The following is a 69,243-nucleotide window of genomic DNA, read 5'->3' on the forward strand; positions in this document are numbered from 1 at the left end:
TGGTGAGATGTTCCAAGTTCCAGTGAGTTCATGAGGTGTGTGTGTGGGGTAGGCGGTAGTGGTGTGGGCAGCCAGTGGACAGGGCAGGTGCCGTTTCAGAGCCAGGGTTCAGAAGGCCTAGGCAGGGAGCGTGCCCACCAAGGCACCTGCTACCGAGACTGGAGATGGAGGCTCAGGGAGGCAAGCAGCCGCCAGGGGCAGCTCAGGCCCCGCCCACCTGTGGTCACGGGGATGTGGCCAGTATCCCTCTCAGAGCAGGTTGCCATGGCCATGGACTGAGCTGCACAGGAAGGAGAAGCGTGAGATGTAGGAGTCTAGAGGCCTATCTTCCCCTACCTGCTGTGCCATTGAGGTGCTCTGAGACGTTTGTGGTCCTTCCCCCTCTGGACTTCAGTGTCCCCACCTCGGTAATGTTAGCTGACCCAGTATTAAAAAGCAGAGACATCACTTTGCTGACAAAGGTCCATCTAGTTAAAGCTATGATTTTTCAGTCATGGTTGGATGTAAAAGTTGGACTATAAAGAAGTCTGAGTGCCGAAGAATTGATGCTGTTGAACTGTGGTGCTGGAGAAGACGCTTGAGAGTTCCCTGGATAGCAAGGAGATCAAACCAGTCAATCCTAAAGGAAATCAACCCTGAATATTCATTGGAAGGACTGATGCTGAAGCTGAAAGTTCAATACTTTGTCCACCTGATGCGTAGAGCTGACTCATTGGAAAAGATCCTGATGCTGGGAAAGACTGAAGGCAGGAGGAGAAGGGGAGGACAGAGGATGAGATGGTTAGATAGCATCACCAACTCAACATGAGTTTGCGCAACCTCTGGGAGATAGAAAAGAACAGGGGAGCCTGGTGTGCTGCAGGCCATGGGGTCACAAAGAGTTGGACATGACTTAGCAGCTGAACAACAACAAGTGGCCCAGCTCAGACCGTCTTTGAGTTTGTGAGGTGAAGCCTCTGAGGAGGGACCACTCAGAGTCTGTAAGAATAAACCTCTCCCCCTCCCAAAGGAGGAGGCAGGCTGACAGGACCTAACTGTGTTTGTCCTAAACCTCAATAATTTCCAGCAAATGCATTTCTCTGGGCAAGGTCTAGTGGGTTTGGTTCGTTTGTTTGTTTTGATGGTGAGTGTCAGAGGCAGCAGAAGGTCTCACAGCCACAAAACCAGAGTTTTCACTGGTGATGAAGAAAAATAGACTGAGAGCCATACATGGAGCTGACAATTATTCAAGAATCAAAATAGTCCAGGGACTGTGTGACCTGGTCCTGGTCCTTGGCCCAAATAATGCCACAATGGCAGGAATAGGATTGTGGCAGGAAGCTAGGAAGCCAATATCTGGAGCAGGAGACAGACTTTTGATGGAAAAAGCCATGGGGAACAGAGTGAGGAGCGGAAGTTTCTGGGGGGTCTCCCCTCATTTCCTCTGAAACACAGCTGATGGCCTCGGGCGTCACCAACAGAGAGAAGATCCTATAGGAGGAAATATCTCAGCAACACCAGCCCAGCGCTAACCACACCAGCTCTGGGCTACAAGGTCAAGGGCCTGCCAGTGCTCAGCACCAAGTCCTCCAAGGCCCTGAGGACCTCGCTCTGCTCTTGCCAACCCCGGTTTGATTGGCCCATTTCCACCTGTACCTGCTGGGATGTTGGATTCTATTTTTCAACAGCCAGGCAAGAGATAGTCAAGCCCAGGCTGACTCACTCCCCTGTCTGCCCCTACAGCAGCAGGGGGTGGATGTCTTCTTCCCAGACAAGCCTGGAAGAAGATGCAGGCCTGGGGTTACCATGGCAATGAAGCTGCTGGGGTGATGTAAGGAAGTGAAGCTCTGGTAGGAGGAAGGGGAGGAGAGGGGTGCAGTCCCCTTGAGAGTGATGCCTTCTTCTTCTGATTAAGCTCATCTCATTCCCTCCTCTGCTCAAAAGCACTCAATGGCTCCCTATTGTCTCCAGGATAAAGTTCAAATTCCTCCAACTGTAGTCAAGCCCCGCCCCCCCACCAATCTGGCCCCTGCCTGCCTCTCCTGCCCCCCACCCCTCTCTTGCCCTCACTCGCCCAGTGACTGCACTCATGGAAAGTCTGAGTGTCTTCCCAGCCTGCCCATAGCTTCCCACCTTTGGGCTTCTGTCCCTTCAGATCCCTATCACCCAGAACGCTCCCTTCCCCATCTCTGAGAATCTACTAGGATTTCCAACAAGTACCTCCTGCTGTCCCTAAAGCAGACGGTCTTGCTACCATCAAACATGGCTGCCTGACATTAATCTCTGTCTCCCACTGGGTCAACCCTGGCCCCTCTTAGATGGAATGTCTCAGAGGGAGGACCCTGTTCACATTGCATTCTCTTCACTCACCTCAGTACCTGACCCCAGTGTTGATCGTCTGGCCTGGCACGTGACTCAGGCCCAACCAATAGCTGGTGACTGAATGAATGAATGGAAAAGGCTGTACCCTGAGCAAGGTCCCATGTTATTTGTTCTGTATCACCACCCCCCGACACACCCCAGGGATTGATTGGGTAAATATTTAGTCCAGCTTCTCAGATTTCAAAATGTCCTTTTGGAGCATTAAAAAAAGAAAAAAAAAGATCCACAGGGCTGTGTGTGACCCTTGTTTTGCTACTTGCGAGGCACACTGTGGGCATGGAGTTCAGTGTTGGGAGGGGGCGGGTATGCTGGTGATTTCTGTCATTCTCCTCTGGCAAGAAAGGCACAGTCTTTCTGCACTTGGCAATTGGAGAGTGGAGGGAGGCAAGGGAGTCACGAGTGTCGTAGTGGAGCCTGGGGGACCTGGATGCCAGTGGATGGATGAATTGCCCTGCCCTCATAAGCAGGTGTGGAGAGAAGCATCGTGGGTTCCTTTGGTTATTCATTCTCTCATTCAACAAAGAGTGGACTGGCCACTAGCCAGGAAGCCAGGGGGATTTCCTCAATTCGAGAAGAGGCATTTGAAACTTGGGCTGAGACAGAAAGTCTGCATTCCCAGCATCTCTGTCGCCTGCACTGAGGGCAAGCTCTTACCTCTCTGGATTTCAGTTTCTGCACCTGTAAGTGGGTACATAATCCTATAGCACCTATAGAGGTAGGGAGCAGAGGACATGGGATCCTCAGAAGATCCAGGCCGGGGAACCCCCAGCTCTGACGGAGCCTGTGAATGTGTGGACATGTGAAGGGCAGGAGGGTGTCTGTTCCATCCCTGGCTGCCTGGGAAGGCGAAGTGTCCTTCTCTGAGCCAGAGCAGAGCTAAGCCTAATGGTTTCCAAGCTCTGAACATCTGCAGCAAGCAAGGCACAGTGACAAGTGCTTTCAGGGAGTTACCAAGAGGCCATGAGCATCTGAGCGCAGAAACTGGACTTGGAGCCAGAATGCTTGTGCTCAAACCTGGACTCAACCCATGACTGAGTACATGAGTTGGTTAGTATACTAATTTTGCTCTAACAAAGGACCACAGCTGAGTGGTTTAACAACAGAAGTATATTATTTCACCCTTCTGGAGGCCAGCAGGCCGTGATCAAGGTGATGGCAGAATGGTGGAGTTGATTCCTTCTGAGGCTATGAGGGGGCATCTGTCCCGGCCTCTCCCCAGCTCCTGGGGGTTCCCTGTCATCTTTCCTTGGCTTGTAGATCTCTGCTTCCTCTTCACATGGTGTTCCCCCTGTGTGGGGATATCTTTCCAGATCTCCCCCTTTTACAAGGATGTCAGCCATATTGGATTAAAGGCCCACCCTAGTTCCAAATGACTTCACCCGAACTAATTACATCAGCAATGACCCTATTTCCAAATCAGGTCACCTTCTGAAATGCTGGTGGTTAAGTCTTCAATTTTAAGGAAATGCAGTTGAACCTACGACCTAATGTGGGACTTGGGCCCTCCCTCTGTGCCTCAGTTCCCTTGCCTGTGAAATGGCGATGAGGCACCTAACCCATAAGTAGACTCTGGATGAGTTGCTGTGTCTAAAGCACCTACCTTTGCTGTTCTACAAATACTCACTACTGTTATTTCATCTTATCTCTTATCACAACTCTCCCCTAGAGCAGGGTCACAACTCCACCTGCCTGCCAGAGTTGGCAGGTGGCCCGAGCAGGTAAAGCGGGCTGACAGTGATGGGGACCGAGAAGGTGGAATAGTAAGAGCCCCCACTGAAAGACATTTCTGTTCCACACTGTCACACTCACTAGGGGGTGACAGAACTCGGTTCTGCCCAGGGTGAAACTCACCTATTGGGAATAGTGTTCTTCGTTGCTCTTGATGTCAATGGAAAAATTAATCTAGCATGACTTACTCGGTCCTTAAAATCCCCATATCCCGGCCACTGGCTCATCCTACTGTCTCACCCCAGCTGTTGTGGACTGAATTGTGTCCTCCAGACGTTTGCATATTGAAGCCTGAGCCCCCGGTGAATGGGCCTTCAGGGAAGTAATCAAAGTTTGCTGAGGTCATAAAGATGGGATCCTGATCTCATAGCACTTAGTGTGCTTATTAGAGGAAGAAACACCAGAGCTTGCTTCTTCTCTCTCTCCCTCTTTCTCTGCTCCCACACAGGCACAGAGGGGCTGTGTTAGGACTCAGCAAGAAGGCGCCATCCACAAGCCAGGAAGGCAGATCTCACTAGAAAAGAACCCAGACATCACCTTGGTCTCGGACTTCCAGCCGCCAGAACTGAGAAACATGTTTCTTTTGTGTGAGCCCCTCCGTCTGTAGTCTTTTGTTCTGGTAGCCAGAGCAGACTAATCTGTGCCCTAAGACACCCTCAGAACTTCCTCTTCCAAGTGTCCCTGCCCCCAGCCCCCCTTCCTTCAGAACCCTTCTGAGTGGCAATGGGGAGTCAGGGCTTGCCCCGTTCCCCAAATTCTCAAGCTAGTCCCTAGAATGTAAGCCTGGGACATGGTACCTGGGGTGCCTCCACGGACATACACACAGGCTGGAGAAGTCTTTCCAGCATCTTGTTTAGTCCCATCTTTCATGGGAAACCCATTTTAAGGTGTTACACTAGCCTCCCATTGCTGCCGTAACCAATTAGGACCAACTGAGTGGGGTAAAGCAACACAGTTTTATTCTCTTATGGTTCTGGAGGTCAGAAGTTCGAAATGGGGCTTCCTGGGCCAACATCAAGGTGTCGTGTCAGCAGAGTTTGCTTCTGGAGTTCCTGGGCCCAAGGCCCCGCATCCCCTTGTTTATTTCCTCCTGCTTCCCTTTGGACTGCAGTCTGGCAGTCTTCTCTGTCCTCCACTATCTCCCAGAATTTGCTCAAATACACGTCCATTGAGTCTGTGATGCCATCCAACCGTCTCATCCTCTGTTGTCCCCTCTCCTCTTGCCTTCACTCTTTCCCAGCATCAGGGTCTTTTCCAATGAGTCAGCTCTTTGCATCAGGTGGCCAAAGTATTGCAGCTTCAGCAGCAGTATCAGTCCTTCCAGTGAATATTAAGAACCGATTTCCTTTAGGATTGACTGGTTTGATATCCTTGTGTGGGACTTTATTCTTGCAAGAGACTCTCAAAAGGTAACAAACACTAATTTCCTTCCTATAAAGCATAGTTTGGGAATCTCTTGGTTATGAGATGAAGGACTCTTGCTTACATCACATGGCACAATGGATGGAAAACAAAGCCTGAACAAATGAGACCTAGTTTCCCCTTGTTAAGGCCTCTCCCTAGCAGCCGTGTGCCGTTGGGCTGATAACCTATCCTCTCTCGACTTCCATCTTCTCACTGATTCCTTAGGGATTCCAGCACCCATCCTCCAGTGCACGGCAAAGTCAGTGAGCACACAGCAAGCACCCGATGCCCAGTAGTGACTGTGCTTGTCTCTAGATCGAGGCAAAGCTCAGTATTATCCCCTCTGTAGGGCAGCTGGAAGTACTAAACTAGATAAAGGGCCAAAACTGGGTCCAAAATTATGGAGCGAGAAAGCGGATGTCTCGGAGGTTCTAGAGGGACCCTGTCTGCTGAGCAGCAAGGTCATGTTCTCTGGGTAATACCCGACCCTCTGTTTCCTCTATCAACTGCATACCCCACATTTACTCACACAGCCTTCTGGGTCATGGCCACACACTGTACACCCCAGTATTTGGAAGCCCCAAGCATGAGGACATTGGCAATGAAACAAGGGTTGAGCCAACACCCCACCACTTGGAAACAGTCTTGAAAGAGTGGGGCTGAGTTTTGAAGCCCCAATGTCAAGGTAGAAAAGGACAGTTTAACTGAGCCCACAGAAATTCTGGAGACAGACTTTTGCTTTGCAAAGAACACTGGCCTTGAAGCTGGCAGCCTGAACACTCAGCCCCACTCTGTCCCTAACTAATGCATGTCTCGGAAAGGTCCCTTTATCTCTCTGAGCCTCAGTGCAGTTATTGATGCAATATGAGGGGTGGAGACAGTGATCCCTCATCTCAGCCATTGTGGTGGTGGTGGTTTAGTCGCTAAGTCATGTCTGACTCTTGTGATCCCGTGGAGGCTTCTCTGTCCATGGGATTCTCCAGGCAAAGATCCTCTTGATACATCTAATTTCCACCAGGAGCTGGCTGTAGGAGTCCATGAACCTCATCAGTGTGCAGCTTGCATAGAGCGTGGGCTCTCATTTCCCCAGATCTGCAGCAAATTGGCTGCAGGAAACAAAGCTAAAGTGGGTTTGGGAGAGTGTCTCTCTCTTTGTGTCTGGACAGCTGCTCACCTGTCCAGCCTGGTCCGCCTGGGGTGTTTGTACCATAGCAATTGGTGGCTAATGTAGGGTTTTCAGGGTAGTGAGGGGCTGGTCTTGGTCAGAGCTCAACCCTGCCAACGACTGGACAGGGAGGATCCAGGGAAGGGGAGGATCCAGGGAAGGGGAGGAGCCAGGGAAGGGGCGGAACCAGGGAAGGGGAGGAGCCAGGGAAGGGGCGGGGCTGGAGGAGAGGCAGAGTCGGGGAGGGTTGGGGAGGCGGAGTCAGGGCTCTGCTTGGTCGGTGACAGAAGCTGGCTCCAGTCCAGCCAGTTCTCTACCAAGCCCTACGGACAGTCGCCTCTGCTGTGTGCACGCTCATCATCGGACAGAGTAAGTACAGGCAATGTGGACCGAGGACCTGTGGGGCTTGGGGTGGTGGTGGGGGAGTGGGGAATGGCCTCTGGAGTTATGGCATTTGGAGGGCTTAAAAACTCTGGAGGTGTCCCAGGGTGAGCAGGACAGTGGTGGGGAAGGAGGAAGCCAGGGCCTGTGAGACAGCAGATATATGTGTGTGTGCCTTCCCCCCCGGCCCTGCTGTGTAGTCCTGGGGACAATACTATATCTGGCTGAGTCTAAGCTTTCCCATGGATAAGATATAAATTACTGTACCCCTTACGGGGTGTGATTGTGAAGATTAATAAAGTGGTGATTCTCACCCAAGTGTGATTTGCCTCTTGGGCACAGCTTCATCTGGAGGCACTTTTAGTTGTCATAACTAGAGTGCTGCTGTTGGCTTCCAGGAGGAGAGGACAGGCCAGGGATACTGTGAACACCCTGCGCTACACAGGACAGCCCCCACTGCAAAGAACGACCTGGCTTCAAGTGCCAACAGTGCTGAGAACCCCTGAACTAAGTGGTGGGGGCACAATGTCTGGTCCCCGGAACGTGCTGGACCAACCATAACTTCTATTGTTTTCTGTGCCTGGACCTTTCACCTTCAGGAAAAATGATTGAATACAATCTGTTTCCCTAAGATAAGGCTGACCTGCCAGGAGGCTGCCACCGAGAGTGGTCATTTGGCCATTTGCTAAGTAAATAAAATGTAGACATACAGTGAGTGGAATTTTCAGCTTTTCTAAAGATGAGGCTTTGGGCATGAAACACAACAGCAAAAGGGAAAGTGCTCCTCTGGGCCAACATCCTACTGACAGATCAAGAAACCACAGCTTGAAGAATAAAGGGGGTGGGAGGGAACTTTGGGAAGTGGTGGATGGCAGTGATGATTTCACAGGTGTGTACTTTCTGGGTCTACAAACTCATCAAATTGTGTACAGTAAATATGTACAGCCTTTGGCAGGTCAGTCCGACCTCAATAAAGTAGTTTTAGAAAAGAAAGAGAAAGGAAACTGAAGCTGAGCTTCAGTGCAGAAATTATTCAAGGTCAGCTGGCAAGTTAGCCCCAGGAATGCCAGGGCTCAGCCCTGGATGCCCAGCCTGGCTCATTTCCATGACTCGGTGGCCAGCACGTGTTCTAACACCTCTGAATTACAGAGAAGGAGCCCAGGTCCAGTCATCCATCCACTCATCCATTCATGCCACAGGGGTGCTGGAGCACCACCTCTTGACTGAACGTGTCATGGCGGGACCAATAGAGATGAAGGTCCTTTCTTACAAGCACAGTTTCTAGTGGGAGAGAGGCTTGGACAAAAGAAGCCCGCAGCACACCCATATGTAATTTCACTTCTGTAATTGATGGAGCCTTGAGAGAAACAATCGAAGGAGCCCTTACAGAGAATAGCAGTGGTGAAGGTATGGCCAGGTGTGGACAGGGTACCAGCAGGATGAGTGGAAACCTGGACCCAGAGACCAGGTGGCGTTAGTGAAAGAGGCAGGGAAAGGTTTCCAGGAGGAAGCGTGGAGTGTGCAAGGGCCCGACTGGGACAGGGCTTCTGTGTTAGGAACTGAAAAACAAGACGTGTGTCCTAGGGGGCAGAGCTCATCAGGTGCAGCTGGTGAGAGCCAGACAGAGCTGGCAGCCTTATGGGTTATCGTGTAATCACAGGTTTTACCGAGCCAGTGGGCAGCAATGGTGTCCTTAGGCAAGGGAGCGCCCTGCCCGTGTTTGTGATCGAAGGGGATTATTTCAGAATATGCTTATGTATGTAGAATGGCTCTCAGGGGCAGGAGAAGCAGAGTCCAGGAAAAAGAGGCTTCCGCTGGGATGATAACAAGGAAAATAGGACGAGGCAGGCAGATTTCAGAGCTAGAAACCGACAAGCCCTGCTGATGGTCTGGAGAGAGGGAAGTTAAGAAAGTTCCCCAGGCCCCTGATTCCAGAAAGCTCTTCCCCCTGGTCTGGAGGATCTAGGGGAAGTTGTGTTTTATCTCTCCCTCTCTGCCTCGGCTCCAAGTCCTGTCTCTCTTTGTGTAATTAGCAGATAGTAGACAGACCCTCCTGAGCCACACGGCCGCCTCCCACAGCTGAGTCCAAAGTCGACCTTGGTGGGACTTTGTTGCCTAACATTTGGAATAAACACCAGCAGATTTCCAGGCTGGATGGTGGGGCACCGGTGGGAGGACCGCCCAGGACCTGCCTATCCGATGCCCAACTTCTGTCATCGCAAATCCCTTTGGCCTGGGGTGCCAGATCAGCCCAATCGATCCACTTTCTTCCCTCTGACATGTGGGAGCATCTCTGCAGACACACTGGCGTCAGGGACCCAGGAGAGGGTCAGCCGGGCCAGGTTCTGCTGGCACGCAGTGGGAGCTGGTCTCCTGAGAGCCAGGTTCACAGAGCCTGAAGACTTTCCACTGGCTCAAGGTTGGCATGAAACTCTGTAAGCTGTATATTTGCCCCCAGAGGCCCATGAGTGCAATTGCAAAGCCTGGACTTAGAAACTCAGAAACCTGAAATGAGCACCCCCAGGCCTCTACTATCTCAAAAGTAACCTCTCTGACCCTCTGTTCCCTCTCCTGGACAATTGTGACAATGATATCAACTCCATGTTGCCGTGAAGTGAAGTGTTAGTTGCTCAGTTGTGTCCAACTCTTTGTGACCCCATGGACTGTAGCCCACCAGGTTCCTCTGTCCATGGGATTCTCCAGGCAAGAATACTGGAGTGGGTTGCCATTTCCTTCTCCAGGGGATCTCCCCAATCCAGGGATCCAACCTGGGTCTCCTGCATTGCAGGCAGACAAGGAACATAAATGAGCTATTGCAGGTGAACAGGTTAGGAGACACCTGGGAATCAGAAGAGGGGGAACAGCATGTCATCCTCATAAATCGGAGCCAAGAGGCAGCGTGTACACCAGTCGGAGTCTGGATTTTAACCCAGATCCATTACTCACTGGCTGGAACGAACTATTCCATTTTGCTAAGCCTCAGTTTCTTGCTGTTGTTTAGTTGTTAAGTCGGGTCCAACTCTTTTGTGACCCCATGGACTATTGCCCGCCAGGCTCCTCTGTCCATGGGATTTCCCAGACAAGAATACTGGAGTGGATTGCCACTTCCTTCTTCAGGAGATCTATCCAACCCTGGGATTAAACCCACATCTCCTGCATTGGTAGGCAGATTCTTTACCACTGATCCATCAGAGAAGACTCAGTTTATTTTGGCTGTAAAATGGGACTAATGGTACTTTTGGTAAAGATGAAATGCAGTTATATTTAGAGAGCATTTAATCAGCCCTTAATAAATAGTGGCATCTATAAGAGGGAGAGAGCTAAATGGAACAAGGTTTTCTGGGCCCCAAACCTGAAGCCCAGTGGAGCCTGAGAGAAACAGCTTTCATCCATCAGATTGCTGGTGTTTCAGAGGGGCGGCCAGTGGTGGGGTCCCAGCACCAGACCTCCAGGCCTGGGAGGGGAAGGGCCTGGCCCAAGGTTACCAGGCTGTTGTCAGGGACAGGAGAATGGGAGGTTGGAACTCTCACTCCTGCTCCCTGACCAGCTGCCCCTGGGCTCCACTGTCCAAGCAGGAAACTCCTCTGTGGTCTGTAACTATTCTTTGAAAGCATTTCTTTTATGGTAATTATCAGCTCAGTGTTATCTGTGTGTGGGTGTAGGGGGAGGGTTGAACTGAATTGTTTCTTAAGCAGCATCTGCTACATTGATGATTCTAACACTCTGCGGACTAAAGGACACAGTGATCACGCCACCTACCCACGCTCTTTAAAGACCTTCTTGAAGGTCACTCTCAAAGTGGGAACAAAAAGGGAGTGTCAGCATGGGAAGCCTGACTGCTTCTTATTTATTTTTTTATTTGGCGGCCTTGGAGAATGCAGGATCTTTGTTACATCCTATAGGTCCTTCGATGTGGCTCACAGACCCTCTGGTATGACACCCGGGCCATAGTTGTGGTGCATAGGCTTGCTTTTTCTGTAGCATGTGGGGTCTTAGTTCCCTGACCATAGATTGAACCCATGTTCCCTGTACTGCAAGGCAAATTTGTGACCACTGGGCCACCAGTGGAGTCCCCAGTTCAGTTCAGTTCGGTCGCTCAGTCGTGTCCGACTCTTTGTGACCCCATGAATCGCAGCACACCAGGCCTCCCTGTCCATCACCAACTCCCGGGGTTCACCCAAACTCTTGTTCATCGAGTCGGTGATGCCATCCAGCCATCTCATCCTCTGTCGTCCCCTTCTCCTCCTGCCCGCAATCCCTCCCAGCATCAGAGTCTTTTCCAATGAGTCAACTCTTCTCATGAGGTGGCCAAAGTATTTCAGCTTCAACATCAGTCCTGCCAATGAACATCCAGGGCTGATCTTTAGGATGGACTGGTTGGATCTCCTTGCAGTCCAAGGGACTCTCAAGAGTCTTCTCCAACATCACAATTCAAAAGCATCAATTCTTTGGCCCTCAGCTTTCTTCACAGTCCAACTTTCACATCCATACATGACCACTGGAAAAAACATAGCCTTGACCATTTCTCAATTCTCTGCAGAGGCAGAAAATACAAAGTTGGAAGGCTGTGACACAGACAGGGAGGGCCAGGGATCTGGGGAACTGAATGGTGTGGTGGTTCAGAGCATGAGCTTTCAGGGTCCGAACTGGGTCTGAGCCCAAGCTTTGCCACTAGTAGCAAGTGACTCAAGCTCTCTGAGCCTCAGATGACCCGTCTGTAAAATGGAGCTGATCTTGTGGCCTCGGCCTGCACCGTCTTGGAACAGGGCCTGGGTTCCCAGCCAGAGACTGAGGCCAGATCATGGAGGTGAGAACACCAGATCCTAACCGCTAGACCAGTGACAAGGCCCTGCCCTTCTGCTTTGCAAAAAAGAATTCTCACAAAATGAAAAGTAGTGAAACAAGTGAAGTATTTATTAGGAGGAAAAGGAGTACTGTAAGTGGGGATAGACACACAGGCACACTCAGACAGTCACCGAGTTCACATCCCCATGGCAGTTTGAATTTTATGGGGCATTTCTTCCAGGTTTCCTTTGGCCAACCATTTTGATTTCCTGATTCACAGTCCATGTTTGCCATAGCTCAGGATCTTCCCATGTGTGCACATGCATCTCTTAGCTAAGATGGATCCCACCGAGGAGGCTCATGGGTAGACCATTTCTTGACATCACTCCTTGGCCCTCCAAGGAGTCTGTCTGGGCATGTGTGGTCAAGGAGGTCTCCTGACTTCAAGAAAAGAGAAACATGTGTTTTCTGGGTAGGGTCCATCCCACTCCCTTAATTGTCCTGCTATTCTCGTCTTGGAGTTTCAGTTCACAGAAAATGAATCTCCAATCACTCTTCCCCTGGGGGGTCCATCTACCTCCTGCCTCATAGCCGGTAATCGAACCTGCCTCCGTGGGTGTGTAAGGCCAAAGGAACTGATGTTTGTTGAGACATCACAGCACCCAGCAGTGGAGGTGCTGGCAGTGGACCTGGGCCTCCCACGGGCACAAGGACCCCTGAAGCCACTGTGTTTGGCTCAGGGTCCCTGGAGGTTCAGCAGACAGAACATCCTAAATGAACTTCCTTTGTGGGCTCAGGTGTAATTTATTTTTTTGTTTGTTTTTGATAATGTGAGAAGTAGATTTATTTATTTAAACTGACACACATTCCATAGACAGAATGTGGTTTGTCTCAGAAGATGAGAATAGTGCTGGTAGAAACATAACCCACAGAGTGTGGGCCATCTCCGAAGGCGAGAGGCCCTTGGGTGCGATTTGGAGGCCAGGAGTGCCAAGTGTGACTTGCTTGAGTCCGTCGGTTTCATTCAGACAAAGACAGGAAGGTCCGCGGACCCCCAGGCTCACTGGTGTCCTCCCACCAGCCATGTCTAATACAGCAATGGGGGGCCCTTTGCAGTTTGGTTTTGCGTGGGTCTGTGATTCCATGGCCGTGCTCACTCTGAGCCTGGGGGGCCTGATGACATGGTGTCCACGGCGGGGAGCACACCCAGCTGAAGGGGATGCACACCGGGCCATCGTGGGAATTATTTGTCTCGCTGCCACTGGGCTCTCGTGAGAGCGTGTGTGTGAAAGCTTGAGCCCCATGGTACATCCGGGGAAGCAGAGGTCTCGAGTGGGGCCTTGGTCCATCACGGCAACCCCACCAGCTCACACTCGGACAGCATGTCTGCATCGGGCCCGGTTCCAAGCCATTGCTTATGAGGACTCCTTAAAGCCACTCCTGGTGTGGGTTCTGTCCTGACCTCCATCTACAGGTGGGGCAGCGACACTTGCTCCAAATCACACTTGGAGGGAGCAGTGAGGCTGGGATTTGAACCCAGTCTGCTGCCTTTAGAGTCTGTGCTGTTCACGGTCGGTGGAAGGAGGGCTTTAGGAGGCCCAGGCACAGGAACAGTTCCTGGGTGGACAGGGGGAGTCTAGGTGGGTGGCAGGGAGAGACTGAGGGTGGAGGACAAGGCCAGGATGATAGCAGAGCCCCAGGGCCCACCTGAGAGTCGCAGAGAGACAGAGGTGAGGGCCTCCTCTCTGGGGGAGGCAAAGAAGAGCGCCGGGGGGTCAAACAACACATGTTCATGGTCTCACAGCCCTGGAGGCTGGAAGGCCAAGGTCAAGGTGTCGGCAGGGCTGCTTGCCCTTGGCTTGTCTGTGATTGTCTCCTCCTCCTTCCTGTGTCCCCACATTTCTCGTGTGGTCATCCCTCATCTGCGTGTGTCTGTGTCCTAATCTTTTCTTTTTCTTTTTTAAAATCCTTGATTATATTTATTTTCAATTGAGTGATGATTGCTTTACAGTATTGGTTTGATTTCAGTCAATACATCAACGTGAATCAGCCATAGGTATACATATGTGCCCTCCTTCTTGGGCCTCGGTCCTGCGTCCCACCTTTTCCCAGCCCTCCGGGTTGTTATAGAGCCCCAGTTTGAGTGCCGTGAGTCACACAGCAAATTTCCATTGGCTGTTTTCCGCATGTTAGTGTATCTGCTTCCATGCTGTTCTCTCCATTCATTTCACCCTCTCCTTCCTCTCCCACGCCCTTGTCCATAAATCTGTTCTCTAATCTTTTCTTTCAAGGACACCAGTCACATCTGATCAGGGCTCTGCTCCAAAGACCTCATTTTAACTTGACTGCCTCTTAAAGGCTCTGTCTCCAAACGCAGTCACATTTGGGGGGTCTTGGGGTTCTGGACATCAGTGTATGGATTTGGGGGGCACAATTCAGCCCATCACCGAAGAAGAGGGAAGTCTGGGAGCTCACACTGTGTGTGTTAGTCGCTCAGTCGTGCCCGACTCTGCGATTCCGTGGACTGCAGCCCACCAGGCTCCTGTCCCATGGGATTTTCCAGGCAAGGATACTGGAGTGGGCTGCCATTTCCTGCTCCAGGGGATTTTCCCGACCCAGGGATTGAACCTGGGTCTCCTGCACTGCAGGCAGATTCTTTACTGACTGACCCACCAGGGGAGGTCTGGGAGCTCACAGTAAGAGGACAGAACTTCCTCAAGGGAGGAAGGTGCCTCTGATGAGGGACCGGGTGGCTTTGTGGGGTCCTAGAGCAGCTCCTGGGGAAGGAGAGGGAGACTGATGGTATCCTGTGTTCACGCGTGAAGCACAGGAGCCTGGCACTCTGCCCACCACCTGGGTGCTCTGAATGAGCAGGGACAAATCCAGGAGTATGGCTGAGACCACCGGGAGCAGTTACCCTGAGCTCATAGCAGGAAATGAGGTCTTGCAAATGCTACGCCCCAGCAAGAAAATGGGGGGATAGGGGTCATTCAGGGATACAGGCTGCTCGGCTCCCAGTAACCTCAGAGCTGCTGAGCAGGCAGAATCCTCAGTCCCCTGTGACGGGTACTTCCCTATGGATGAGAAGCATCTTCTTGCCGGTACCCACATGGGTCTCACTCCTCTGCCTTGTCCTTCTCCCTGCCATAGATACCCACGTCCCCGAGCCTCTGTCCTTCCGCCCCTCTGGTGCTCTCTAAAACCTCACTCCCTCCCAGCCGCTGGGGTTCATCACTGCCCTCTGAGGCTGCTGGTGGGCGGGCACTGCCACCGCCTTCGAAGGTCAGCCCTGCCCCTCATCTTGCGATCTTCTCGCCGAGAGGATGCGCTAGCCGCTGCCCTCTCTGAGGTCATCTTCCCACTCTCCCTTTCAGAACGGGGGTTAGCCACGATGCGCCTCTGTCTCTTCCTGTGCCTGGTGCTCCTCGGGCCGCGGATGGCCACCCTCCGGCGCCCCCAAAAGAAGAAAATCCAGGAGGTGCCGCCGGCGGCTACCACGGCGTCCCCGGGCAGCAGGGACTTTGTATTCGACCTCTACAGGACCTTGGCTGCAGCCGCCCCCGATCAGAACATCTTCTTCTCCCCTCTGAGCATCTCCCTGAGCCTGGCCATGCTCTCCCTGGGAGCTCGATCCAACACGAAAGTGCAGATCCTGGAAGGCCTGGGCATCGGCCCGGGGGAAGGCTCGGAGGAGGAGCTCCACGGCGCCTCTCAGAGGCTGCTGCGCGAGCTCCAGCAGCCCAGAGACAGCCTCCAGCTGAGCCTGGGCAACGCCCTGTTCACCAAGCCCACGTTGCCCATCCAGGAGGCCTTCCTGGGTGCCATGAGGACTCTGTACCTGGCAGACACTTTCCCCACGGACTTTGAGAACCCCGAAGGGGCCAAGAAGAATATCAACGATTACGTGGAAAAGCAAACGAAAGGCAAGATTGTGGACTTGATTAAGAGCCTGGATGGCACCCAGGTCATGGTCATGGTGAATTACATTTTCTTTAAAGGTAAGACCCTTGGGCTTGAATCTGAACTTCCTCTTTGCAGATGCTTTTTGTCAAAAACAAACAAACAAAACAAAAGAACCCCAGTCCCTCTAAAACAAAACAAAAGACGGAACAGAACCAGTTCCCACACACATAAAAGAGTGGGAGTGGGTTTAGTACTCTCTGGGCCCTGGTGATAGAATGAAGTCAGTAGTCAGCCGGGTGAGACGATGCCTTCTTAGCCTTCTTGGTGCGTATGTGTGTGTTTAGCTGCTTCAGTTGGGTTGGACTCTGCGTAGGCTGCCTGGCTCCTCTGTTCATGGGATTCTACGGACGAGAATACCAGAGTGGGTTGCCATGCCCCCCTCCAGGGGATCTTCCTGACCCGGGAATTAAATCTGCATCTCCTGCATTGCAGGCAGATTCTTTACTGCTGAGCCACCAGGGAAGCCCCTCTTAGTGCCTAAGGTGATATGAAGAACCTGATGCTGTTTCCTCCACTGGGGAAAAGCTGGTTCCTTTTTGGGCCCCCAGGAATACTTAAAGCCACAGCATCCACATAAACTCTGAAGCATGAGTTTGTCAAGGCCACAATGCCAAAGAAACGGACACCATGGCTACTCAGGGAAGGACTGTGGGTCTTAGATGTGCCTTAGAGGGCTTTTGCCAGCTCCTCCGAGGTACCCACATCCTCACCTCTGTGCCCTCCTAGGAGCTGGTTCCTTAGCCCAGAAGTTCTGGGACAAGAACCTATTCCTCCGAATTGTCTTCTCTGCCCCCCCCCTTGAGAGTCAGACTCCCCATCTGTCTCCCTGGCATTTCTTGTCAATATCCCTACTCATCTCAGCTTGTATGCCTGCTTCTCCTTCTAGATGCTGAGTCCTGAGCACCCTAGATGGGGCCTGACTGAGGATAGAGAGGGGAGTGAGAAGAAAAGGAGAGAGGAAACTAGTTAAATTGGTACCCAACCCCCCTACCTGTGGTCACAGAGAGTGAGGATCAAGCTTGCCTTCTAAGAGTTCTTGTCCTCATGTCCAGGTCTAGGCTTCAGAGGACAGCTGTGGAGTAAGCTAACTGGTCCATGGGCGTCGGATCTATATTTGATAACTGCTAAGAAGATGAAAGCAATTACTTGTATCACTTTGAACAAAATACCCATATGAAACAGACAGAGCAAGAAGCACAACCAAAGACTTCCCAGCAGGAAAAATCATGGTGTTTTGAGGACCCTTACGAACTTTTCTTCCAAACCTAGATTGAAATTCAATATTGGGAAAAGAGTGGAAAAGAGAAGAACTCACCCTCTTCACTGGGATATGTGAGCTTGAGTACCAACATCAGAGAATCAGACGAACAGCATTTAGGGTCAAGGGTGTCTGAAAACATGAAAACCAACCTCCTTGTTTTGCAAAGGTGGGAGGATAGCCCCACAAAGTTCTAGTCTGTCCCCTGAATTAAGAAGGGGCTTGTCTTTATATTGAAGAGGATTTGCTGTCACTTCTCCCAATGATACTGCTCTAAAGAGGATGCTCTCTGGTAGGTTTACTGTGAATACACTTTTCATTGGTGGCTGACAATTTCTTCCTTTTCCATTTTAATATGTAGCTAAGTGGGAGACAAGCTTCAACCTCAAAAGCACCCATGAGCAGGACTTCTACGTGACCCCGGAGACGGTGGTGCGGGTCCCCATGATGAAACAACAGGACCAGTTTTACTACCTCCTGGACCGAAACCTCTCCTGCAAGGTGGTGGGGGTCCCCTACCAAGGGAACGCCACTGCCTTCTTCATCCTCCCCCGCGAGGGGGACATGGAGCAGGTGGAAAATGGCCTGAAGGAAAAAACACTGAAGAAGTGGCTCAGGATGCCCATGAAGAGGTATTCTTCACATTACGCTGGGCCAGCCTGCTGCGGCACACCCACAGGGCCACACGGCAGTGGTGGGAGGACTCACCTGGCCCAGGACCTGCCTCCAAGCCCAGAAGCATCATGTGATATCCCGGCTCTGGGGCCTGAGTCAGCTAGCTGGAGGGCGCAGGGCTGGAAGCTGGGTTATCTGGTGGGACATCTGAGTGGGCAGTGACCGCTGGGGACAGCTCAGGTCCAAGTCCAGAGTGGGATGGGTTCCATCCTAGGCAACAGGTTGGAGGAGCATTAGGAAACCTAGAGATAGCAGGAATATGAGCCAGTGCTCTAGGAAAGTCTAAGAAAAGGTCCTCTTCTCTTTCCAGGCGGCTTGAGCTTTATCTTCCGAAGTTCTCTATCGAGGGCTCCTATCAGCTGGAGGAAGTCCTCCCCAAGCTGGGGATCAGAGACGTCTTCACCTCCAATGCTGACCTGACCGGCATCTCCAACCACTCCAGCATCTGGCTGTCTGAGGTGAGCCTAGAAGCTCCTGAGCACCTGCTTCCAGAAACTTCTATCCTTTTCTGTTATATTCTACTCCATTCTATTCACCCCATCCCTCATTCCAAATTCTCTCTCTCTCCCTCTCCTCTTTTCCCTCAAGAAGCAAAGATTTCACTTTGCCTCTTGTCCTCTGAGCAGTGGGAAGCTATCCAGCGCCGTGTTTTGCAGAAGGTGGATTGTCTTAAGCAATCAAACTTAAGAATCAGATGCTGACTCCTTCATTGACTGCGTGACCTCCAGCAATTACTAGACCTCTCTGAGCCTCCCTTCTGTCTATAAACTCGGAGAGTCACACCCTTGCTGTGAGAGGCAGTGAGAATTCAATGAAAGACACGCGAGCACTCACCCCTAAGCCCTCGGGGCCCAGTAGTTGCTCCGTTACCTCATCTCCTATCTGCTTCATGGCTCAGGAGCACAGAGATTCAGACGGTGGTGCCATTGGCAGAAGCTTCGCTGTTTCCCCCGATGGCATCTCCCTGCCCCTGGTGGCTCCGTGACGCCTGATGTCTCCCCCATAGATGGTGCATAAAGCCGTAGTGGAGGTGGATGAGTCTGGAACCCAAGCGGCTGCAGCCACAGGGACAGTCATCACGTTCAAATCTGCCCGACTGGGCTCTCAAAGAATAGTCTTCAACAGGCCCTTTCTGATGCTCATTGTGGAGAACAGCAAACACATCCTTTTCTTCGGCAAAGTGACTCGCCCTTGAAATGAGGATTTCTCAAGGAGCCTCCATAGCAGAAGATGAGTGTGCATGATGGCTGTCTGTCTGCTGGGAGCTGCTGATTTACACAGGTTTGGTTGACTAACGAGGCTCCCACAAATCATAATATTAAGAATATCATCAAAACAGTGATGATTGCTTCTTTTCACATGATTGCAAGACATGAGTGCCTTGGAGAACATTTGGTTTTGCCCTTGCCTTTCATCAGTGGAGATTAGCGCTGAGGCCCAGAGAGGTTGGTGACTTGCCCAAGGTCACACAGCATGTTAGTGGCAGACAGAAGCCCAGAATCCAAGCACCTGTTACCCAGCCCAACACCACCAATTTCTGCAGGAGCATTGTTCCAGTAGATATTTCCAACAGGAAGTGTATCCGTAAGCCTAGCTTCCCACCTGTTGGCAGTGCCAGCTATCCGTTCATCGTGGCTTGGAAAAAAATGCTGGGATGGGAGTATGAAATCGGGCTTCTGTCCCAGCTATGTGACTTTGGGTAATACTATCCCTCTCTGGACATCAGTTTCCCCATGTCAAGTCAGGGACTGAAGAATCCTTGAAATCATATAAAAAGGCTAGAATGTTCCCCACCAATCACTGTTGATTTCAATGCATTTGAGTGCCACTCATCTTTTAAGAAAAGCAGGCGGACAGCAGGGTAGACATGGCCAACCCAGGACTGTACTGTCCTGTGGGTTAAGTTACAACCTCGTGGGCTTGGCTGGGTGTGGAAGAATGGAGGCCTGACGCGAATACTAGAGTGTCATTTGAAGACCCTAATGACTAACCGTGGATTTTAGTGTCAGCAATAACAATAAAGCATTTTGCAAACACTGAGTGTCATTGTTCTTCTGGAGGCAGCGCTGGGAATGGCGACATTCCTAGCTTACCATGTTCTAGGACCAATGCTAGCTGCTTCACCTGGATCATTAGACTTACCCTTCACAATATGCAGTACCAGTCAGGTACTCCTCTTATTCCCATTTTACAGATAGGGAAGGTGAGCCTTGTTGGCAACAGGTAATTTCTCCAGTCACGCAGCTCCTTGGTGGTGGAGGCAGGATTGGACACTGGGAGTGTGGCCTCAGGACCTCCCTCTCAGCCCTGGGCTCTGCTGCAGAGCAGACATGACCCTGAAACAGAAGCCCAGGTCAAGTGCATCAGGGCGCCAGCTCCGCTGTCATCCAGGGAGGCTCAGTCTCCTCCTTCACGAGTCCCATCACGCTCCCCTGTCTGTCAGATGAAGGGGATCAGGCACATTCCAGCATCAAGGAGTGAATGAGTGAAGGAGTCCTTCACTTATTCTCAGACGGTCCCCTAATTCACTGCCCCCAGGTCTGACCCGTGAGTGCCTGTCACCCCACCCTGCATGCCCATGGCTTGCTTTTCATGAGCCTGTGCCCAGGGCTCTGACACCAGACCCTTGCCTGTGTGGCAGGTGTGTGCCCCTTAGAACTAAGGTCAGAACCCTGAGCTTTGACCATCCCCTGATGTATGAGCACTTACTATGTGCCGGCCACATTTTGCATCTGTGATCTCTGATCCTTCGACAACCCTGCATGCCTACCAGAGTCCCTATCTCACAGAGGACAGCCTGAGTGCATGCCCAGAGCCCTCCAGTGAGAGGCACAGGCTCAGAGACCCAGATGGCATGAGTATTGGGCGGCGGCAGGACAGAGGCTGCAACCAGCACCAGGCGGCTTTTCCTTGTGTGTGTGCCTCGGGCTTGGGAATCTGGGGAGGATGGGGCCTGACCTGCTCCTGGGTGCCTTTTCCTTTCGTAACACCTGGTCTTTTTTTTTTTTTTTTTGCAAATATTTCTCTCAGCGTTGACTCAGCCAGTCCAAGGTCAGGGGGAGGCCCTGACTATACCACGTGTGTCAGGCCAAGGTCCAGCACTGTCTAAAGTTCACTCAGCAAATAGTCACTAAATGCCCCCGTGTGGGGGCCCGGCCCAGGCTCGGGGCGGCTGATTTGGGGTGGCCTGGAGGGAAACTCTGAGCTGGGAGTCAGCACTGCTCACGTAAGTCAATTGTCTCACCATCCTGGAATGAACAGATTGATAGAGCCACTCAGAGAGAGAAGGAGGGTTAAGTTCTGAGGGCACAGGCAAGGCTTTTGCCAAAGAAGTGACTTGAAGTGAGCAGATAGGGCTTCACGGGCAGCAGATTCGGGTTCAGGGCTGGGCCGTCTGGCCGGGGGAACAGCTGGAGCAGAGTGTGGCTGAGGAAGCTGCAGTGCTCATGGGAGATGGTGGAGGCTTCAGCTTGGACCAGGGCTGCCATGGGAAGGAGAGCAAGGAGGCAAGAGGGGGCGATTCTTGTGGTCCAGTGACAGGGACCCTGGACACTTCTCTTTCATCCTGAGCTTCAGGGTAGTTTGACCATCCTCTCCACACCTAAGCCACTCCCTGGACCCCTTCCGGGCCCTCGCTCTTCCATCTGTGTGTCTGTAGATGCTTCGCGAAGCCCTTTAGGGGGTGCTTTCACACCCATCCACACCTGCTCCTCCATCGGCCCCACCAGACCTGTCTTATAGGTGCTGCATAATAGGCGTGGCTGTCTCCATCTGGGGCCTTCCCAGCTGGCACTAGTGGTAAAGAACCCGCCTGCCAATGCAGGAGATGTAAGAGATGCAGGTTCGACCCCTGGTTCAGGTAGATCCCCTGGAGGAGGGCATGGCAACCTACTCCAGTATTCTTGCCTGGAGAATCCCTTGGACAGAGGAGCCTTTTGGGCTACAGTCCATAAGATCACAAAGAATCAGACACGACTGAAGCAACTAGGCATGCACAGACACCCACCTCTGGACCTTCTTTCTTAGCCCTTGTATTCATTTTCTGGGGTTGCTATAACAAAATCCCACAGATGGGGCAGCTTGACAACAGACATGTATTATCTCACAGTCCTGGAGGCTGGAAGTCTGAGATCAGGTGTCTTCAGGGCTGTTTCTCTCCGAGGGCTCTCTTCCGTGTCTGTAGATGGCAGTCTTCTCTCTGTGTCCTCGCATGGGCTTCCCTGAGCACGTGTCCATCTTAATCTTCTCCCCTTCCAATCTCCACCAGTCATATCGGATGGAGTAGTGCTAGTCGCTCGGTTGTGTCTGACTCTTTGCAACCCCATGGGCTGTCCATGGGATTCTCCAGGCAAGAATACTAGAGTGGGTAGCCATTCCCTTCTCCAGAGGATCTTCCCGACCCAGGGATTGAACCCAGGTCTCCTGCACTGCAGGCGTTTTCTTTACCATCTGAGCTACCAGGGATGCCCATATTGGATGGGGACCCACCTTAATTTTAATTTAATCACCCTTTTAAAGATGCCACCTTTGTATATAGTCACGTTCTGAGGTACTGGGGTTAGGATTTCAGCCTATGAGCTGGGAGGGGGACACATTTCAAGCCGTATCCGTCACCCATCTTTGAGCTCCTTGGCCGCTGTTGCCAAATTCACTGCTGTTCTTAGCAACCCACGTTTGCTTCCCTCTCTGACCAAATGCACTCTGATGCTCTTCCCCTGTGGACTTCAGAGAGTGGTGGACCCACCCTAGTTTTAACTTAATCACCCTTTTAAAGATGCCACCTTTGCATATAGCCACATTCTGAGGTACCGGGGTTAGGGCTTTAACATATGGATTTGGTCAGGACACAGCTCAAACCATAGCAGTCACCCATCTTTGAGTTCCTTGGAAGCTGTTGCCAGATTCACTGCTATCCTTAGGAACCCATGTTCACTTCCCTGTCTGACTATATGCACTCTGAGGCCCTCCCCACTGTGGACTTCAGAGAGCAGAGGAATGGTTCAAGGGCCCAAGATTCCTTCCCCCACCATTCCCGGCAGAAATCCAGACCAGAAAGAATGACCTTGGTCTCCAGAGAAAGCACTTCACACCCCATGGAACAACCTTGGCTAGCCTACCCTTGTTTATTTAACTCTATCGTTTGAAGGCTACTGTTCAAGGGGGTCCTACAGGGAATCAGGCAGGGAGCTAGGACAAAGATGTAAATGGTGAGCCTAGCTGATCCAGGCTTAGGCAATAACCAGGCATGCACACAAATACACAAAATCACGAACTGTAATGAGAGCTATCCGTTTGTTCCCAGATGTTTATTAAATATCCCTTGGAACTGCTCCAGGTGCTGGAGATAAATGAAAAAATCAACAAAGATCTCTGGGCTACATTCTAGCATGGAAAGACAATAACAACAAAAAAGAGAGAAAAAAACCAAAAAGTAAAATATGTCACATTGTCAGGTGTTGACAAAGTGCTATGGAGTGTGAGTTTGACAGTCAGAGCATAGGAAGTGCAGAATACAGGAGAGAGACTTGACATCCATGAACTTGGGTTATGGAGCTTGACTCTATGATCAATGTCAGCTTCATCAGTGGTGTGGCGTGTTATCATCTTGGGTTCTCTGATATGGAGTGACTAAAAAGGAGCATTGCCTCGGTGGGATCTTCCCCCAAACACATCACCTCCTCACTCTGATCATGAGAAAACACCATATAGACCACAGCTGAGAGACCTTCAACAAAATGCCTGACCAGCCCTACTCTTCAAAAGTGTCAAGGTCACACAAAGCAAGGAAAGCCTGATGCTATGAATTGAAGGTTTGTGTTCCCTCAAAATTCACATGTTGAGGTCCTCACCCTGCAATGTGATGGTGTTAGAAGGTGGTGCCATCCGGAGGTGACTAGGTCATGAGGGTGGAGCCCTCATGAATGGGATTAGTGCCCTTAAAAGAGACACAAGAGCTCTCTCTTGTCCCTTCCCACATGAGGACATAAGCAGAAGAGAGTCCTCACCTGACTATGCTGCTTCCTGATCTCAGCCTGGATGTTCAGCCTCCAAAACTATAAAGAGAATTTCTACCGTGTATAAGTCACTCAGCCTGTGGTAGTCTGTTACGGCAGCAGGATAGTTTCAGAGACCTAAAAACTGTCACAGGCCAGGTGAAACTAAGGTGACCTGGAAACTGAGTATAGTGTGGTTTCCTGGATAGCATACTGGAGGAGAAAAAGGACATTAGTGGAAAAAGTGAAATCCCAAAGAGTATACCATGCCAAAGTTCGCTCCTTGGTTTTCAGAAATATGCCACAGCTACATAAGATGTTTATGTCTCAAGAGCTCTCTTCACTGTCATCACAGCTTCTCTGTACATCTAAAATTGTTTCAAACTAGAAAATTGACTTTTTCAGTGAGATGTTAAAAAAAAATGTAGAAAAGAGAGTAGATATGGGGTTGGGTGGGGCAGAAGCAGGGGACTAGTTAAGGAGGGGAATGGGCACCAAGAGACAGGCAAGGACCTTCTACTGCTGCAAGAGAGAGCTGGAGGTGGTGGAATTGAAGCCGAGAGCTGAGGGACAAGCAGGGATGAGTGGGGAGACTGTTACTTGTATAGAAAGTGAGTGAAGACCCAGCAGTGGGAGAGTGTGTCCTATTCATGGAACTGACAGGGGCCAAAAGACACAGGCGGCTGGAACCCAGGAGACCCAGTCTTCACCAGCACCAGTTAGACTATGCAGGGTGCCAGGGCGGTGGTGGGGATGGCAGCACTCCTGACACTGGGTGGCACTTGGATGCCACCTCCTGTGCACCTGCACCGCTCACCTCTGCATATATTGTCTCAGTTAATGAAGAGGCAGAGAGGCAACTGCGCAAGGGGTTGGGAGGGCAAGTGGGTGACATCAGTGACATTTTCCCATTTTCTATAGAGCCCCACTCCAGAGCTGACCAGCCACCACCTTTCCCCAAGGAGTGAGGTGGGAATGAGATGACCCCACGTGGCAACAGCTACAGACACAAAAATGTTTTGCCCAACTGAGAGAATCCAGTGTGAGAGACCACATGCCATTCCTGATGTTCATTTTCCATGAAGGCATACAGAGAACCAACAACAACAACGGCAACAACAACAAAAAACCCTCCTACACATGTCCGAATTGCTGCTTGCTCATATGTGCACACGTGGGCACACACAGTCTTCCGGAGATACCTGGCTGCTGATTCTCTGGTTGAACTAGAAGCTGAGCATTCACTGTATACCTGGGGGGTTGGGTGGGGGAGGTGGTCCTAGAGCCTTCCCCTATGTAGGTCCTTGCTTCTCCATCCCTCCCCCAGAGAGTCTGTGCTATGAACCATTCATGGCTCTGAGCAGGAGGTACATGTTCCTTCTGATGCTATGGGACCTGGGCTGGGTTGGGGTGGGGCAGGCTGGAGGTTTGGGAAGGCCAGTCTGGCAGGTCTGGTGGGTGTGTGTTAAGAGTATGAGACAGGGGCCCAGCCTCTGCTTCCAGGTACACAGTGCCAAACACACAGTATGTCCATTTTCCCCACTGCCATGTAAGGTGATGGTAAGGAGGCTTGGAGGAAACCAGGCAGGAGCATGTTAAAATTACCAGCTTATTAAAAAGCAGGGACATTACTTTTCCAACAAAGGTCCGTCTAGTCAAAGCTATGGTTTTCCCAGTAGTCATGTATGGATGTGAGAGTTGGACCATAAAGAAGGCTGAGCACTGAAGAATTAATGCCTTTGAGCTGTGGTGTTAGAGAAGACTCTTGAGAGTCCCTTCGAGAGCAAAGAGATCCAACCAGTCCATCCTAAAGGAAATCAGTCCTGAATATTCATTGGAAGGACTAATGCTGAAGCCGAAACTCCAATATTTTGGCCCCCTGGTGGGAAGAACTGACTCATTCGTAAAAACCCTGATGCTGGGAAAGATTGAAGGTGGGAGGAGAAGGGGACAACAGAGGATGAGATGGTTGGATAGCATCACCGACTCAATGGGCATGAGTTTGAGTAAACTCCGGGAGTTGGTGATGGACAGGGAAGGCGTAGCGTGGTGCAGTCTGTGGGGTCGCAGAGTCGGACACGGCTGAGCGACTGAACCAAATTGAAGGCAGGGGCAGGGCCCTGACCTTACACCTTACACCAGTGTTTCTCAGTCTGTGATCAGTATCACCAGAGACTGGGGGGAGGGGTGGGGGATTGTTAAAGAAGCTTCTTCCTGGCCCCTACGGGGGGAATCAGTGTGTTTAACAAGTCCCCCTCACCATCGGAATTCTGATGCACAAGCAGAGCACAGAGTTACCCAGTTTGGCTCAGATCCCAGTGAATCCACACCCCCTCCTCTCTGCAGCTGCCACCACCGAGCTTCAGTGCCCCGGGACTCTCATACACTCATACTCTATGCCCCGAGGGCCTGGATACTCTTCAGTTTTAGCACTTTTCCATCTAACCCTTGCAGAGCCACTGCCAGGTAATAAACACAAATGCCGGCACATCCTCAGGACTCTGCCCAGAGCACCTTCCTGACTCCCCCAGATTCATCTCTGGGCCACGCCCCCTCTCCATGACTTCCCACACTCTGTACTTGCCCATCTCTCTACATGTCTGTGTCTCTCACACACCAGGAAATCCCCGAGGGCTGGCCCCAGTGCCTGGCATGGTCCTTGGCCCAAAGTGGGCCCTCAACAAATGTTGGGTGAATGAATTAAGGAGCTACATGATGGAGATTCCAGAAGATTCCATGCCTCTGCCAGTCCTCAGTCCACTGCCTAAAACCCCCTGTTCTTTGAGCCCTGGATGCCTACCTGAGTGCGCTGTGCAGATGGGGTTGCCGATAACACAGATAAATATGAATTCCAGACAATGAATCCCTTTTCAGCATAAGTATGTCCCAGGGATTGTGGGGTGGGTCCCAGGAATTTGTTTGCCACATCTGACAGCTTTGTCTGTAGAGAACAAGGGTGAGAGAGAAGCGGCGATCCCCACGGCCAGAAGCCAGCAGTGCTCCCTGCAGAGCTAAGGGGGAAGTCATATCACAGGGACAGCAGGCAAAGGCTTTTCCTTTAAGAGGGTGGGAACAGATTTGGAAGAGTCAAAGGGTCTATTCCACCAGGAAGGACCAGGAAGGGCTTCCTGCCACATGCGGTGCAGCCCGAGTTAACACAAAGGAGTGGACTCGTGTGTGATTGCATCAAGCTGAAGCCCAAGATAGAACTTCTCAGAGGTCCCCTTGTTTGTGAAGGGAGTTGAAATCCTCCCTTGCCCTGGGATGAACTGAGAGACCTGAGGATTCCCAGGTGATGCTAGTGGTAAAGAACCCACCTGTCAACGTAAGAGATGCAGGTTCGACCCCTGGGTCGGGAAGATCCCCTGGAGAAGGGCATGCAACCCACTCCAGTATTCTTGCCTGGAGAATTCCATGGACAGAGGAGCCTGGCGGGCTAAAGTCCATGGGGTCTCAAAGAGTCGGACACGATTGAAGTGACTTAGCATGCATGCACACGAGGGTTCTATAGGGACAGCTGTGCTCTATGGAATATGCTTTGTGACCTGCGATGCTGGTATCCCAGCTGCAGAGGTGGGTAGGGCCAGACCATGTGGCTGCTGATGGATCAGAGGATGGAAGGGAGGCCAGGGGTGGACGTGGGAGCTTCAAACACTAGTTCCCTGATTAATCTGCATCCTTAAAGATGTTCTGAGGACCTTTCAGAAAACAGACTGAGAGGGAGCAGGCAGGGAAGAGAGTAGGCAGCCTAGGGGCCAATGACCCAGGGAGCAGTGCCAGCAGCTGGGACCAGAGTGTGGGCAGCAGAAACAGAGGGTAGGATGTAGGTTCCTGGGATGCAGAAGAGGACATCTCGCCCACACTGAAGGGGAGGCTGAAGGGGAGGAGGGTGCCCCAGGTTCCTGGCTGAGCTTGGGAGATAGGGGCACCGTCCACTGAGATGGGGAGCAGAGAACAGAGGGGTGAGGGTGGGGGTTATTTAGGGCATAATTGGTGGGATAGATCCCAAGGAGAGAAGCCAAGGAGGAGCAGTGTCAAAATCCTGATTGCCAGAAGTCTCTGAAGCGTGGTGAGAGCCGCAGCATCCCAGGTAAGAGGTGGGAGGTGACCCACGTGACAGAAAACTCAGCAGGTGGAGACCACCCTGCTGTGGAGAGTGGATGATCTAGGAGAGGGTCTCAGGTCAGACCAAGCTGCTGAGGGGGCACGGGAAGAAGCTGGAGAAGCACATGAGGGCTTGATCAACAACGCCCGCATTAACCAAGAGCCCTGCAGCCTGCGGCATCTTTGTGCCCTGAAAGTCAAAGTGAAGTCGCTCTGTTCTGTTGGACTCTTTGCGACCCCAAGGATTATAGCCTACCAGGCTCCTCCGTCCGTGGGTTTTTCCAGGTAAGACTACTGGAATGGGTTGCTATTTCCTTCTCTAGGGGATCTTCCCGACCCAGGAGTTGAACCCGGGCCTCCTGCATTGTAGGTAGATGCTTTACCATCTGAGCCACCAGGAAAGGCCCTTTGTGCCCTGTGATCCCTAAAATCAGAAACTATTACCATCCACATGTTACTGAACCAAACTTGGGTCCGCTTGCCCATGTGCAGTGGAGCCAGTCTAACACCAGGTTGTAGTAAAGGAAAGCGCAGTTTATCACAGGCGCCAAGCAAGGAGTATGCACAGTTGTGCTCAAAAGATCTGAATTCCTTGATGGCTTTCAGGGAAAAGTTTTTAAAAATAAGAGGAGGGAAGGGAGCTTTGAGGGTGTGTTGAATCTACTGTTGAACTTTCTTCTGATTGATTGGTGGTGAGGTAACTGGGAGTCAACATCATCAGCTTTCTGGTTCCAGTTGGTCTGGGGTCTGTAGTGGGCAGCTTATAGTTAACTTCTCCCCCCTGATGGGGGTTTCAGTGTCTGCAAAATAGTTCAAAGGTTATGGTCCAGAATATTATCTATAGCCCTTAGGGAGGAAATAAAGATCCTTGATTTTGTTTAATGGCTAAAGTATTTTTATTTTGTCTTGCTTGACTATTTTCCTTTGCTTCTGGATTTTCTCACTTCTATGGTTCAATTTATTCTTTGGAACTCAGGGAAGGCCCCATAGGATCCTGGTCCGTTACATACATTACCTGTACCAGATCTTCCCACAGGCTGGCCCAGAGCAGAGTCAGGTTGCCTCCTCCTTCCCGTGGGCTGCACATGCTGTCTCCTTGGCCAGGTTGAGAACAGGTCAACCAGGAGTGGGGCTGTGTTTCTTGGAAAGGACAAGGGCGTGGGCTCTAAAACCAGCTGGCCTGGTGCAAAATCCTCACTGGGCACTCACTGCCCTGCAACCATGGGAATTCGCTTCCTCTCTTTGTACTTCAGTTTCTTCATATGTGAAACTGAATAACCGAACCTGCCTTAGAAGGCATCTGTGAGAACTTGAGTTCTTAACATAAAGACTAGCTCACCTGTGGTTACATCCTCATTATGACTAGGCCTCTGTGCAGTGAAGGAGGAACTGATAATTTGCATAAAAATGGGGAAGGCAGAGGGAAAGCCCATTTGCTGAGGCATCGACTGAACAGCACACGCTGCGCTGTGAAGCTGCTCTGCTCTCTTCCGTAGCTTTCAGATGTCCCGGCTTACTATTTTCCCCTAGCCTGAGTCAAGTCGGCAGGTGATGTGGATTTGGGTTTATCTCCTGCTGTATAATAAACCATTCTAAAAGTTAACAGCTTGGAATGATAAAATATTTATTATCTTACAGTTTCTGAGAATCTGGAATCTGGAATGTGTTAAACTGGGTGGTTCTGGCTCTCTCTCGTGAGCTTGGGCAGGAGGGCTACAGACCTGCCCAGAGCTAGAATTCCATGATCGGACTTACTCACATGGCTGTTGACAAGAGGCCTCAGCTCTTTGCCTCTGGGTCTCTTCATAGAGCTGCTTCACACATGGCTTCCCCTCAAGTCTGTCTGTGTGTGTGTGTGTGTGTGTGTGTGTGTGTGTGCATGCGTGCCTGTGTGTGAGTGAAAAAGAGAAATAACCCAAGACAGAAGCAGCATCTTTTTACAACCCAAACACAGAAGTGATACCCCATCCCTTCTGCCATATTCCTTTCATTAGAACCAAATCACAAAGTCCCAGGTGGTCCTAGTGGCAAATAACCTGCCTGCCGATTCAGGAGACCAGGCGATATGAGAGGGGTGGGTTTGATCCCTGGGTTGGGAAAATCCCCTGGAGGCGGGCGTGGCAGCCCACTTCAGTATTCTAGCCTAGAGAATCCCATGCACAGTGGAGCCTGGCAGGAACAATCCATAGGATCCCAAAGAGTCGGACATAACTGAAGTGACTTAGCACGTACACACGCCCACTAAGTCCACTCTAGCTCCAGGAGAAGGTAGTTAAACTCTGTCTCTTAAAGGCAGGATTATCAGAGAATTTGTGGACATACCTCTAAAATGACCAGCATATTGTAATTTCCAAATCCAGTGAAGTCGCTGCCCTGGCAGTAGAGCCTGAATTAAAAACGAGTGGGAGGAATGAATGAACAAACGACTGGGTGAGTGAGGAGGGCATTTCTGTCCTGTCTGACACCAAGGAAAGAGGCTGCGGCTTGGAGAGGCTGAATTGTGGTGAAAGTTGTTGGGATGGGGGTGGCTGCTCTGATCTCAACAGTCCTTGTTACCCAGCAATTCTCAGATGTCACCCAGAGCCTGGAGGGCAGTGCTGAAAGGGAAAACGATGATGCAAAGTATAAAGTTCCCTCCTCAAAGGCAAACAAGATACAGCAGGAGGGGGAATGGATGACTAAGCATCAGGCAAAGCAGAGATAGGAAATCTCCCCGATCCTGCTGAATGCTTCTGCAGCTGCCTCCAGATGTGATCTGTGTGGGGACACGGTCAAGGGCCAGCTGGGTTGTGCTGAAGGGATTTGCAAATGCACCTCCGATCTATAGCCAGCATCTCCCCTGCAACTGCAAAACTAGGTCCATGAGAACGCGGCCAGAGAGCATAGGTGTCAGGCAATAGAGATCTGTGCTCTCCATAGTTTTCCAGGGGAGAGCAGATTCCAGAGTCCCCTCGCCCATAACAGAGAAGGTGGAAGCTGCTCTACAGTTTGAGTAGCTGTCAATTCTCATTTCTTCCCCCTAAGAATTCCTTAAAGAGACATAACTGATGAAAGAGGTTCAGAGAGGAAAAGTAACTGCCTTAACTCAGCTAGTAGATAGGGGCAGAGACAGATGTCAAAGGAGCCTCACTGAGTGAGACCCTGCCCATGATCCCTGCCAGCTTGCCTCCCACTCAGGGAACAAACAAGGGCATCTGTTGCTTGTTTTTGCTCCCTCTTGTTGCAGCGTAAGTCCCAATAAAGCCTTTCTCATCTGGCCTCTTATCAATTTTTACTGATTAAAGAGTCCAATAACTCAAGTCAGTAACAGACGCAGGTGGGCGGCCCTAGGGAAGCAAGAAAGCAAAATCAAGAATTAAATTCATGAAAAGGAATAAACTGACTAGGAGGATTATAATTTGTATGACTTTTTGATTTAAATATTGTCTATTTTTTTATGTTTTGTTCTTCCAGATTTAAGGAACCCTTTTCTTTCAAAGCATCTGTGACTTGCAGCAATTTGATATTGTTTAACTTTGTAAACAAATATAAAACATTTATGGATTTCTCCCCACCTGAACTCTCCAGGACTAGAAACTTTTGAAGAGTATGCTTATTTTCTTGACAATTTACCCACTTGCATAAATTCAAAATAATCTGCTCTCTTTAGAATAGAATACAACTGGAAAAACATTGAGTTATTACCAAGATTTTGTCTGGAATGTCATATTCAAGAGTATGCATAAACTCAATTTTTACCAGGCAGCTTTAAGGAACTAAGATTGACTTTATAGAGCCAAAAAACCCCAGGGAAAATAGTCTGGTACCTTGCTTACAAGGTTCCCAGCTGTCTAATTAGGTGAGTAAGGAAGGTAAGTACAAGAAGCTCAAGATATTTGGGGGATCTATCTCAAGAAGGGAGGAAATTCACCTAAATCTATAAGACACTGCAGGTAGAATCTGATGGTAAGTATATGGCTTGGCTTTCCTGGACTTCAGAGGCCTTTAAAAGTTTAATCTGGGACTCCTAGTGAAAAGTCCCAGGAAAGCAGATTCAAAAGAGCTTATGCTATCAATTGCTTTACACTTAGATAAATAATCAGGACAATTTTGCTGATACCAGACTTACTTTAATGAATAAAAATAATCTTAATATAGCAATATTTGGTGGAATGAGGGTGATTTTAGAGAAAAAATTATGTTTCAGTGATGTGCCTCTGTGGATAATAGATTCTAGTGCTGTTAACTGTCTTTGAGGTTTTGGTATTTACCCGTAAACTAAACTAGATCTGAATTTTAATTTCCTCCAATATCAGGCTCTGACTCTCAAAACAACTGTTTTCAGTTTTTCTTCTAATCTTTTTGACTTAGAATCACCGAGAACTAAAACTGCCCTTTTACTGAAGCCATACAAGCTAAAATTGGACAACTTGATATAAACCTCAGGGAAATTACCATAATAGCTCGTGTACAGGCAAGCTTTATGCCAGCTGTTGTATGAGTGATTCAGAAAGTTTGTGAAAACACCAAAGGCCATCATCAGAGACATTTCAAACTGCAAAAAGAGGCTTTAACACTTTGGCATCTAGAAATCTTCAACTGGCTCCCTTCTAGACTTGGTGCCTTATTATTGTCAAAATTGCAGCTAGTTATACTAATCATTCTTCTAGTTTGTTCTCTATCATGTTTTAATTTCATATGCTTTGTGTCTTCCATTGCTGTACTATGACAGCCTCCAAAAGAATAATGGTAGCTGACTTCTGGAGGTGATTGACTTATCCTGTAAGACTCCTCCTAATGAACATCCATGAATTTCTCCTATGGTGAGTGCTGCCTAAGACTCCCTTCCTAGATGGCTCCTCAAACGTGGCCATAAACTCTCTAAAAGCATATCTCCTGCATGACCATCTCTTTCCCTCCTTCATAAGACATGATTTTCTGGGAAGAAGTCTTCCCAGCACCAAAGAAGTCAGTGCTAATGCCAAGTAAACAAGCAGTTGATCACTAATGCTTTTGTCAAAAAGATCTTGAACAAAAGGTGTAAATTTCACTAGAAAATAAAAATGGAGTCAATATTGCTAAAAGACTTTAGCCACCTGATGCAAAGAACCAACTCATTGGAAAAGACCTGATGCTGGGAAAGATTGAAGGCAGGAAGAGAAGGGGACGAGAGAGAATGAGATGGTAGGATGGCATCACCAACTTGATGGACATGAGTTTGAGCAAGCTCTAGGGGTTGGTGATGGACAGGGAAGCCTGATGTGCTGCAGTCCATGGTGTCGCAAAGAGTCAGACCCGACTGAGCAACTAAACTGAGCTGATTGTTAAAAGACTCTCTAAAATAGAGTCTGGAGGGCACTTAAGAATTGTGACTAGTACACATCTCAGCCCAAGTGGATTCTGAACTTTAACCAATTATTTTCTTAACATCAACATCCAGAACATCTGCCCAGTCTTCAGATTCAAGATGCATACCAGATTCTTATCCTAAAATAATTCATGACTACCTATCTACTTATTGGAACTTTATCTTTAAAAAATCTTGACAGTCTATCTCTTAAGGGCAATCATTTCCTTTCTTGTGTCAGAGTCAGTCATAGTTCTTGCCAGATAACTTTAACAGCCTTATGGTTTTTGTCTTTATAAGCTCCGGACCTTTCTCTTCCTTGGAACACTCTTTTGATTTTACCTGAATCGATATCTTCCAAACTGCAATTCCAAAGACTCTATGTTGCAGGCTTCTGGTTTTTTTTTTTAGCACCTGGTCTGCTCCCCATCAACATCTTAGGTTACATGGCTGTGCCCCATCAACCTATAAGATGTATATGAGTCACTTGGGGAGATTATCAGAAGACAGATTGTGTATTAGTAGGTCTGGTGTGGGTCCCAAAAGTTTGCCTTTCTACAAGCTCTTGCAGTTGGTCCCCACGCCACATTTGAATACAGTAATGATGTCAAAGCTTTTTCCTCATGGGCAAGAGTATCTCTGAAGATGTCATCAGTATGCCATTAATTTTTTTTTTCCTTGTGTGTGGTTCATAAATATTTATGGCATCTCCTGGACACAGAGGAGGGGATATTGAAAAATGATTCCTGGCTCAGGAGGTAAACACGTTCCAATAATTCTGTAGCCTTAGTGGCCTGTAGAGAGATGTCCCAGAGGGTATTGCTTCAAACATAGGAGCCATTAGATTCAGCAACAGTACAAGTGATATTACCTTTGTTTACATTCTGTGTCGTAATTCCCTTATGTTCTGATCAGGCCCTAGTGACACTGTGCCATGACCTTCCTTGCATAAACGATGCTGTGGAAATGGAAAAAAAAGTCTTGTATGAACACTAGGGACCAAGCAGACCAGTGAAGTTTCTAAAAGCTCAGAGAAGAGGCTGAAAGATGGTCAGAGGTGGTCAGAGGTACATGTGGCCCTGGAGTATTAGCTTGGAACTCTGGGTGACTGGTGGCACCCAGGGCTGTTTAGACCTATACGTCATCCTGAAAGTTAGCTGGAAAGAGTAGAAAACTTGTCTGCCTTTACATTGCCTGAAGCTCCAGACTAAGCCATTTCCGTCTTAAGGAAAATGATGGCTCTCCTGGAGCTAGATAATTCGAGAACACACAGGGAAAATGTTAGGACAATGTTAGTAATGATACTTAATGTCTATTCTCATTGTCTCTCAAGGTAATTATCCCCTTCCCATTTTTTTTACTTAGGGCATGGCACCCCGTGTGGAATGTTGGCTACACCAAATAGCCTCCCTTGCAGCTAGGTATGACCATAAGACCAAACTCTGGCTGACGGAACAGAAGCAGAAATGATATATTCAACATTTAGAACATTTCATTCAAAGAAAAAGGTGTGTTTTTCCCTTTCCCTCTGGCCCTTAACTGGAATGTGGACTCAGCAATGATCCATCAGGAAAAGGGCAAATAAACATCAGAAATGGCAGAATAAGATAGAATGAACCTGGGTCCTGACAAAGTCGGGGCCAACATGTCAACCCAGGGCCTGCATCTGGACCTCCTGGGAGGGAAATGAACTGCAGTTTTGTTTCATCCACTGTTTCATTGGGATTCTGGGTAACTTAAAAATACATAGCTATTCTGGAAATATTTGGTGCCTGAAAGGATGCAAGCTTTCATTTCAGGAAGGGTGAGGCCAAAACCTTCTTAGTCATATCAATGCTTTACAGTCAACAAGTATTTACTTAGTACTTAGAGGTGGCAGCAAGACTTCCCTGGTGGCTCAAACAGTAAAGCGTCTGCCTACAATGCAGGAGACCTGGGTTCAATCCCTGGGTCGGGAAGATCTCCTGGAGAAGGAAATGGCAACCCACTCCAGTATTCTTGCCTGGAGGATCCCATGGATGGGGAAGCCTGATAGGCTATAGTCCATGGGGTCGCAAAGAGTCAGACACGACTGAGCAACTTCACTTCACTTCACTTAGAGGTGGCAGCACTGTATAACCACCCCCCTAAACCCCCCACCCCCACTATCAAGTCCTGTCCTACTGGAGCTTACATTTAGTACTATTTCACTTAGCGTTTGCAGAGACCTTGGTCAGGGAAATTTTGTTATCTTCATTTCAGAGGTGAGGAGATTAAGGATGAAGGGATTTACAGTAAATTGCTTGAGGTCACTGGAGAAGGAAATGGCAACCCACTCCAGTATTCTTGCCTAGAGAATCCTGTGTACGGAGGAGCCCAGCGGGCTGCTGTCCATAGGGTCGCATAGAGTCAGATACAACTGGAGTAACTTAGCATGCATGCATGCACTGGAGAAGGAAATGACAACCCACCCCAGTATTCTTGCCTGGAGAATCTCAGGGACGGAGGAGCCTGGCGGGGTCGCACAGAGTCAGACACGACTGAAGGCTTAGCAGCAACAGCAGAAGCTTGAGGTCACACCTGGTGAGGAGTACTTCTTTGATTGAGGTATTCAGTCCAAAGCCAGTGGTTTCCAAACTGCTTGGTGGAACTCCTACAGGTCACAAAGCTCTGTCAAGCGTTGTCATAGATAGAGGGTTGTGACTGTGAGGGGTAAAAGAGAAAGATTTTCCCATGAGCCCTAGAAAGACCTGGGATTAGCTCAAAGAGAAATCTAAGAGGACCTCAAAGCCAGAGATGAAGGTCAACTAGCTATTAGGGTAAAGCAATAGTGAAGGGGTAAGGACGAAGGCTGAGACACAGCAGAACCCCAAAGACAGTTAGTACCAGAGAACAGAGGCCCCAGGCCCTCTCACGGCCCTCACACCCCCTCTCTGGGAAAGTCAATCTTGCTGTAGTCAAAGAGCATTACCTCTTAAAACATATCTGAGACTGTGTTTGGTGATTCCTATCACATACGCACAGGTACGCACATATCCACAAATTAGAGAGAGGTGGCTTGTAAAGGAAACAACGCAATGCTAACGGGGCATTCCCAGAGTGACACAGCTCTAGGGAATGTTTTCCAACGTCTGTCTGTACAGTCCTTGGATTATTACACAGTCCTCAGTGAGGACATGGGGGAAACTAACAAGACCAACATTGTTTTAAAAATCGCAATAATCAGGGATACTTTTCAATCTCCTTTTTTTACAATTTTCTGAATTTTCACACACTCTTCAATGAGTTTTCTTAAACAGGAGAAAACACTCTCAAGGGAAATTTTTTAAATATATTTTCAGTTTTAACAAACAAAAAGTTAGTGGTTTCTGTAACTAGGTTGTTCAAATAGATTTAACCTGTTTAACAGACCCACCTGTTACCAGGAATGGTCATCTGCCCATTTCCAGTCAGAGGACAGAGTCCTGTGTTGTCCCCGCCTATGTTTCACAAGCCTGGAGGAGGGCTTTGCAGGATAAATAGGCAGCAGCACCGGGGAAACTCCAGCATCCGGGCAGGCGGCAGCTCTGGATCCACTGCCCACATCCCGATCTCGCAGGCAGGTAATCCGTGATGCTCCCGCACTGGGAGCCAAGGGACCCCTTTCCCAGGGTGGTTCTGGGGTTGGTAGAACCTGAGGCAGGAGGGAGACGGGAGGACGTGTGTCTGATGCTGGGAGGGTTCTGAGTCCTCTGAAGACCAGTCCTCTCTCTGGGTCTCAGTGTTCATCCTGCAAAGGGAGGGACGTGCCACCTGGGCTTCAGGGAGCATTTCTGCTTTTGAGTCTTTGCGGTTGTGATTCGAGCCAGCTGCGCCCCATCCAGCTGTGCATCCAGTGCCAGGTCAGAGCTCTCCCTAGGACCCTGAGGTGTATCTCCTTGCCTGGCACAGGGCGCTGCCCTCAGAGAGCCCTGGAGATGGAATTAGTGCAGTGCATCCCTCTGGGAAGAGCATGCAGCGTATCCGGGGGCGGGGAGGGGGGTGGTTCTGGGCTCCACTGTCCAGGGCCAAGTGGACAGGAATTGAGTCTGTCCAGAGCCAGACAGGAACTGAATAGAGCCAGCCCTCCAAAATGGCCAAATACACAGGAGCTACTTCTCCAAATATAATTTTGGAGGCAAATGTTTAACTCTTTTCTAAAGAAATGAAATGGTTGCATCAGCCCCAAGTTGGGGCAATTGCTTACCTCTGTGCCCAGGCTTGTTTGGGGCCTTTCCCCTAGCCTCTGGGCAAGACTCAGCTCAGGCTCCTCTCTTCCAATTCCTCCTCCTCCTCCCCTCCGCACCACACCACCCCAGCAGCCCTCTTTGCTCTAAACCCTGAGATGAGAGGCAGAGGCTGAAGGGAAACAGCCCTCTTTGCTGAGGTCACCAGTTTGACCTCCGTCTCTCCTGAGGCTTCTGGGCAGTAGCTCTGTCCTCTGACCCCAGGGATCACAGTCTGGCTTATAGAGTCCTAGAGAGGGTGCCCACTGAAGGTGGTGACACGTCTGGAACTCCTCTTAGGAGCCCAGTACCTTCTTCCTGTATGTCACCTGAGCCGTTCCACATGTTGGACAGAGGTGGGAATTGAGGATCATAGAGGTGCAGTCATACTCGTCACCTCACGGCACTCACAGGTGGTCCAAACAAAATCCTTGACCAGGTCCCTGAGACTCTGAGCTCACCCTGCTTCTCCCCACCAGGAGGTCTTTCCAGGTTCTTGATGGAAACACTCTCCACCTGTCCACGTAGCAGGGGCTGAGCAGAACGCTCTGCCCTCCTTGTTCTTTACAGCAGCCCTCCACAGGGCAGCCAGGCTACAGCACGGCTCCTGCTGCCTATGGCAGCCTCTTTCCTGAACCCTCACTGTGACCAGGCACCTCAACGGGAGAGCCTCCCTGAGGTCACACCCTTGTCCTCAGAGGCAGGGAGAGGTGCAGTGTCCTCTGATCAGTGCAGGACTACTTCCTGGGAGGACAGAGAGGGGACAGAGTGGGAAAGGATCCCTGCTTCCTAGGCCCCTTTGACAGTGTCAGCTCCCGAGAAGAGGGAGATGGGTTCTTGCTGCACAGCACCTCACACCCATCACCAGCTTCCCTACCCTGGAGCCAGGCACCCCAGGCTCCTCACCCCCACTCCTCCACTGTTTGCTGTGTGACCTTGGAAAAGCCCCTTCCCCTCTCTGCGCCCAGTCTCTCCACTGGGGAAAATGGTACTTGATCAAAGGATGAGAGGGAGCCCAGAGCCTCCTCGTGTGTGTTGGGAGCCCAGAAGGGTGCCTACCCCTGGGAGGTCCCAGAGCAGCAGGGCCAAGAGAACAGAGACCAGGGGGGACAGAGGGCGGGGGTTGGGACATCATCTGACACGGAGACTTAAGGAGCTTTGCTTTTCAGACATGAGGGCAGAGAGAATGTCCCCCCTCCTGGCTCTGGGGCTCCTGCTGGCTGGGCTCTGCAGTGTCCACTGCCTCCCGGAGAATGTGGTGGTGAAGGACCAAGACAGAAGGGCACGTGTGGATGACCATGCATTAGCCTCCAGCAACACCGACTTCGCCTTCAGCCTCTACAAGCAGTTGGCTTTGAAGAACCCCAATAAGAATGTCATCTTCTCCCCGCTGAGTGTCTCCATAGCCTTGGCCTTCCTGTCTCTGGGGGCCCGTGGCTCCACCCTGACAGAGATCCTGGAAGGTCTCAAGTTCAACCTCACGGAGATCCAGGAGACAGAGATCCACCAGGGCTTCCAGCACCTCCTGCAGGCACTCAATCGACCCAGCAACCAGCTGCAGCTGAGCGTGGGCAATGCCATGTTTGTGCGGGACCAGCTGAAGCTGCTGGACAAGTTTATAGAAGATGCCCATGTGCTGTATTCCTCCGAGGCCTTCCCGACCAACTTCCGGGATCCTGAAGCTGCCAAGAGTCTAATAAATGACTATGTGAAGAATAAAACCCAGGGGAAAATTGAGGAGTTGTTCAAGGTCCTTTCCCCAAGAACGGTGTTGGTCCTGGTGAACTACATCTACTTTAAAGGTGGGTGCCCTGTTTGTCTCAGAAGGAAACACATGTCTAGCTTTGTGTCTTTAGAGCTATTCCGATTTCAGCTCAGCCAGTTCCATGGACTGCAACATGCCAGACTTGCCTGTCCTCACCAACTCCTGGAACTTGCTCAAACTCATGTCCATCGAGTCGGTGATGCCATCCAACCATCTCATCCTCTCTCATCCCCTTCTCCTCCTGTCTTCAATGTTTCCCAGCATCAGGGTGTTTTTCAGTGAATCAGTTCTTCTCATCAGGTGGCCACAGTATTGGAGTTTCAGCTTTAGCATCAGTCTTTCCAATGAATATTCAGGGCTGATTTCCTTTAGGATTGACCGGTTGGATCTCCTTGCAGTCCAAAGGACTCTTAGGAGTCTTCTCCAACATGACAGTTCAAAAGCATCAGTTCTTTGGTGCTCAGCCTTCTTTATAGTCCAACTCTCACATCCATATGTGACTGCTGGAAAAACCACAGCTTTGACTAGATGGACCTTTGTCAGCAAAGGCATGTCTCTGCTTTTTAATACGCTGTCTAGTTTGGTCATTGCTTTTGTTCCAAAGAGCAAGCATCTTTTAATTTCATGGCTGCAGTCACCATCTGCAGTAATTTGGGAGCCCAAGAAAAGAAAATCTGTCAGTGTTTCCATTGTTTCCCCATTTATTTGCCATGAAGTGATGGGACTGGGTGCCATGATCTTAGTTTTTTGAAAGTTTAGTTTTAAGCTAGAATTTTCACCCTCCTCTTTTACTTTCAACAAGAGGCTCTTTAGTTTTCTTCGCTTTCTGCCATAAGGGTGGTATCATCTGTATATCTGAGATTATTGATATTTCTCCCAGACATCTTGATTCCAGCTTGTGCTTCATCCAGCTTGGCATTTTGCATGATGTACTCTGCATAGAAGTTAAATAAGCAGGGTGAACAATATACAGCCCTAACATACTCCTTTCTCAATTTGGAACCAGTCTGTTGTTCTATGTCCAGTTCTAACTGTTGCTTCTTAATGGGTTTTTGTCTATCTGGAGGTTCTCTAAATGAGAGCTATCATTACAGTACACAAGGGCAAGGGAGCCATTAAACTTTTGCCTGAGCCATAGGGAGACTTTTTATTCTCAAAAGTGCCTGGCTGCCTGGAGGAAGGGGCTTTCCACTCTGGAGTGGCTGGGAACCCCAGCTTCTTTTAACACATGCAGGGAAGGCCACTGCTCCGCAAACTGCGGGGTGGTTGGGTGCCTAAGGGGCACTTGCTGGGGGGACATGTTCACCCTGAACTGGAAGATCCTGGCACAGCCCTGGGTAGCCCTCCTGGATCTGTGTTTTCCTCTGTAAATGAAGCCATAGGTTCCCAGTTCCCTGGAGACCTGGTAATGATCCAGGTCGGATCTGCTACGTTTCTTCCTGGACTTCTCTGTGCTCTAATCTCCTGCCACCCTGACCTGTCCCAGGACTCTCTCCTCCCCAGGGGTACCCACCAGCCCAGCTTCCCCTCTCCTCCCGTCTCCAACCGTGGGAACACAGGCAGGGGTGGAAACAAAGCAGGAAGCAGGGTGGGTATATCCTCCATGAAGCCCCAGGGCTCCAATCTCCCCAAGAAGCCCACCCCCGGCACTAAGGTCTCCATCTTCCTTGGGGGACACCCAAGCCCCCTCCTCTGCCCTCCAGGTCCCCATGTGGCTCCTGCTCCAGCTGGGCTCACAAGGCTGTGGGGACGTGTGTCCTCCCTACAAAGCCAACGACTAATGCCTGGTCACTAACATGCCCCCTTGAAGGACCAGGTGGTCCCGTATCTCCCCAGGCTCAGCCTCATCCCCATCTCTCCCTTGCCCTCCACCCTTCTGTCGACTTCTCCTGTAGCACAACTTACCAGCTTTGTTTCATATCCTGCTTCCCAATCCTGACCTGCGGGGTTCACCCCCGTCCCCAAAGGCTTACCCAGCTGCCCAGGTGTATGGTCACACCTAGCAGTTCCGTCCCCAGAGGCACGTGGTGTGAGGGGCTACTGGCATGGGGAGGGTCTTCCCTGCTCAGGGACCAGGGGCAAGGAGGGAGGGAACACAGCCCTTACACTCACAGACTCTTCACCTGTCCCCCCCGCCTCCAGCCAGGTGGAAGATCCCCTTTGACCCCAAACACACTGAGCAGGCAGAGTTCCATGTGAGCAAGAACGAGACGGTGGAGGTGCCCATGATGGCCCTTGGCCTGGAAACCCCTTACTTCCGGGATGAGGAGTTGGGCTGCACGCTGGTGGAGCTCACGTACACCAGCAACGACAGCGCCCTCTTCATCCTCCCTGATGAGGGCAAAATGCAGGACCTGGAAGCCAAGCTGATCCCGGAGACGCTGACGAGGTGGCGAAACTCCCTGAAGCCCAGGTGACTATCCCCAGGACCTGGAGCTGTGGGTTCAGCTGCTTTCTCAGTTCTTCCCCCTCTTCCTGGACTCCTGACCCCCAGCAACAGGGCCTCAGGGATGTGCAGGGCAGGGGCAGGGTATGAGAGCCCATCCCGCAACAACCTTGCCCTTTGGTGCCTGCCTGGCTCAGTGCTTAAAACCTTCTGTAAGTTGATGACATCTGAGAGGGTGGGAGCTGAAGGTTTGGCTCACATTAACAAGGGCTGAGTCATGAGGACTCAACATGACCCCCAATATTCATGAGCTTCTCCCCATGGCTTCTCCTCTTGAAGGTAGAAGGATCGAATAGAATCAGGTGAGAGCCCAGGTGTGATGGGTTCTGAGGACCATATTTGCACTGTCTTTCCATTGTGAGTCACTCATTTATTCATTCGCCCAGTCAGCACTGGTTCAGTAGGTTAACTGAGGACATACTATGCCTCAGGGACTAACTTAGACCCTGTGGTAGGTCAGCAAATAAAACGCTAAATTCTCTGTCCTCATGGCACTCTCTAATTGTGGAAGACCGACTGGAAATGAATATAAATTCTTTGTCAGGTTGAGAGGGGACAAATGGGGAGGTGGGGAGAGTAGAGCACAGTAAAAGGGTGAAGAAAATCGTATCCAGAGGTAGTTTGTGACCATAAACAGGGCGGCCCTTAGGTGAAGTTGCAGTGAGAGACTGGGCCCTCTGGATGTGTTGGGAAAAGCATTTCTGGGCAAGGGAATCACCAGGGCAAAGCCTCTGAGGCAGGAGCGAGCCTGGCGTGGTTGAGGATTAGTGAGGCCAGAGGAGAGCCGAGGGAGTGAGAGGGGGGAAGCTGGGCGAGGCCAGGGTCCCCCCGGGGGTGGACTCAGGTCACTTGGGGCCTTGCGGAGTCCTTAACCTCCCCCTGCCCTGGTGCCTGCCTGGCATGCTAGACTCCTGCAGATTGCAATGGATAAGTAACAAAATAAGGGGATTTAGCCCGAGGGGTCTAGAAACTGAGAACAAGAGTCCTTATTCCAGGGAGAAGGGGGTTGGTTAAGAGGACTCCTTGGAAGACAGTGCTGTGAGGTGGGAAAAGGCAAACATCTTTTCAAGCAGGTGTTCAAATTTATTTTCCTTGTTTCCTAGTAAAATACATGAACTCTACCTGCCAAAATTTTCCATCAAAAGCAACTATGAGCTGATTGACATCCTCTCCCAGCTGGGCATTGAGAAAATATTTGCTGACGCTGACCTGTCAGGAATCACAGGGACTAGGGACCTGGTAGTCACCCAGGTGAGTCTTAAGGACAATTCATCCTCCTATCAGAGCGCTAAACGTGGAGGCCAGACAGATGGCAGGTCCCCTGGAATTTGTAAAATAATTGCTTTTCCTGCAACTCAGTCTCCCTCCCTGGGACTCCCCAAGCCCAGGAGAGCTGGGTTACAATCACGGTGACATCAGGTCCCACCTTCCCTGAGTTATAAAGTGACACAGAAGCCTGTCACTGGGAAGGACCCGGAGTGGAAACAGCAGTGGGCCCCATATCAGGCTCCATCTTTCACTGCCTGTAGAGGGGAATGATCTCATTTCTGCAGCCCCCAACTTTTCATCTTTAAAAGGAGCATATAGTTCTTGGTTCCTGTTGGTGCCTAGCGGAGCAGGTAAGAGGTTATAGGTTCTAACAAAGTCTGTAAAGCAACTGTGGTAAAAATGCACCGAGAGCATGCGAGAACACCCAGTGTCCTGGTGCTGTGATCCTAGCGGCAGGGGAGCCAGAGGGAGTGGTGGGGTGGGGGTGGCTGGGCAGCCCTGCAGGCTCCCCCTGCACCCACCTGCCATAGGACCTGGTAAAGGAGACACAGGCGCTATGGGGCTCCGTGGTCCAGGGGTGGGAAGCCAATCCTAGGCAAGGGAGCTGAGGGCTCAGGGACACGTCAGCTGGGGCAGGAGAGGAGCAGAAAGCAGTGCTCACCCATCAGTTGCTTCAACATGGAGGGACTGTGGACAGTTGCCTGCAAGAAAAATGCCTTGACCTGGCCCCTCCCCATATACTAAGGGGAATTCGGAGGCGGCGCAGTCTCTGGGTTAGGAGAGTGAGTCCGTTCTCTTCCTGTCTGATGCTGGGCATATCACTCACAGATTTTGCCTTCAGTTTGCACGTCTGTGTATCACAACTATGGAAACAGTGGGCTGTTTGTTGGGAGGAGAGCAGAGTGACTGACAAGCAGCAGTGCGGTGGATGTCAGCCCCCTTAGAGGCGCTAGGTGACTGCTCACCTCCGCCCACCCCGTCTCCGGGGGTACTGCTCTGGTGTCCCCACAGGTGGTCCACGGTGCTGCGCTGGATGTGGACGAGGAGGGCACGGAAGGAGCTGCTGCTACAGGAATCAGCATTGAAAGAACAGTCTTGAGAACCACTGTGCATTTCAACAGGCCCTTCCTGATTGCCGTAGTTCTCAAAGACACCCAGAGTATCATCTTTTTGGGGAAAGTCACCAACCCCAGTCAAGCCTAGAGCTCCGCTCTGAGCTGTAGGTGCCCTCCCTGAGGAGCAGGGTGCCCAGGTCCCTGGGTGCAGCCTGGCCCCTGGGCACTGAGGGTCCACCCTGCCTGTCCCCACCTGCTTGCCCCTGGGGAGGTGACAGTGACGATGCTGGGGCTCCATAAGCACAGGGACTCTGTGTCCAGGTCACAGGGAGACTCTGAAACCTCTGACAGCAATAAAGCACCTTCCTTGGACTTGCCTCTTTCCTGTGTGTCTCCACCCTGCTGCTGCCTGAGCTCTGAGGCCACCCCCACCACTGACTTACCACATCTGCTCAGCCCACCCCAGACTCTGAGCCCCTCCCTCTGCCCCAGCCTCACCAGCCATCCCAGGAGCAGGCTTTGCAGCTGTGACCAAGCCTGCTGGACCACAGGTCCAGGACTGAAAGGGGCCCTGCTGCCTGATGCCCACTTTCAGGGGCTCTGATCCCAGGGCCACATTCACCTCTCCCTCCCCAGGGCCCACAATGTGCCCTTTTCTGGCACAGCCCCTGGACCCTACCATTCTGCAGCTGATCTGGGCCTTCCTCCCCCAGAACCTCCCCTCTGCCTTTCAGCAGCAAACTTGGGAGACTAACTGCTTCCCGGATCCCAGCTGAGCTCCTCCACCTCCTGACCAGTTCCTCCTCCTCCCTTGCCAGACGATCCCCATCAGCAGGCAGAAGAGGTGTCCTAGGAGGGAAAGAGCATCAAACACACACCTGTGATAAGAGCGACAACCCAGCCCTGCCTCCTACTGATGTATGGAGGGCTGTGTGGTCTCCAGGGAGGACAGCTCCAAGCGGTATTGATGGTGTCACCTACAGCTGAAGGGTCGAGATCTCTCTTTAAGGTAGCCTGCTAACACTTCTACCTAGAATAACCCATTTTTAGTCCTCATGATGATCATAGGAGTCACATCCTGTTACTCATCCTATTTTACAGATAGGGAAACTGAGGAACAGAGAGCCTCTGTAATTGCCCTCAAGTTCACACAGCTACTGATTATGGCTGGCAGAATGTTATCCCAGCCTCCTCGATCAGAATACCCTGAGCTGCAGAGCCATTATGCCCTATAAATGTTTCCACAGTGATGGTCCTCTAGGAACTTCAGATCTGATGGGCAGGATGTATGAGGAAGCAAGGCTCTGGAAACTGAGAGCAGAGGGCCAGACTTAGTTCGGGAGGTCACGAAAGGCTTCCTGGAGGAGGTGATTTCTGTGATATCATCAGAGGGAGAATAAGAATGTCATGATGTGAAGAGAGAGGAGAATGTTCTGAGCAGGAGAGAGTGAGGGTGACATTTTCAAGAAGCTGAAAAATGTGGGCAGATCTGAAGTAGGAAATGAAAGGCTTACACAGACGGTGGGACCATGACGGAGCCCCTGGACCTCAAGTGGCCTGGCAATCAGTAGGGATTCTGGAAAGATTCTGTAGAGTCCTAGGCAGCTTTAAAGGAATTTAAACAGAACATTGATGTGAGCAGATGTGCATGGTAGAGAAATGACTCTGGCTGCTACGTAGAGATGTGATTCAGGATCCAGGTCAGGGATACAGGCTGGCTACTGCCGACTTAAAAAAGAGTCACAACCTAAAAGTTGAGAGTTATGTTTTATTTGGTGGAAATTTTTAGGACTTCGAACCTGAGAAACAGCATCTCAAGTAACCCTGAGAAAACTGTTCCCAGAAGGTAGGGAGAGAAGTCAAGTTGTATAGGAGTCTGCAACAAAGGGCAGGTCGTCTGAACATCAAAAGTATTTTTGTGAATTAAAGAAAACCAGATATCCCAAGTTAAGGAATCTAGAGCTTTTCTGTGTATGGGAAGATGTGGGAGTCTGGGCTCCCTGCAATTACCCCTTTCTCGTGCATCTCAGCTATCTGGGGCCAGTGTCCTGCATTTTTCACATCCAGAGTTCCTCAACGCTCACTGTAGGGAGTGGCTGCAGCCTGAATGCTGTGAGAGGGAGCAGGTATTCTCCTTCCCTAGTGCCCTTGCCGCTGCTGCTGCTAAGTCACTTCAGTCGTGTCCGACTCTGTGCGACCCCATAGACAGCAGCCCACTAGGCTCCTCTGTCCCTGGGATTCTCCAGGCAAGAACATTGGAGTGGGTTGCCATTTCCTTCTCCAATGCATGAAAGTGAACTCGCTCAGTCGTGTCTGACCCTTAGCGACCCCATGGACTGCAGCCTACCAGGCTCCTCCATCCATGGGATTTTCCAGGCAAGAGTACTGGAGTGGGTTGCCATTGACTCAGGAATTCTCTCTTGGAGGACCAGAATTCCTGATGACTGTGACATCCTTGTTTACTGATATGGCAGGAAATACTCCACTTCTCAGTATTCAACAAGTTATGGCAGGAACTGGGGCCAAAACGGGTCCAGGCTTGAGCGGGAGAATGGGAAGATTGGAAGCCTGTGAAGAGAGCATTAAACGACTGTGGGTGGATGTGAGTAGAAGAAGGAAAAACAACCCACATTCAGTTTGGCTCCTGGGTGATGACAAAGCAACTGCCGAGGAAGGACCCCCCAGCAGGAAGAGCAGGCTGTGGGGGAGGGGACACCTCTGGGTTAGAACCCCAGGTGTGTGGTTCCTGGGAGGCAACCAAGGGACCTGCTCAGGGAGGTGTTCTGGAGAGAATCAGGCTGGAGAGAAGCATGAGGATTCGTGCCCCCACGATGGGGGATGGGTGGTGATGGGAAGAGGCCCCCTAAGCTGGGTACCATAGGACGTGAAGAGGAGGAACCCTGAAAGGGCACAGCACCAAGGAGAGCGTGCATTGGAGAAAAGCTGTCACTCCAGGACCACCAGGGAGGTACTCAGGGGACGAGAGGGGCCTCAGGGGTAAGGGAAGGATGAGTGGTCCATGGGATGCAGTGATCTAAAGCCACAGGGGGCAGGGCACAGGCAGGGCCAGCCTAGTGAGAGGAGCCCTGCCCTGGCTGGAGGGGGAAAGAGGTGGAAGTAAAGGGGGGCAGATGACCTTTCTAGAGTTTAGTCTTCAGGTTGGCAAGTGTTAGCCTGGAGTTGGCTTCTGTGCTTTAAAGATGCTGGGCCCATTTGTATGACCTCAGAAAAGATTCAGGAGGTGGCGTGACCAGCACCAGGGCTGCAGTGTGGCACAGTCCTAAGGGGAAGTTAATAGTGGTGACTTCTTGTTGTTGTTCAATCACTAAGTTGTGTCCAACTCTTTGTGACCCCATGGACTGCAGCACACCAGGCTCCTCTGTCCTCCACTGTCTCCTGGAGTTTACTCAAATTCATGTCCATTGAGTCAGTGAGGCTATCTAACCATCTCATTCTCTGCCATGCCCTTCTCCTTTTGCCTCAATCTTTTCCAGAATCAGGGTCTTTTCTAATGAGTCAGCTCTTCACATCACATGGGCCAAAGTACCTGGGCTGTCCCTTATTACCTGTGTGACCCTGGGGGGCAAGGCCCCTCACCACCCTAAGCTTCTGTCTCCTTGCTTGTAAAATGGAAGTGAGTACTGTTACATTAGAATAAGAGTAAAATGATATATAAATAGGATTGCTCTTCCTACTCTCTTTAACCTCTCCAGAAATTGCTTAGTTTTAGAGAAAAAATGTATCCTGTGGTACCAGCTGCTCTGAGGTAGGTGTGGATCTGAAGGTGAGGGTCCGCCGGGCTTTGAGATCTGGGACAAATAACACTTGTCCCTCAGCTTTCCAGTCTCTCACTTGGATGTGATACTATCTACCTTGCTGAGATGCAAACAGATTTCAACAAAAGCTAATTATGCACAGTGCCTGGCGTGATGATAAGGACTTCATATTTAGATTGCATGTGCGCATGTGCATAAAACACTTACATATCACACCTGGCAGCAATCTATAGGTGTGTATACGAATGCCATGATGCCTCAGGGTAACAACTTTTCTTCTTTTAAGATATCAGTCTCTTCGTCTATAAAATGGTACCATCAGTCTTAGCCCCATCAGCTTCATCCAGGTGAGCAGGTCAAAGGAGATACTGGATGTGAATACCTCTGGAGACCCAGAGAGCACTGTACAAATGTGAGGAAGACTGAGTTCATTTGCTGAATTGGGAGCATGGTTAGGAGGGAGGCGTGTAACTTTACTGGCTCTTTTGGAAAAAATAAAAGACCTCCCTGCACTGAGATTCTTCTTGCCTTAACCCATGCCTTTTGGGACCTTCCAGAGGAAGGGAACTCATGTTCCTTAATTCAGTACTTGCCTTCAGGGTTCCTCCGAGTGAAGATCGCAGTCCTCTTGCAGAAGAATCACTTGCTGAGGGAAGAAAGGAGAGGTTCTGAAATGCAGAGTCCCTGACTTACTTTTGTCCTAAATCAGAATCTCCTGGGGTGAGTGCAGGGCACCTCCATGTTAAACAAAGTCCCCGGGGAGTTGTCATGGGCAGTGAAGCTGGAAAACCCTTCTTTGAAAGAACCTCAACAAGTAGCTCAGACGGTAAAGAATCTGCCTGCAATGCAGAAGACCCGGATTCAATCCCTGGGTTGGGAAGATGCCCTGGAGAAGGGAATGGCAACTGACTCCAATATTCTTGCCTGGAGAATTCCATGGACAGAGGAGCTTGGTGGGCTACAATCCAAGTGTCGGGCATACAGATCGACTAACATTTTCACTTTCAACAAGTAGCCTTAAAATAGGACAGACAATGAATTCTCCATCACTGGAGGTATTCAAGCAGAAGCATCCAGGCTTCAGAGGGCAGACGTTGACTGAGTGCCTCCTATGTCAAGTCAGCAGGGGAGGCTTCCCGGATGCTGAGCAGAGTGGGTCTGGGAGTGACTGAAGCTGTGATTGCCAGTTGGAGATTCCACACTGGATATATGCTGTCTCACCTCCAAGGAGCATGTGATTCTCAAGACTGCTGTAGTGTCACCCTGAGCTCTTCCACCCAGGCCTCAAGCTTCCCCTGGGTCTGCTTTTTTACACACTCATGGATGGTTTGGGGGCCTCTGGCGATTGCTGGCTGGACCCCAGGCCCAGGCCACTGATCTTCTGCTGCCCATGATCAGAGGGAGCTGGGTGTCCTGCTCAGGAAGACCGAGCAACAGATCCTGGAAGCCCTCCTGCAACCTGGGCTCACCACCATGATGAGGCTGATCCAGGCACTCCAGGAGGTAGGTGGTGTTGGGTGCTGGATCCCAAGAAAGAACATGCCCAAGGCCAAAGAGATGATTACTGGGGAGAAGGGAATGTTCTATCCAGACGCAGCCATGGTCAACGGTCTATAGAGGCTGAAGGCAAAGCCTATGTTGCTCTTGGAGATTTTGTGGCTGTCCAGGAGAAGGTAATGGCAACCCACTCCAGTACTCTTGCCTGGAAAATCCCATGGACGGAGGAGCCTAGAAGGCTGCAGTCCATGAGGTCGCTGAGAGTTGGACATGACTGAGCAACTTCACTTTGACTTTTTACTTTCATGCATTGGAGAAGGAAATGGCAACCCACTCCAGTATTCTTGCCTGGAGAATCCCAGGGATGGGGGAGCCTGGTGGGCTGCTGTCTATGGGGTTGCACAGAGTCGGACACGACTGAAGTGACTTAGCAGCAGCAGTAGCAGGGCTGTCCTGGGAGCTGAGGTTAGTATGATCAGAATTTCTTGGTTAACCAGGGCCAGACAGTGAGCCACAGTCAAGAGCACAGTGACCAGTGGCAACCGCTGAGGGCCCTTCATGATCAGGGGTCCTTGGTCTGGAAGTGGAAGCAGGAAAGGAGACAACAGTAATGGTCATCAGTGACATTCCTGGAAGGTCTGCCCTGTGCCAGGCACTGTGCAAATGTCTCATGATCCTGACCTCTTTTCATTTTTACCAGTCATTGGTGGTGAGCACTCTTTTCACACTGCCATTTAATAAAGAAGAAAAGGGAGTCTCAGGAAGGTGAGGGGGCTGCCCAAAGCCCAGCAGCTGGTAGGTGGTGGAGTCAGGACTGAGCCCAGAGTCCAGCGGGGACCGATTCCTGACTGGATGAGAGGATCACGATGCAGACAGCCGGTCTGAACAGAAGGCCAGGCACCTTGTGCACCTGCTGGAGTGCCCTGACCTCCCTGTGCATGTAAGCTCTCTTTCCCCACCCTGAGGTGGGGATCTAGCTTCCTCCACACCGGTCCCTGGAATCCAGATGCATCACAGGACTCAAGTCAGCTGTGTCCCCTGGCCTGGGAGGGGCCTTCTGCCCTCTCCAGATGGTGCACAAGCCCCCTCCCCACCCCACCGCTTCCTAGGTTCACATACAGAGCATCAGTCTCATCAGGCACCCTCAGAGCCCCTCCTCCAGCTGACCCCTCCTCAAATCCTCTTATCCCAGAGCCTGACCTTGGGTGATTGACTTAGCCCATCTGAGACTGGTTTCTCATCCCTGGTATTGAACTTGCAGGAAGCTCCCGAGGGGCGGGGGTTGGGGGGGGGGGGGCTTGGGGGCGGAGATGCAGAAAGAGTGTCCTGTGCAGGTGAGTCCTGGAGACCTGGGCTCAGCTCCAGGCTCCACTGCTGCACAGGGACCCCGCCACATTCCTCAGATCACACAACCACTCTGGGCTGCTTGGTCCTTTCTGTAGGGTGATGTCAGAATCCCTCATCCCAGGGCTGTAGGAAATCAAAGTGATCATGCACTGGGGACCCTGCCCAGGACCTAGCTCAGGGCAGGCCCCCAGGAGGCAGCAGGCTTTATTCCCCTGGTGGACCTGAGGCCATGTCCTGCCTAGTGACTATGACTCGGTAGGTCTCGGGGGAAACCAGAATCTATGTCAGTAAGGGCCTGAGCTGACCCTTCAGTCCATGGAACCAGCCTTTGTCACCCTCTGATGATACTCTCTGGTGTGTCAGCCTCTATCACAAATCAGATTTGTTTATTTCTTGCTGGAGACCCTTGATGGCCCCCAGATCTCTGAGAAAAAAAAACCCACACTCCTCACCACAACCTTGAGGCCCCACATGATCTGCCCTTGCCAACCTTCTGCCCTCTCCTCTGACCATCCTTCCCCTCCCTCCCTCTACTTTAACCACCCTGGCTTTCCTGCTGTTCTAGAATGTAAGTGGCTTCCTGCCTCAGGACCTTTGCGCTTGCTGTCAGCTGCTAGACCTGCCTTTCCCCAGCCCATTGCATGGCACACTCCCTTACTCCACTCATTCTCTGCTCACAGGTCACCTTCTCAGAGAGTCCCCACCTCTGTCCTCACTGCCTCTGTCCTCACCTCTCTACCCTGCTTCAGTTTTTTTTCTGCTCATCTGACACCATATGACCATATGGCTTCCTCACTAGAGGGTAAGCTGTTTGAGGGCAGAGGCCTGCCTGTGTCCTCCGCAGCTCAGTTCCTAGTGCTCTGCATGGAGTGGACATTCAAACACTATCTGTTCAAAGAACTAGCGGTCCATGGGCATCCTTCAGAAAACCCCATTCTAGGGTCTCAGCCCTTCTCCTGGAGCACAAGCAACAGCGCTGCTCCTTGGAGACCCCTCCCCAACCCCTGACCATCCTGGCTCCCTTGTCACCGTCCTGCCTGGCCCCTCTGGAATTGGATTAATTATTGACAGAATTGATCATGATCACGCCTCTCCACTGTGCTTCTGGTTTCCCAGGTGTCCTTGGCCAATCCTTAACTCTTATAAACTTGAGTTCTCTTGTCTTTAAAGAGAATAAACAGCTAAAACTCAGCCTCTAGGAAAGGCTTTTCTGTCAATGTTTGTGTCCCTATCAGTTATTCATGGGCAGAGATGACACCAGTCTCTATATGCCCATTTGTCTGATAATCTGCTTTGGTGAGTATCATAGCCAGATTGAAAATTTTATGATTTTATTCTCTTTTCTGCCTCCTGAGAAATCTGTATGCAGATCAAGAAGCAACAGTTAGAACAGGACATGGATCAACAGACTGGTTCCAAATTGGGAAAGGTGTATGTCAAGGCTGTATATTGTCACCCTGCTTATTTAACTTATATATGCAGAATATACCATGTGAAATGACGGGCTGGATGAAGCACAGCTGGAATCAAGATTGCCGGGAGAAGTATCGATAACCTGAGATATGCAGATAACACCATCCTTATGGCAGAAAGTGAAGAACTGAAGAGTCTCTGATGAAAGTGAAAGAGGAGAGTGAAAAAGTTGGCTTAAAACTCAACATTCAAAAAACTAAGATCATGGCATCTGGTCCCATCACTTCATGGCAAATAGATGGGGAAACAATGGAAACAGTGACAAACTTTATTATCTTGGGTTCCAAAATCACTGCAGATGGCGACTACAGCCATGAAATTAAAAAGCACTTACTCCTTGGAGGAAAAGCTATGACAAACTTAGACAGCATATTAAAAAGCAGAGACATTACTTTGTTGACAAAGGTCCGTCTAGTCAAGGCTATGGTTTTTCCAGTGGTCATGTATGGACATGAGAGTTGGACTATAAAGAAAACTGAGCGCCGAAGAATTGATGCTTTTGAACTCCGGTGTTGGAGAAGGCTCTTGAGAGTCCCTTGGACTGCAAGAAGATCCAACCAGTGCATCCTAAAAGAGATCAGTCCTGGTGTGTTCATTGGAAGGACTGATGTTGAAGCTGAAACTTCAATACGCTGGCCACCTGATGCAAAGAGTGGACTCATTGGAAAAGACCCTGATGCTGGGAAAGATTGAGGGCAGGAGGAGAAGGGGACAACAGAGGATGAGATGGCTGGATGGCATCACCGACTCAATGCGCATGGGTTTGGGTGGACTCTGGCAGTTGGTGATGGACAGGGAGGCCTGAAGTGCTGTGGTTCATGGGTTGCAAAGAGTCGGACATGACTGAGTGACTAAGTTGAACTGAGTGTGTCAGCATGCCTAGGGCCCCCAAGCCACAGAGCTCTCCGAGCTTGGAGAGACGCTTATCCATTCCCCTGTTGACTCACTCCTTCAACAAATACTCGGCAATCAGGACACGAGGGACTAGCAGCCTGGATCCAGCCTGGAAAGAGCTCACCATCTTCCACCTGTGATGGAAATGTGAAGCCCTGATTATGGGTCCATGAGCAATGGCAGTCAGAGGAGGCCTAGACAGGAGAGCATGCATAAAGCGAGCAGGAAGGGAGTTTCTGGAAGGCTTTCTGGAGGAGGTGGCCTCTGAGCTGAGATGGGGAGATGGATCAGGAGTGCACCAGAGAGGGGTATAGTCAGAGAGAAGAGCATGGTCAAGGTCATGGAGGTAGGATGAGCTGGCACCACACAGCTTGTTGCCCATGTGTGCAGCTCTTGGAGCACGAGGGAACACGTGTTCTTTGAGGAGATGACCTGTGGCCAACTCACCAATCTGAGTGGGGACCAGGACTCCAGCCCCACCTGCAGTTCCACACTCACCTCAAGTTGAAATCTTTGCCTGAATCTTAGAGGAGCTGGGGATAGACAGCAGATCACCAGGGCCGTTGGCACAGAAGCTTGTCCCTGTCGGGGGAAAGTGACAGGCTAGTCTTCTGAGATAATACGGACTGTTCCAAGGCTCCTTTGGCCCGTTACCCACCCTCAGAACCACCATCAGTAAGGTGAACAACCCTCAGAGAGGAGTGTGTAGGTATCCATACATGGAGGAGAAACAGTTGTGGGCATGGGAGGTGTTGTGACTGGGGTTGAAGCCCTAGGCTGAGGCTCAGGTGTTTGGGTCTGACTCTCTGAGTCTCAGTTTCCTCCTTTGCCCCCTGGCCACCCAAGGTTGCCACTGAGAAACAGAGAATTTCCTGCCATATCAGTAAACAAGGATGTCACAGTTGTCAGTGACTGCAGCTGTCCAGTATGAGCCCTAAGGGCACTCAGGTAGAACACCTGCAGGATGTGGCAGCCATCAGACGCAGATGCAGCCACTCCCTATGGTGAGCCGCAAGGGAGCTGAGGATGTGAAAACACAGGATATTGGCCTCATATAGCTGAGATGCATATGGGAAAGTGAACCTAGACTCTTGCCTCTTTCTGTACACAGTAAAGTGCTAGATTCCTTAACTTGAGATATCTGGTTTTCTTTAATTCACAAAACTGCCAAAATATTTTTGATGTTCAGAATACCTGCCTTTTGTTGCAAATTTCCATATAACCTGACACCCCCTTCAAGTCGATATCATGAAGCTGAAACCAGAGATGTTGATAGAGATTCGTTACACCAAGGAAGGCTGAGCTCATTGGAGCCATGCTCCTGGGTCATTCTCTCCTCTGGGACACCTCCTGCTGTGACACTGTGCCTGTCACAGGAGTGCAGCCCAGACCAACGATCTAGCCTCCAAGAAGCTTGAGTTATGACTCTCTCAGATGTCACAATAGTTTATTTGTTTTGGCTGGAGTGGTTTTCCATGGTAAATACAAATCAATAGAACTTTCAACTTCAATGCAGCATGAACAGAAAAGTTAATATGTACTCAATAGAAGGCATGTTTGCAAAACTTTTGCAACTCAAAAGCCTGGTCCTTTCTGAGCTGACTTGATGGCAAGGGTGGCACACATGTGGCCTCCAGACTGAGCACAGAGTCAGGTTGAACATGGTTTAATGCGATTGCACCAGACTTCATTTTCTCCCAACTTTATTCTGACTTCTCATCTACTGTCTGGACATAAACACCCACAGTCTCACTTTTCCTTGACTTCTTAGGAATCTTCAAGTTTTTCTCTTGATGGGAGGGCACAGCAGGGGCTGTGTTGAGATGTATGGTTTCATTCCTTCCCTCTTTCATCTTTCATTTGTTCACTATTGTGCACCCACTTCATGCTGAGGATGCATTAAAGACTGAGAAACAAAGCACAATCTCTCCCGCAAAGATTTTTTTGCTTCACATTTTTATTATGGAGAAATTAAGATATATATAAAAATAGAGAGGATGACATAATGAATCTCACATACTTAGCAGCAGCTTCAGTCATTACCAACACGGGCCGATAAAATTTTTCCTGCCTCCTAAACCTTTTCCTCTTTTGGGTTGTCTGAAGAAAATTTTACATACTTTGTCATTTTTTTGTTGTTCAGTTGTTCAGACATGTTTAATTCTTTGAGACCCCATGGACTGCAGCACACCGGACCTCCCCATCCATCACCAACTACCTGAGTTTACTCAAACTCATGTCCCTCAAGTCGGTGATGCCATCCAACCATCTCATCCTCTGTCATCCCCTTCTCCTCCTGCCTTCAATCTTTCCCAGCATCAGGGTCTTTTCCAATGAGTCAGTTATTCGCATCAGGTGGCCGAATTATTGGAGTTTCAGCTTCAGCATCAGTCCTTCCAATGAATATTCAGGACTGATTTTCTTTAGGATGGACTGGTTTGATTTCCTTGCAGTCCAAGGGGCTCTCAAGAGTCTTCTCCAACACCACAGTTTAAAAGCATCAATTCTTCGGTGCTCAGCTTTCTTTATTGTCCAACTATCACATCAATACATGATTACTACTACTGGAAAAACCATAGCTTTGACTAGACAGACCTTTGTTGCCAAGGTAATGTCTCTGCTTTTTAATATGCTATCTAGGTTGGTCATAAATTTTCTTCCAAAGAGCAAGTGTCTTTTCATTTCACGGCTGCAGTCATGATCTGCAGTCATTCTGGAGCCCAATAAAATAAAGCCTGTCATGGTTTCCACTGTTTCCCCATCTATTTGCCATGAAGTGATGGGACCAGATGCCATGATCTTCGTTTTTTGAATGTTGAGTTTTAAGCCAACTTTTTGCTTCCCTGGTGGTTCAGAGGGTAAAGCGTCTGCCTGCAATGCAGGAGACCTGGGTTTGATTCCTGAGTCAGGAAGATCCCCTGGAGAAGGAAATGGCAACCTACTCCATACCCTTACCTGGAAAACCCCATGTATGGAGAAGCCTGGTAGGCTACAGTCCATGGGGTTGCAAAGAGTCAGACACGACTGAGTGACTTCACTCACTCACTCACTCATTTTGACTCTCTTCTTTTACTTTAATCAAAGAGGGTCTTTAGTTCTTCTTCACTTTCTGCCACAAGGGTGGTATCATCTGCATATCTGAGGTTATTGATATTTCTCCCAGCAATCTTGACTCCAGCTTGTGCTTCATCCAGCCTGGCATTTCTCATCATGTACTCTGCATATATTTAAATAAGCAGGGTGACAATATACAGCCTTGACATACACCTTTCCTGATTTGGAACCAGTCTGTTGTTCCATGTCCAGTTCTAACTGTTGCTTCTTGACCTGCATACAGATTTCTCAGGATGCAGGTAAGACGGTCTGGTATTCCCATCTACTGAAGATTTTTCCACAGTTTATTGTGATCCACACAAAGGCTTTGGCATAGTCAATAAAGCAGAAGGAGATGTTTTTCTGGAACTCCCTTGCTTTTTTGATGATCCAATTTGATCTCTGGTTCCTGTGCCTTTTCTAAATCCAGCTTGAACATCTGTAAGTTCACGGTTCACATACTGTTGAAGCCTGGCTTGGGGAATTTCGAGCATTACTTTACTAGCATGTGAGATGAGTGCAACTGTGCGGTAGTTTGAGCATTCTTTGACATTGCCTTTCTTTGGGATTGGAATGAAAACTGACCTTTTCCAGTCCTGTGGCCACTGCTGAGTTTTCCAAATTTCCTGGCATATTGAGTACAGCACTTTTATAGCATCATCTTTTAGAATTTGAAATAGTTCAACTGGAATTCCATCACCTCCACTAGCTTTGTTTGTAGTGATGCTTCCTAAGGCCTGCTTGTCTTCGCATTCCAGGATGTCTGGCTTTAGGTGAGTGATCACACCATTGTGATTATCTGGGTCATGAAGATCTCTTTTGTATAGGTGTATAGCTGCCACCTCTTCTTAATATCTTCTGCTTCTGTTAGGTCCATACCATTTCTGTCCTTTATCGAGCCCATCTTTGCATGAAATGTTCCCTTGTTATCTCTAATTTTCTTGAAGAGATCTCTAGTCTTTCGCATTCTGTTGTTTTCCTCTATTTCTTTGCACTGATCACTGAGGACGGCTTTCTTATCCTTGCCATTCTTTTAACTCTGCATTCAAATGGGTATATCTTTCCTTTTCTCCTTTGCCTTTCACGTTGTTTCTTTTCTCAGCTATTTGTAAGCCCTCCTTGGATAACCATTTTGCCTTTTTGCATTTCTTTTTCTTGGGGTTGGTCTTGTTGTCCTTCACTATCTCCCAGAGTTTGCTCAAATTCATGTCCATTGAGTCAGTAGTGCCATCCAACCATCTCATCCTCTGTAGCCCCCTTATCCTTCGACTCTCAATCTTTCCCAGCATCAGAGACTTTTCCAAAGAATTGACTCTTTGCATCAGGTGGCCAAAGTATTAGAGCTTCAGCATCAGTCCTTCCAATGAATATTCAATGTTGATTTCCTTTAGGATCAACTGCTTTGACCTCCTTGCAGTCCAAGGGACTCTGAAGAGTCTTCTCTAGCACCATAGTTCAAAAGCATCAGTTTTTCAGCCCTCAGCCTTCTTTATGGTCCAACTCACATCCATACATGACTATTGGAAAAAGACATAGTTTTGCCTATATTGACCTTTGTCAGCAAAGAGATGGTTCTGCTTTTTAATACACTGTCTAGGTTTGTCATAGCTTTCCTTCCAAGAACAAGCGTCTCTTAATTTCATGGCTGCAGTCACCATGTGTTAGGCCAGAAATCACAAGGGGCCACTTTTCCTCCCCTAACCCTAACCCTAACCCTAACCCACTACAGCAGTTGAGATGGTCATAAAGGCACAGCCAGGAATTGCCAAGGTCACATCATGAGATGAAACATGTTTTAGCTTTCTTTGCAAAATATATTCTACCAAGTATTCCTGATGCCATAATTTAGATTTTCGATGAACTGCCTTTTTGTTTACTCTTTTTTCTTCTCCTTATATCTCCTACTGTGACTACTGTATTAATTTCTTTTGTGCCATTTCTTTCTAATTTGTTTCCTTTAATATTTATCTTCCTTTTTCCAAAGGCCTAAATGATGTGTAGGTTTCAAATGTCCTTGGAAATTAGATACCAACTCTTTTTTTCCAATCAAAATGTACTTATTTTTTTCCTACCAGGATGGGATATTATTCTCCCTGCTGCCTTAAATCCAGTGTTTATTTCCCAGCCTAACAAGATGAGGCCATTAAAAATACTTTTGTTTTTCCACACACACTTTGTCTCTTCCTCTCTTTATGAAACATTTGAGAGTTCTTTATCTTCCCCCCACCTGCCTTTTTTTTTTCATGATAAGGTGAAAAATACATCATTAAAATATATCCATGTTCAAATTCCTTAAAACTTATGAATGGCACCTTTATGCTGAAAAAGAGGTCAGAGGATGGTAGGATTATTAACACTTTTGTTTAGCTGAAGGATATTGAAATGGAAGTTGGGGAGTTAATTCTGGATTATTCATGTGAACTCTAAGTGCCAAGAGTCCTGATAAGAGATTGTTAGAGAGATTTAACACCAGAAAAAAAGGAAAATTGATATCATGGAAGGAAAGATTGGAGTGGTATACCACAAGAGAGCAAGATTATCTTTTAACACAACAGTAGGTCCCTACTTTCCTTTTTAACTCCTTTTGTGGGGCTCAGAAATATGCTTGGGGTCCCTTGGGCTGAGAGGATGGAATATTGAAAAAGGTAAAGAGGCTCCAGTGGTCCTGCCGTCTTAGTGGCTATTGAGAGATTGTCTGGAGGGGTTCACTTCAAAGACGAGGAGCCAATGGATTCTGGATCATTACAAATTATCCTCTCATCAGGCTACAGACAAGATCACGACATGAACATCTTACATGAACGTGATTGTTGAACTGTAAAAATATCCTGTACCAATATTTGGGACCAGCAGACCAATTGGTACAGGACATTTTTGGAATCCAACAACCACCATTCATGTAGGATTGTCAAGTCAGAGTCTTCTCTACAGCCTAATGACAGCATTAAGAAAAATGATGGCTCCCCTGGGGCCAGAGGACTAGGGAACACTCAGGCAGAACGTGGTGGCAAGACTAGAAGTCATGATGCATGTCCATTCTCATTTTCTCTTATGAAATAAACCTCCCATTTTCAGCTGTGACATGGGTTATCCAATGAAGAATACTGACCTCATAGCACAGCCTCCTTGCAGCAAGATATAGCCCTAGGATCAAGCTCTAGGCAATGGAGCAGAAGTGGAAATAAGGCAGGTGATATTTAGATAATTTCTCTCAAAGAGTAGGGTGCCTTTCCTTTTATCCCTTGGTTTAGTCACTAAGCCGTGTCCAACTCTTGTGACCCCATGGACTATAGTCTGCCAGGCTCCTCTGTCCATGGAATCCTCCAGGCAAGAATACTGGAATGGGTTGCCGTTTCCTTCTCCAGGGATCATCCTGACCTAGAAATCAAACCCAGGTCTCCTGCATAGCAGGCAGATTCTTAACCAACTGAGCTATAACAGAAGCCCTAAAGTGATGGTGAAAGTCGCTCAGTCATGTCTGACTTTTTGCAACCCCATGGGGTATTCAGTCCATGGAATTCTCCAGGCCAGAATACTGAGTGGATAGCCTTTCCCTTCTTCAGATTTTCCTAACCCAGGGATTGAACCCAGATTTCCCATAATGCAGGAGGATTCTTTACCAGCTGAACCGTAAGGGAAGCCCAAGAATACTGGAATGGGTGACCTATCCCTTCTCCAGAGGATCTTTCCAACCCAGGAATCAAACTGGGGTCTTCTGCATTGCAGGTGGATTCTTTATGAACTGAGCTATGAGGGAAGCCCTATCCCTTGCTCTCCTGTTATACAGAAGGTGGATGTGGCAATGAGCCATCTGGGATCTGGCAAAGATCATGGGGAATAAAAGCGCCCTGAATCCCTTACAACATGGAGTTACCTTGTCAACCCTCTATTTACATCTGGACTTACAAGAGAAAAATAGACTGCAGCTTTTTTTTCATGTCTATTTTCCTGGTGATTTTCTGTAACTTAAAAATATACAGTCAATTCTGGAAATATTTGGGGACTGAAAGCATGTAGATCATGATCTCAGGAAGGATGAGACCAAACTCTTCTTGATTATCTCAGTGCCTTTCTGTCACTGAATATTTTTTAAGTTCTGTAAGGATGCAGATGCCCCTTGGACATCACGGAGATCAAACCTTCAATCCTAAAGGAAATTAACCCTGAGTATTCACTGGAGGGACTGATGCTGAAGCTCAGTCCCTCCAGTCCCTCTCACCTGATGAGAAGAGCAGATTCATTGGAAAACACCCTGATGCTTGGAAAGACTGAGGGCAGGAGGAGAAGGGGATGACAGAGAATGAGATGGTTGGATGGCATCACCAATTTGATGGACATGAATTTGATCAAACTCTCAAATACCAGACCACCTGAAAGGTCAGGAAGCAACAGTTAGAACTGGACATGGAACAACAGACTGGTTCCAAATAGAAAAAGGAGTACATCAAGGCTGTATATTGTCACCCTGCTTATTTAACTTCTATGCAGAGTACATCATGAGAAATGCTGGACTGGAAGAAACACAAGCTGGAATCAAGATTGCCAGGAGAAATATCAGTAACCTCAGATATGCAGATGATACCACCCTTATGGCAGAAAGTGAAGAGGAACTCAAAAGCCTCTTGATGAAAGTGAAAGAGGAGAGTGAAAAAGTTGACTTAAAGCTCAACATTCAGAAAACAAAGATCATGGCATCCAGACCCATCACTTCATGGGAAATAGATGGGGAAAGAGTGGAAACAGTGTCAGACTTTATTTTTTTGGGCTCCAAAATCACTGCAGATGGTGACTGCAGCCATGAAATTAAAAGACTGGGAGAAAAGTTATGACCAACCTACATAGCATATTCAAAAGCAGAGACATTACTTTGCCGACTAAGGTCTGTCTAGTCAAGGCTATGGTTTTTCCAGTAGCCATGTATGGATGTGAGAGTTGGACTGTGAAGAAGGCTGAGTGCCAAAAAATTGATGCGTTTGAACTGTGGTATTGGAGAAGACACAGCTGGTGAGTAGACTTTCAGGGTTCAGGTTTATCTTCTGCCAAAGCCACATTCTCATCACTAACACAGTGATCCCCAAAAGGAGTTCGGAGGAGTCCCTAGGCATAACAGAGGTTTGTTGTGGTCTATCATGGATGGATGGTTGTGGGTGTAAGAGATGAAGGGGCAGGTGTTCCCCCGTGAGCATAAGAAAGGTCTGAGATTAGTTCAGAGAGTGTCCTAGGAGACCCCAAGGGCAAGGATGAAGGACAGCCAGCTGTTAAAGTGAACCAATAGTGAAGGGCAACTGGACAAACCAAAGCACAGCAGGCCCCCAAAGACAGATGGTACCAGATATTAGAGGTCCCAGACACTTGTGCTTTTGACACTCTAAGGGGACCCTCCGGCGGAACAGCCCTGTCTGGGAATGGGAGCGTGTCTCAACGTGCAAATCGAGCTATATTCCCATAAAGGGTCCTGCATTTCAATTTTGTCTGAGTATGTGTTTGGGGATCCCGATCACACACCCACACTTGCACACACCCATCAAGACAAGTGATTCGTAGAAGAAACGCAGTGTTAGCCAGAGGTGTCCCGGAGTGACACAGCTCTGGGGAATATTTTCAATATTCTTTCCATTTTCTGGGTTTTTACATGGTCTTTAATGAGGATATGACAAACAGGGGGTGGGGGAACTAAGAAGAGTCAATACATATATTTTTTAAAAAGAACAAGAGTCAGAGATATTTTTCAAGGTCCCTTTTTATATATTCTCAGCTTTAACAGATCCCTTAATGAATTTTCTTAAATGGGAGAAATCACTCTCAAGGGAAATTTCTGTTTATTTTTAGTTTAGGTTTTCTGGTGGGGAGGGACAAAAAGTGAGTGGTTTCTATAACTAGGTTGTTCAAATAGATCTGATAAACCCTGTTACTGGAAAGGGTGGGCTGTGAATTTCCAGTCAGAGGACAGAACACTGTGCTGTCCCCACCTACATTTCACAAGCCTGGGAGGAGGCTTTGCAGGATAAACAGGCAGAAGCACCCAGGAAACTCCCGCATCTGAGCAGGCAGCGGCTCTGGATCCACTGCCCACATCCCGCTCTCGCAGGCAGGTAATCCGTGATGCTCCCACACTGGGTGCCAAGGGACCCCTTTCCCAGGGTGGTTCTCGCCTCGAACAGGGGTCGGTAGGGCCTGACACAGGAGGGAGGCGAGAGGACATGTGTCTGATGTTGGGAGGGTTCTGAGCCCTCTGAAGACCAGTCCTCTCTCTGGGTCTCAGTGTTCATCCCACAAAGGGAGGGATGTGCCACCAGGGCTTCTGGGGGCATTTCTGCTTTTGAGTCTTTGGGGTTGTGATTCAACCCAGCTGTGTCCCATCCAGCTGTGCATCCAGCGTCAGGTCAGAGGTCCCCCGAGGGCCCTGAGGTGCATCTCCTTGCCTGGCACAGGGCGCTGCCCTCAGAGAGCCCTGGGGATGGAATTAGTAGAGTGGGTCCATCTGGGCAAAGGCTGTGGGGTTTCCAGGGGTGTTTTCTGGGCTCCACTGTCTCTCCAGGGACCCTGGCAAGCAGACAGGAGCTGAATCTGCCCAGCACTGAAAAGACAGACGGCTCAGAAACAGAGCCAGCCCTCCAACCTGGCCAAATGCTGCTTTGGTTGCTTAGTTGCTAAGTCGTGACCAACCCTTTTGCAACCCCATGACTCTAGCGTGCCAGGCTCCTCTCTCCATGGGGTTCTCCAAGCAAGAATACTGGAATGGCTTGCCATTTCTTCCTCCAGGGGATCTTCTTGACCAAGGGATCAAACCCGCGTTCCCCATGTCTCCTGCATCAGCAGGCGGGCTCTTTACCATCCAACCCACCAGGGGAGCATCTGGCTAGCTATTTATCCAGGAAGAATTTTGGGGGAAAACATTTAATTCTTTGTGAAAGAAACCATTGCATCAGCTCTGCATCAACAAAGTTTTGGGATTGCCACTGTCCTCAGGCTTGCCCCAAGGCCTTTCCCCTGGGCTTCGAACAAGACTCAGCTCAGGCTCCTCCCTTCCACCTCCTCCTCTCCTTCCCTCCCCCCTCACCACCCCAGCAGTCCTCTCTCCTCTGAACCCTGAGATGAGGGGCAGAGGCTTCAGGGAAACAGTCCTGTTTGCTGAGGTCACAGCTTTGACCTCAGTCTCTCCTGAGGCTTCTGGGCAGTAGCTCTGTCCTCTGTCCCCAGGGATCACAGTCTGGCTTGTAGAGTCCTAGAGAGGGTGGCCAGTGGAGGGGGTGACATGTCTGGAACTCCCCTTAGAGCCCAGCACCTGCTTCCAGTATGTCACCTGAGCTGGTTCACGTGTTGGACGGAGGTGGGAACTGAGGATCAGAGAGGTGCAGTCACTGCTCGTCACCACACAGCACTCACAAGTGGTCCAAATAAAATCTTCTACCAGGTCTCTGAGAATCGGCTCACCCTGCTTCTCCCCACCAGGAGGCCTTTGCAGGTTATTGATGGAAACCCCCTCCAAGTGTCCACGTGGCAGGGGCTGAGCAGAACGCTCTGCCCTCCTTGTTCTTTACAGCAGCCCTCCTCAGGGCAGCCAGGCTACAGCACAGCTCCTGCTGACTATGGTGGCCTCTCTCCTGAACCCTCACTGTGACCAGGCACCTCGATAGGAGAGCCTCCCTGAGGTCACACCCTTGTCCTCAGAGGTGGTGAGAGGTGCTGTGTCCTCTGATCAGTGCAGGGCTCCTTCCTGGGGGCACAGAGAGGGGCCACGGTGGGAAAGGAGCCCTGCCTCCTAGGCCCTCTGATGGTATCAGCTCCCGGGAAGAGGGAGATGGGTTCTCTCTGGACAGCACCTCACACCCATCACCAGCTTCCCCGCCCTGGAGCCAGGCACCCCAGGCTCCTCACCCCCACTCCTCCACTGCCTGCTGTGTGGCCTTGGAAAAGCCCCTTCCCTTCTCTGTGCCCAGTCTCTCCACTGGGGAAATTGCTAATGATCACAGCACTTGATCAAAGGGTGAGATGGAGCCCAGAGCCTCCTCCTGTGTGTTGGGAGCCCAGGAGAGTGCCTACCCCTGGGAGGTCCCAGAGCAGCAGGGCCGAGAGAACAAAGACCACGGGGGACAGGGGTGTTGGGACGTCATCTGACATGCGGAGACTGAAAGGAGCTTTGATTTTCAGACATGAGGGCAGAGAAAGTGTCCCCCCTCCTGGCTCTGGGGCTCCTGGTGGCTGGGCTCCGCTCCAGTGTCCACTGCCTCCAGGAGAATGTGACCCCAGAAGGACAGCACAAAGGGACGGCTGTGGATGACCATGCATTAGCCTCAAGCAACACCGACTTCGCCTTCAGCCTCTACAAGCAGTTGGCTTTGAAGAACCCCAATAAGAATGTCATCTTCTCCCCGCTGAGTGTCTCCATAGCCTTGGGCTTCCTGTCCCTGGGGGCCCGTGGCTCCACCCTGACAGAGATCCTGGAAGGTCTCAAGTTCAACCTCACGGAGATCCAGGAGACAGAGATCCACCAGGGCTTCCAGCACCTCCTGCAGACGCTCAATCGACCCAGCAACCAGCTGCAGCTGAGCGTGGGCAACGCCATGTTTGTGCAGGAGGGGCTGAAGCTGCTGGACAAGTTCAAGGAAGATGCTGATGTGCTGTACTCCTCCGAGGCCTTCTCGACCAACTTCAAGGATCCTGAAGCTGCCAGGAGTCTAATAAATGACTATGTGAAGAATAAAACCCAGGGGAAAATTGAGGAGCTGTTCAAGGTCCTTTCCCCAGAAACGGTGTTGGTCCTGGTGAACTACATCTACTTTAAAGGTGAGTACCTAGATTGGGGTTGAGGCAGATGCACCTATAGTTCTCAGGCTTCAGAATCATTTCTATCCCTGCTCAGCCAGCTATGTTGCCAGCAAACCACTGTAGAGGTCTCCTCGCGGTTTGGGGGTCTTAAACACCAAGGCCCATTCTGACCATAGTCTTTGTCTATTTTAGCTTTTTCCAAATTGCTTTTCTCATTGTAGGGCAGTGATTCCCTTATGTGAGGCGGAGGGACGCTTTTTTTTTTCTTAATTTATTTGTTTGACTGCCTTAGTTCTTAGTCGCAGCTCGAGGGGTCTTTCGTGGGAGCCGGCGGATTCTACAGTTGTGGCAGGCAGGTTCAGTAGTTGTGGCAGGCTGGCTTTGCCTGGAGGCGTGTGTTATCTTATTTCCTGACCAGAGGTTGAGCCCGTGTCCTCTGCACTGCAAGATGGATTCTTATCCACTGGACCACCAGGGAAGTCCCAGAGGGAGACTTTATTCTGAGTTAAACTCGCCTGCTGCCAAAAGAAGGAGAGCTTTCTTTTCAGATCTATCCTGTGGGGGATGGGGACTCCAGCTTCCTCCTTGATGAGACACTTTAGGACGACTCAGGAAGGCCTCGGCTCCACACACTGCAGGCTGTGTCAGACGTGGGCTCCCTCTACACAGACCCGGTCTCTGGGGGTTGAGGTGGGGCTGGTGGCCATCTTCACAGTGTGACAGCCCCCGAGCAGCCCGGCCATCCCAAGATTCTTCAGCAGATGCGCTTCTGCTATCCGGAGGCAAGACCACATCTGGGGAAAGTCTTGGGGTTGGACAATGTCCGGGCCACAGTATCTTCTTTTTTTTTTATTCATCTATTTTGTAACTGAAGGATAATTGCTTTACAGAATTGGGTTGGTTTCTGCCAAACATCAATATGAATCAGCCATAGGTATACACATGTTCCCTCCCTCTTGAAACGCCCTCCGGGGCACAACATCTTTCCAGCTTCTAGCTGGTCCTGTGCCCAGTCCCATCGATAGCAAGTTGCTATGACAAACCTCAGCCAGGAGACTCATCAGAGGCAGAGTGAAGGCAGAAAGATTTCACCCAGGGAGCCAACAGTGCAAAAGGGACTCAAGATAGATAAGACACAAAAAATTATCATTGAATCATGAAATGGTCAGGTGTCTAAGAGACCCTAGCTGTGGGGGACAAGTTAGCCCTGAGTTAGGGGCTCCGGGGTAAGTCCAGGGACACCCTTCCTTCATCTGTGTTTTCATCTGTAAATCAAGGCACGGGGTGGCACTTCCTTGGAAAAGGAATCCAGGCATAACCTGCCGTGTTTGTTATCTGTATCTCTCATGCTTTCTTCTCCTAACAACCCACTCCATCTTGAGAATTTCTCCTCTAATATCTCCTCCCCGGGGGCACCCGGCCAGCCCCTCTCTGTCTGCTCCTGCCTCTCCCCATGGGGACACAGGCAGGGATGGAATCAAAGAAGGAGGTGGGGATGGATACACACTCCATGAAGCCCCAGAGCCCTAATCTCCCACAGAAGTCCCTGCCTCAGAAAGAGACTCATTCTGCGTGGAGACGTCTGTTGACCCTGCCCTGCCCTCCGGGTCCCCATGTGGCTCCTGCTCCAGTTGGGCTCACAAGGCCGTGGGGATGTGTGTCCTCCATACAAAGCCAACAGTTAGCCTCTGGTCACTTGTTCCCTTGAAGGACCAGGAGGTCCTGTATCTCCCCAGGCCCAGCCTCATCCCCATCTCTCCCTTGCCCTGCACAGTTCCTGCTGACTTTGCATGTAGCACAACTAACCAGCTTTGTTTCACGCCCCTCTTCTCAATCCTGACCTGCGAGGTTCACCCCCACCCCGGAGGGCTTACCCATCTGCCCAGGTGTATGTGCACAGCTGGCAGGCCCACCCCAGAGGCACGTGGTGTGGGGCGCTGCTGGCACAGGCAGGGCCGAGGAGGGAGAGACTTGCACTCACAGACTCCTTACCTGCCCGCCCGCCTCCAGCCAGGTGGCAGATCCCCTTTGACCCCAAGCGCACTGAGCAGGCAGAGTTCCATGTGAGCAAGAACGAGACAGTGCAGGTGCCCATGATGAACATTGCCCTGGTGATCCCTTACTTCCGGGACGAGGAGCTGGGCTGCACACTGGTGGAGCTCACGTACACCAGCAATGACAGCGCCCTCTTCATCCTCCCCGACGAGGGCAAAATGCAGGACCTGGAAGCCAAGCTGATCCCGGAGACGCTGACGAGGTGGCGAAACTCCCTGCAGCCCAGGTGACTCCCCAGGGCCTAGAGCTGTGGCTTCAGCTGCCATCTTGGTCCTTCCCCCTCTTCCTGGACTCCTGACCTCCAGCAACAGGGCCTCAGGAATGTGTGGGACTGGGGGCAGAGGTGGGAGAGCCTGTACTGAGATATCCTTGCCCTTTGCTGCCTGTGTGGCTCTGAGCCTGATTCTTTCCTTCTGTAAGATGATGGCATCAGAGGGGACAGGGCCTTCCTCTCACACTAACAAGTGCTGTATCGTGAGGCTCCTCAACAAAGCCCCCAGCACGTGTGGTGTTGTCTCATGTCCCCACCTCTTGGGTGGGGGAGCAGATGGAATTGTATCAGCTGAGGGCTCAGGTGAGATAGACACTGAGAATCAGCTTTGCAGGGGCTGCACATTACGTTCATTCATTTATTTAGCCAACCATTCAGCGCTGCTTCACAGGCTGATTGAGAAGCTAGTGTGTGCCAGGGACTAATTATGCTCTGAGGGTAGGTCAGCAGATAGAACAGTAAATTCTCTGCCCTCGTGAGCTTACTCTGTGATTGACATAGACCTATGAGAAATAAATGTAATGAATAATTTGGTGTGTTGAATGGTTAGAAAGGGAGAGACAGGGATAGTAAAGCAAAAAAGAAAAAAAGAAAGAAAGAAAGAAAATTGGACCCAGAGGTATTTTGTGATTATAACTAGGGTGGCCCTTAGGTGGTGTTTGAGGTGAGGGACCAAACCGTGCAGATGTGTTGGGAAAAGCCTTGTTGGCCAAGGGAACAGCCAGTGCAAAGCCTCTGAGGCAGGAGAGAACCTGGTGTGGTTGAGGATTAGTGAGGCCAGAGCAGGAGAGCAGAGGGAGGGAGGGGGGAAGCTGGGAGAGGTCTGGGTCCTCAGGGAGGACTAAGGTCACCCAAGGCCTTACAGACCCTTTGACTACCCCACCGTCTAAGGGAAATGGAAACTCATCACAAACAGTGAAAGATCTGAGTGATGCTTTAAAAGGATCACCCAGGGCGCCGAGTGGAGAGCAGATGGCAGAGGACATGCATGGAGGCAGGGAGGCCACCAGGAGCCCAGGGTGGTCACCCAGGGGAGGGTGCTGGGGGCTGGACCAGTAGAAGCAGGAAGCGTGGGGAGGGGTCAAGTTCTGGGTAAACGGAGGAGAGACACACAGGCCAGGAGGTGGGGTTCAGGAGACCGATCTCAGGGCACAAGCAGAGAGGCAGTGCTGGGCCAGGGCCTGCAGGGGCGGGTAGGGAGGGGGTGTGGGCAGCATGCGGGGTGCGGGGGTGCCCGAGACCCAGAGTCCCACACCCAGGCTCACACTCCCCCCGCCACTCCCTGGGCTTCTCTGGGGCTCAGCTCCCTGCTGGGAGGGGAGAGGTGCCCTTGACCCTCTGTTCTGAGTGTGGGATGGGCAGACTCAGGGGGGATGGATGTGGGAGGCACGTCAGAAAGCACAGGGGACTGGAGACCTGCCTGCATGTGAAGTAGAGGCTGCAGCCCTTCCTGACTCCTGTCCAGGGGACCTGAGGCCGTGGGGCTCCTGACTCCCAGCCCCACCTCCCTGCAGATCCCAGGAGACCCAGGACAGGGGACCCCCTCACCCTGCCTGTGCTCCCTTCCCAGCCCTTCCTCCTCCAACCCCAAGAGCTACCACAGGGCAGGGGCCCAGTGAAGAGCTGTAAATGGAGAAAATACTCATCAGACACCTTGATTTACAAGCACTCAGGGGACCTGTATCTATACATTCCTGGCCCATAAAGGATGCTCAGTAGGAATTTATTGACTCGTGTATAAAAGAGGGAGGAAGGATGAACGTAAGGAAGAAAGAAGGTAGGTCAATGAGGAGGAATAACTACCTCCCTGATACAAGGGACCCGCAGTTTAGGGGGAGCCTCAGTCTCCTCGCATTTAGCATCTGTCAGACCAGTCACCATGGTAAGAGTCTTAAGGGAAGTGCAGACAGAGAGAGGGAGAGGGGAGCCGGGGGGTGGGAGACAGCATCTCTCACTCCAAGAACCTGCTGGCGGCTCTGCTCAGATGCAGCAGCCTGCCCGCAAGGAGCTCACTGGGAAAGTGAGACAGAGATACTGAATTGGGTGATTCAGGCCCCCCAAACCCTTGAATGCAGCCCCCAGCCCTCCATGTCCCACTGTTGTCCCTGCCAAGCCCCTCGCCACCCTGCATCAGCCCCTCTTTCCTGCAAGTGCCTCCACCTGCCTC

At 50.2% G+C, this 69,243-nt stretch overlaps 3 protein-coding genes across 9 annotated transcripts in view; all 3 read left to right on the plus strand.

The window, feature by feature from the left end:
* Positions 1 to 6,961: 6,961 nt before the first annotated feature.
* SERPINA5 (serpin family A member 5) lies at positions 6,962 to 19,756 on the plus strand. 3 transcript variants are annotated; one of them, XM_042235428.2, is made up of 5 exons: positions 6,962 to 7,027; positions 15,199 to 15,822; positions 17,407 to 17,677; positions 18,031 to 18,178; positions 18,347 to 19,756. In XM_042235428.2, the coding sequence occupies exons 2-5, from the start codon at positions 15,216 to 15,218 to the stop codon at positions 18,419 to 18,421; spliced, it is 1,101 nt and encodes a 366-aa protein (XP_042091362.1). In that variant the 5' UTR covers positions 6,962 to 7,027; positions 15,199 to 15,215; the 3' UTR covers positions 18,422 to 19,756. The 3 variants fall into 3 exon arrangements, with proteins under 3 accessions (XP_042091362.1, XP_004018025.1, XP_060257894.1); XM_004017976.4 differs by having other exon boundaries at positions 18,727 to 19,756; XM_060401911.1 differs by having other exon boundaries at positions 18,031 to 19,756.
* A 1,085-nt stretch (positions 19,757 to 20,841) lies between these two features.
* Positions 20,842 to 44,273, plus strand: LOC101116892 (serpin A3-1). 2 transcript variants are annotated; one of them, XM_027957360.3, is made up of 9 exons: positions 20,842 to 20,946; positions 24,635 to 32,415; positions 32,529 to 32,619; positions 34,509 to 34,651; positions 36,532 to 36,724; positions 38,536 to 39,168; positions 41,274 to 41,544; positions 42,681 to 42,828; positions 43,858 to 44,273. In XM_027957360.3, the coding sequence occupies exons 4-9, from the start codon at positions 34,610 to 34,612 to the stop codon at positions 44,047 to 44,049; spliced, it is 1,479 nt and encodes a 492-aa protein (XP_027813161.3). In that variant the 5' UTR covers positions 20,842 to 20,946; positions 24,635 to 32,415; positions 32,529 to 32,619; positions 34,509 to 34,609; the 3' UTR covers positions 44,050 to 44,273. The 2 variants fall into 2 exon arrangements, with proteins under 2 accessions (XP_027813161.3, XP_042091364.1); XM_042235430.1 differs by lacking the exons at positions 20,842 to 20,946; positions 24,635 to 32,415; positions 32,529 to 32,619; positions 34,509 to 34,651 and having other exon boundaries at positions 36,667 to 36,720.
* Positions 44,274 to 62,016: 17,743 nt separating this feature from the next.
* Positions 62,017 to 69,243, plus strand: part of LOC101111083 (serpin A3-6-like) — a 9,845-nt gene continuing 2,618 nt past the window's right edge. Inside the window, exons 1-3 of one of the 4 annotated variants that reach the window (XM_060401912.1) lie at positions 62,017 to 62,073; positions 62,520 to 64,768; positions 66,761 to 67,031. In XM_060401912.1, coding sequence (XP_060257895.1) covers positions 64,135 to 64,768; positions 66,761 to 67,031 — 905 coding nt within the window. In that variant the 5' untranslated portion in view covers positions 62,017 to 62,073; positions 62,520 to 64,134. The remainder of the gene's footprint in view (positions 62,074 to 62,519; positions 64,769 to 66,760; positions 67,032 to 69,243) is intronic. The other 3 variants (XM_060401913.1, XM_027957361.2, XM_042235431.1) reach the window with 3 other exon arrangements.

Source organism: Ovis aries, chromosome 18 (assembly GCF_016772045.2).
Source record: "Ovis aries strain OAR_USU_Benz2616 breed Rambouillet chromosome 18, ARS-UI_Ramb_v3.0, whole genome shotgun sequence".
Taxonomy (NCBI): domain Eukaryota; kingdom Metazoa; phylum Chordata; class Mammalia; order Artiodactyla; family Bovidae; genus Ovis; species Ovis aries.

Coding starts and splice junctions, on each gene's coding strand:
- SERPINA5 (XM_060401911.1), top strand. CDS start 15,216: ATGCGCCTCTGTCTCTTCCTGTGCCTGGTGCTCCTCGGGCCGCGGATG. Junction 15,823..17,406: donor GAATTACATTTTCTTTAAAG/GTAAGACCCTTG, acceptor TTTAATATGTAG/CTAAGTGGGAGACAAGCTTC. Junction 17,678..18,030: donor CTCAGGATGCCCATGAAGAG/GTATTCTTCACA, acceptor TTCTCTTTCCAG/GCGGCTTGAGCTTTATCTTC.
- LOC101116892 (XM_027957360.3), top strand. CDS start 34,610: ATGATATATTCAACATTTAGAACATTTCATTCAAAGAAAAAG. Junction 34,652..36,531: donor CATTTCATTCAAAGAAAAAG/GTGTGTTTTTCC, acceptor CCTGTTTAACAG/ACCCACCTGTTACCAGGAAT. Junction 36,725..38,535: donor CATCCCGATCTCGCAGGCAG/GTAATCCGTGAT, acceptor TTTGCTTTTCAG/ACATGAGGGCAGAGAGAATG.